This window comes from Polistes dominula, unplaced genomic scaffold, assembly GCF_049000335.1.
Source record: "Polistes dominula isolate Pdom_NZ unplaced genomic scaffold, Pdom_raw_medaka contig_373, whole genome shotgun sequence".
NCBI lineage: Eukaryota > Metazoa > Arthropoda > Insecta > Hymenoptera > Vespidae > Polistes > Polistes dominula.
Window position 1 is genome coordinate 5,282,254 of NW_028300899.1, and position 72,089 is coordinate 5,354,342.

Below are 72,089 nucleotides of genomic sequence, written 5' to 3' on the forward strand. Positions count from 1 at the left end.
TTCGCGCCTCCTCGCGCTTGGGTCTAACTTACAGCGATCCGCTTACAATGTTACAAGCCGTATAAGACCCCTTCTACTTTGAAACGCTCGTAATTTCGGCGCTAACGATCATCGCGAGTCTGTGAGAAAGGCTCAGAAAGAGAAAGAGAGAAAACAAAATCGAAGAAACTTTGTAAGTTGCGTTGCATTTCGTTTCTTTCCGTTCCGATTCGTAAAAAACGAATCATTCTCGTGAATTACGATGATCATTGCTTTTTTTTATTTTTCTTGTAAAAGTACATTTTCATTAATGATTGAAAATTAACAGCAGAAATATTTATTTTCTCCTAAGTATTTGTTTCTTTCTCTTTCTGTTTTTCTTTATCTCGTGATTTCGATTTCTAACGGTTCTTATGTTTCCGTATTAGCTTTATAAATACACGAGTACGGCCTAGCTCTTTATCAAGATGGTTAGAATGAGAGAGAGAAACGCACGCAAAACGATTCGCCTTTGGCATCTCGATCAGGTCAGAACCAGCGGCTTGACCCCATAGCCCGACCCCTAGAGATCGACCCTGCCATAGGATTCTCCAAGTCACGGAACTCGATCGTCTCTTATGACCGATCGCGTAATCCTATAAGTACCTTTCTTACTTTAAACTTAACGCATGCTTTTATACTCAAGCTGGTTTTTTACTCTTCTCGTTAATTATGAATAATAAACGCACACATACCAACGTATTTATATATATAATATAAACGTATGTACGTAGAGAAAGATAGTCTTCGATTTCATCGGAATTATTTTCAAGATTTTCGAAGATCACGAGAATCGCCTTTGACCGACGATGAATACGAGGAATAATAAAAAAAAAGGAAATAATAAAAAAAATATTTAAAAAAAGGTTTAGACCTCGGCGACGATAATATCGCACGCGTATACACATTATCTCGCGGAATATCTGCCGATAATATCGGGACAAGTGCTCGCACACCACCCCCATGAGTCGAAAGAGTCGAAGAAGGTGGAAGGAGGAGAAAGATAAAGAAGAAGAAAAAGAAAAAGGGCCTACGAGGAGAGTAGGAGGAGGAGAAGGAAGGCGCTGAGACGCACACCTTGCTTTAACTCACACAAACAAACTAGATTTTCACATTCTCTCTCTTTCTATGCGTTCATACATATATATATATATATATATATATATATATATATATATATATATATATATATATATATATATGTATACACATATACATAGAGACGCATCGATGCTTGGTGCATCTCGAGCGACTCTTATATGGGAGAGATGCACCGGCGTTGCACCATAATATTATTAGATAAACGGCGAGCCGCTAGATAGTGTGTGCTTCTATATGGTTTACATAAGCGGCTGTGACCCCTCGCCACGCCAGAACCTCCCCTTCCTCCCCTTCCCTTTTCTTTCTCAAGCTTCTTCTCCTCCTTCTTCGTCTCATCTCTTACTACTCCTCCTCCTCCTCCTCCTCCTCTCCCATTTCTTCCTCTTCTTCTTCTTCTTCTTCTGGATGCAACATCGCGTTTTCTGCGGTCCGGTATTGCAACGAACGAGCTGGAACCTTTAACAACAACAACAACACAACACACAACTGCAAACGACAAGTGTGATCCTCTTCTGCATACTCCTTGCTTTCTTGCTTTCTTACTCGCATGCCCCTTCTTATCCTCCTCCTTTCTTTCTTTCTTTCATTCTTTCTTCCTTCTTCTGCGTCGTTCATCTCCAAAGGGTTAATGGGGTTTCAGGGAAATTGCTTCGCGCCTAGCGACGGCTAGAAAACCGTTCCTCTCGGAACCAGCTGGCATCATATACCTACACTTCTTTCTTCAGCATCTTCAGCATTCTCTTTTTTTCTTCCTCGTATATTTTTTCTTTTTGCATTTTCTTTTCTTTTGATTTTCTTAGCGATAACAAGTGGTGAGGAAAGTTGCAATAAATTTCTTCTTTCTCAAAACCTATTTTTTTGTTTTACAAAGGTATATTATTTATGAATTGTTTAGAATCAAGATAGATTATGTAATATTAACATCAACTATAGTTAATTAACTGAGTTTGACGAATATACTCGTAATGCATATAATTTAGCAATCATTTGCTATTTAAATTGTAATTTTCATAAAAAACAAAACATATTTTCAAATTTCAAGATGAGTAAGAAGAAATTTAAGATTTGTAAATTACTATTAAATATTTTTTTTTATTGTTAGTTAATTTTATTTTGAAAATTATTAATTTCAACCTCGACTTGTAATGGGCCGATTTTTACAACACACAGCGGTGCGCACTTTCAAAACGAAGCTTTACAGTTAACTGGTTAATAAACAAATTCGAAATAAAATTGATATTAGAAACAAACAGGCACATGGTGACCATAAAATAAAAAGGTTGAGTACCCCTGTTCCTAAATGTTAACAAACTATAAAAAATATATTATGTTCTTACTATTTTTAATCTGTGTAGTTTTTAACAAACATTTTTTTCTGTATGTTTTTATTTTTTTTTTATCGATATATAAATCCAGATCTATCTGGTGACATTGACGGACAGCATTATTGTAATAAGTTGACATTAATTATCGAAGCACGATCGTTAACGAACGAATAGAAAAATTTAAATATATTCATTGAAATTTCCATTTGTAATTAACTAGTACTTTATTTCATACGTTTTTTTTTCTTCTATTTCTTTTCCATCTTATCACAATGACGATAAATATTTTAATCTTTTAATCAGTTTACCTTTTATCAAACTAGTTTTCTTTTTTTCTTTTTTTCTTTTTTTTTATATAAGAAATATTGCGATCTAAATTGGTTTGGTGACATTGACAAACATCATTATTATAATAAGATGACGTTAATTATCCAAGCACGATCTAAGTACACTGTATATATATGTATATAAGAAATCAATGTATTAGTAAGAATCACTATTAGAATTATTAATCTTTTCTTTTTTTATTTTTTTTTTATTTTTAATGCAACAACAAACCTTCTGTTTTTCCAATTCTGCAAAAATGTTGTCCATGAAAATAATTATAATTTAGATTGATACATTTCGAACTTTGAATAAAAAAAAATAAATCAAATCAATGCTAATCAAAAATTATAAAAAGATATAACAAATCTTTATATATTACTAGGGTGCCTTGGCCACGCGTTGCTGTGGCTTTTTTGACGTGAAAACTTCTTTAGAATCAGATTGATTTAAAAATTGTAAAACGAAAGAACGTAAAACCGATGAAGTAAAGATAACTTATTAATTAATAAAATTAATTAATAAAATTCAATATATAATATTTTATTCTATATATGAATTAATTAATAAAAGTCTATATATAAAAATTCAGTGTCACATAATGTTTATTGTTTTATTTTTTTGTATTCTTTTTTAAATTTAGATTGATATGCTCATTTAATATAATTTTAAACTGTACAATTAATTCTAATTATTATTCACTTAAACTTATTTTAATAAAAGTTGAAAAAGTTAAAACAAAAACTTAATTTATCGTAATGTCATTGGATGTACAATATTTTTGGTTGATTCTCCAGGAGTATACACAAACAAATTCGATGGTTTTTCAACACTGGAGCACACAACATATAATCGGCCGTGAGAAAAGCACGGAGAATTGATTAATATTTTAGTATCCTCAGGCATTATATGAGTAACTTCTTCAAACATTAATTAGATCTTAATGTAATATTTCAATTAGCACACGATTTTTTGTAACACAATAATAACACGAAGAAAACAATAAGAGAAATATATGGAATATATCGAAAAGTATAATATCAACAAAAAATATCGACTAACTTCAACCTATAAACTTTTCGTATAACAATTTATAAATAAAAATTAATTAAATAAACAATTTAAATTGAACCGAATTGTAACACTAAATCATTATCGAATCCACCTTAAGACACACAAAAAATTTCATTAAAGTCGGTCCAGCCGTTTAGGAGGAGTTCAATTACAGAAACGTGCACAGAAGAAATATATATATGGGGCATTCCACGCCAAATCGGATAGCATTCTGCCTTTGCATCTCCGATTTTTTTGAAAAATTTTTATGTTATAGTACCCATTATATTATATTTTTAAATATAAAGATTTAATTATATAATTTATTATTAATTTAAATATTAATATATAAAATATCATACATTTTATATGCTTACTTTCATATGTAGTACAAACTCAAGCAATACTAATTCAATATATCTATTACAATCTTCATTAAATTAACGATACTTTGTTCTAACAAAGAAGTAAAACATAGAAGAAGAGTAAGAAGAAAACAATTATCACTAATAATAATAATAATAATAATAATAATAATAATAATAATAATAATCATTATATAAATAAATCGTTGTTCCATTAGGAATCATTATAATTGTAATAAAGTGGCATTAATTATCAAAGCACGATCATGAAAACGATATAAGGATACGATATCTGTTTGGAATCTCCACCATTAGGATTATACACCTATCTCTTCCTCATCGACATTCAATGCCAAGAAGTAGTAGTATCTTTACCGATCGTGACACTAAACTTCCTCGCGACCTTGTTTCACAACAGACGAAAGAAAAAGAAAGAAATAAAAATAAAAAAGATACGAAAGCTCGGTGAGATCGCAATAGTTAGAAAGATCTCTTGCTAACCTAAGCTTCATGACGCGTCAGTTGCATTCGTTTAGATTTCCGTGAGAGCCGACGTGATCGAAAAGCCAATATCTGTTGAGGTAGCAAGTTATACCTCTCAGAGGAACCCAACCAACCAACCAACGTGAATCAGAGAGAGAGAGAGAGATAAAGAAAGACTACTCGACCAGCAGCCGTAGGGAGAAACGAGGCAAGTTCGCCTAATGAACCGATCGCTGTATCGATTAGCGCCGGTTAAGACCGATCGATTGCGTGTCTTGTCAAATTTGTCAACGGGTGCGAACTCAACGCAAACATAACGATCCAAACGCTCAAACGCGACGACGAACGATCACCTAGACGTTGTTGTTGGTATGTTACTCTGTTTTGTTGCTTACGAAATCATTTCGATCGTCTGGTTAAAAGCAAAAAACAAAATAAAGAAATCTATACGTCAATAGCGATTTAGAAAACTAATCGGTATCGTTTCTTTTAGATATATATATATATAGATATAATGTTATTCCGTTCGCGTGTGTTTGTTTACTAATCATTTTCTTCTAATTCAAAGAAAATTAATATTTATGATATTATAAATAAGTATATTATATATATATATATATATATATATATATATATATATATATGTATGGTACAATATTTGTTATGTCCTAATTAGTTGTAACACATTAGACGTCTAAATAATTATAAAGAATTGTGACAACTAATTAATATTATTTTAACATATATATTTATCTTTACACGCTATAATATAAATATAGTATAAAAGTACTATTATAGGTATAAGATATTAATTAATATAAAAATATTACATTATTAAATTATATCAAAAATATAAAATATATATTTCTAAGTATAACAAAATTATTATTATCATCGATATTATTTTGTTATAGAAGAACGAAAAATATTAAAAATTTAAATAAAATTTAATTATGTCTAATGTTTACATTTAGAACAGGGTATTGTCGAAAGGTGTTAAAAAAAAAAAATTTCTCAAAAAAAGAGGAATGTACGATCTGATGAAACATACACACACAATGTTGAAAAAAGATGAAATAATATATAGTTTAGCAGAAAATAGTCGACTCGTTTATCTGGCGCGGCCCAATTACTTTAAATTGAGTTATAACCGGATCAAATTGCCGATAATTGGCGATCGCGTAGCTTAATCGGGTGCCATCCCACTCTTCCTCCTCCCCTCTCTCACCCTTCAAGATCTTTCTCCTTTCAGCACCCACTCACGGGTTCTCTCGAGGAGTAGTATGAAGTTATTCCGCAAAGTGGCCTCGTGTTTAAAGCTTAGAACGCGCGGGCGTGCATATACATGTGTGTATTTATGTGTGTGTGTAGGTGTATGTATGTTTAGATGTGGGTGTATATTTGTATGTGTACACTTGAGCATATTAACGTGTGGGTGTTTGTTAAGTGTGTTTATGTGTAAGAGAGAAAGAGACAGAGACTGCTTCGATATCGAGTGCCCTTATCCTTCGACAATACAAATTGCTGATTATGCGCCCGGCTTTTACGTGCCTTCTAATTGGGCCGCCTTGGCTCTTGGGAAAGATCGGACGATCGCACGACCGGCCCTCGTTAACCCCTAACGCTCTTCGTGCACGCCAAGTGTACGTTCGAACATACCCCCTTCTTCTTCTTCTTCTTCTTCTTCTTCTTCTTCTTCTTCTTCTTCTTCTTCTTCTTCTTCTTCTTCTCATCTTCTTCTTCTTCTATTGCTATCTCTTTCTCTTTCTAGATATATTTTTCTCTCTACTCTTTTCCCCTTTTTTGTTAATTTTTTTTTATTTGATCTTGTTATTTTTATCATATTTTTATAGGTTTATTACATATATACCACCCCTCATATTATATTTATTTAATATACGTAATGTAATTGTTTTATATATTTTACTATCCCCATATGCATTTTTTATTCTTATTTGTTTTGTTGTTTATACTATTTTTTTTACATGTTTATTATTTATGTTACATATGTACCACGTATATATGTATATATATATATATATATTTATTTATTTAATATATGTAATGTATGTTTATGTTTTTTTAAAAGTAATCACAAGAGTAAAAGTTTTTCATAGAATAAATATCATGTCGACGCGAAAAGAGAGAAAATGTAATATGCCAAGATCTCCCAAGAGAATCGTTGACATCTCGCGCGATACATTATGCTCGTTTTTTTATAGCAATACCCATACGTGCACAGATGCACATATGCACTCTCACAACCAAGGGGAAAAGTTTATATTTTCTAGAACAAGATCTATCTTATAAAGCGTCAAGACATCTTCCTAGTTACCAATTGCATTTTATTTATATACATATAATAATGATAATAATAATAATAATAATAATAATAATAATAATAATAATAATAATAATAATCGAAGATCGTTAAAAGTGAAAATTTAAAATTCAGAAATGTTGAATAAAAATAGCTAATAGATGAAAAAATTTTTAATTAAGTATTAAGAAAATATAGAAAATAAAAAGAAATATAAAAATATATTTTTTATTATATAATAATATAATTATATTAAATTATATTAAATTAATATAAATACTAAATTATATATATATAGAATTATATTATATTTATTTATATATTAAATTTTTTATAAATCTTTATTATACATATTTATTTATAATATATTATATAATTTATTATATAAATAATAATTATATATACAATTAATATACGTATTAAACATTTCATCATTACATACACACACCTACACACCTAAGCTCGTTTTATATAAATCAATAATTATTCAATCAATTCTGTATAAATATTTTAGTTGATCAAATCTTTTCGTATTAACATGAGTTGACCTGCAGACATGATTGGTACAAAACGATATCAAACGAATAGATCGAATTCTAATCGGTAAAACTAACCTATCGTTAGTTTAGCTCCCTAACGATATTTCATTCGGCGAGAAGGTTCAAATAGAGTTCTACTCGAGCAGAAGTCCTGTACGGGGTTTAAAATCGTCCCTGTACAAACTCAGGATTGCGTTGCCCAACTCATGCATAGAGTCATGACGAGTTTAAACGATTGCTTATTGCTTGGCCGGTGTAACCAGTCGTAGTGGACTCTGACGCACTGCCTCGGGTTCCGATCGTTTGTTATCCGCGGTTAGTCGTTCAACAAACTATCTACAGGGTGTATCAAATCTAAATTCAACTATTTTTATAATCCAACATTTTTTACTTCGAAACAATATTTTCAATAAACTCAATCTAATTTGTTTGTTCATTTTTTAAAATAATTTTCTAATGTCAATTTACGTTTAGATTATTTGGTTACTGTACAATTAAAATATATTAAATTAATATTTAATATTATAAATCTATTGTTTAATAATATTACATACATTATTAATAAATATATAATATATTTTTTAAAGTATATTATTTAATTATATTAAATTATTATCTAATATTATTTAATATATTATATATTAATTATTTATAAATTATCTATTTAGTAGGGTAGATTTGTAATTTCAAATATTACATTTGCAGAGTAATCACAAAAATTTGTGTTAAATTAATAATTTTGTTAATACAAAATAATAATAATTCACAATAATATAATTAGGTTTTAATAATAAATTAAAAAATAAAATATAAGAACACACATACAAACAAAACAATTATAAACGTATTCCATATTTTTATTAATTGATTGATTTAATTTCTCTCATATAATTTATATTCATCTATAAACTATAGATTGGTTATCTATAAGAAAAAAAAAATAAAAGGAATCGTTAGAGTTGAATGCAACCTACGAGAAATAAAATAAAATAAAAAAAAGATCATCGATTATTCGTCGAAACACGAATAAACTTTCTCTCTTTCTCTTTCTTTCTCTCTTCGAAGTTACCTCGATCGGTCGATCAATCTCTTCCTTCCTTCTTTACTTCCTTCCTTTGATTCTTTTTATTTTATCGAAAGATTCAGAAGATCCGTGTACACCCAGTACATAGTAACGTCCTACGTGTATCAGATAAGTATTACTACAGTCCATGTAAGTACAAACGCATTTATTCTATTCGCCGACCGACCGGTGGTCGGGATTTGCCGGACAAATCGACAATTCTTCGATAGCGAAAGATCGATCCTATTGAATTCAGTTTAAAAAGATTTTTCTTTTACTTTTCTTTTAATTTTTTTTTTATTTTTTTTCTAAACAATGCGATAGGAAGAGAGAAAATAAGGATAGGGTAGTGTAGGACAAGAGAAGGGATGAAAAGAGTGGGAGGTAAATATAAGTGTTTGTAGATGAGTGTTCAGTTCATTTCAAACAACCAACATTGTTGAGTTATTATTTTTGTATTCCTTAATCCTCCTCCCCCACTACCCTTTTGTCTCCTTCTAACCCCACTATCTCCTCCTATCCCTTCCCTCTTCCTATATTTATTATAGTCAACAGATCTTGGTGTTCGTGGTGATTTTTATAGTATATTTTTAGTATTATATTTTTAACTTATATTTTTATATTTTTATATTATTATATTGTTATACTATTATATTTTTATATTAAAGGTCTTGTGATTCGAATTCCACCGATAATAATTTCCATGGTAATTTTTTGTAGTATTATATTTTTATAATATTATGTTTTTATATTAAAAATCTCGTGATTGGGAATTCCATCAATAATAATTTCCATGGTAATTTTTTAAAGTATTATATATTTTTTAGAAAAAGACTCATAATTGGGGATTCCATTAATTACCACAATTTCAATGATAATTTATTATTGTTACTGTATATGTGATCGAATTTTATATTTATATATCCTATTGTATTTTATTTTTGTAAGATTCTCGTTCTTAGAAAAGATATTTATTCTTAGGAGGAAAAAGAAGATCGATATATACCGAGGATCCGGATACGCGAACCTGCAAGGTCAGACCAGCGTGGGCAGGTATCCGTAACTCGATAATTTTCCAACGATCGCGCTTCCTGCTGGCAATTGATTAATGGTAGCCGCAAACGTCGACACCAAGTGCTACCTTATATATGTACATACAAGTATTACATTTATGTATATGTTTCTTTTGTAAATAAGTTCGTCGTGTGTTTATATTTATATATGAGGTATATAAAAATATATATTGGGTTAGGGAAAAAGTTTCTTAGTATTTTCCCAATAGATATATAGATGTATATATATATAGGTATATGAATAGGTAGTATGAGTATATATATGGTTTGCGAGATAAACGAAGAGGAGTCTTGATGTAAAGGCAATAAAAACGTTGGCGCATCGTTCGCAAGGTTACCCGTGGAGATTCGTGATTCAGTGATCAGTAAAAGCAGGTAAATCGAGAGCAAAACGCGTACCTTGACTCGATCTTTCTCTTCAGAATGAATCTTTCCACGTCCTTCCATTTTTCATCGATTTCAATCTTCTTTGTTTTCATTCAAATGTGGGAAATATTAAACTGTGATAAAGTTCAAATATACTAAAATGTTTACTTACCTTGAAACTTGATAAGATTAAAATTATTTTATCTTTCTAATATCTAAATATGTATAATATATTATTTTTATATTTATTTAAATAATAATTTGAATTTAATTAAATATTTAAATAACATTTTTGGGTTAAAATTTATTTTATGTATTTAATAAAAATAATTTACGAGATATTATTTAGTTCCTTTTTTTCTATATAATTAAATAACTAATTAATTTATTCAAAAAAAAAAAAATAAGGAGGAAATAATTAAAAAGGTGGTGAGAATAATGAAAAGAAATAAAACAACGTTGATTAAACAAAAATATTTATTTTGTTTCTTACTTATTGTTAGGTATTGACTATTAGTCTTTATCGTCTTGAAGGAAACATTTACAATAGAAATATTGTCGAAAAATAAAGAGAAAATAATAACGAAAAGAAAAAGAGAAATAGAAATAGAAACAGAAATAGAAAGGAAATAAATGAAAATGAAATCATACTTTATCAGCAAAGAAAATTCATACACCAAGCAAAAGCAAGAAAAAAAAAACGATATCGACTTTGTAGACAATTTAACTTACTTAAATCTACTATTTACATGTTGACAGATTATAATTCTACTATTTATACACATATATATAATATATTATGTATATATTATATATTACGATCAATTTATTTTGATCGAGTATGCAATTAATTTACACGTGGAACTTTTATCATTTCCTTTTTTGTTTTTTTGCTAAAATGTTTATTCGTACATGATGTTTTTTTATTTCAAACGCACAAAAAAAAAATTACATTAATTGGATGTACAAACAGATAATGAATTAAAAAAAAAAAAAAAATCGTTATTGAATGATTTATTTGTAGTGTGATATACTACGATGATTTGTTTAAATATATACACATTCCTCTATTATTTAATATAAATACATATACATATATATATATATATATATATATATATATATATATATATATAAATATATACATACATATACATACATACATATATATTATATTATATTGTATCGTGTAAAGTATTATAATTGGATCGACTAATTTATTTATACATGTATACATATATTTTGTTTAAAATATCGATTTCCAATGAAAAAATCGATAGAATTTCGATTGTACCGTAATTTATTATTTAATCGAAATAAATTACAAGAGATAGAAGCGTTGTTGCATTATGTAAATTCGCTTCATTCGATCAAGCGTATATTTTATATGTATACAGTAGAACATCCAGTATTATCATCCTAATTTAATAAGGAAACATAACTGTTTTGATAAAAACAATTTTTCTATTGTATAAAATAGTTTATATAAATTGTTATATTTTATATTCAATTAGAAGTACTTCCACTTCATTATTCTTTGGCTCCATCAAAGTTTTATTCGCAAATGAAACTAAAATAATTTTTTTATTTGTTTTTTTTTTCTGTAATCGTAAATCACTCAAAAAATATTATAATCTAACAATTTCAATTAAACTTTCATTACTTTTTTTTTATTATTTATAGAATATTCTATAAATGGTTTTTTTTTAATTTTTTATATTTTTTTTTATTTTTTTTTTTAATTATATTTTATATTCAATAAGAAGTACTTTCACTTCATTATTCTTTGGCACCATCAAAGTTTTATTCGCAAATGAGACTAAAATAATTTTTGTATTTTTTTTTTTATTTCTATAATCGTAAATCACTTAAAAAAATTTTATAATCTAACAATTTCAATTAAACTTTCATTATTTTTTTTTATTATTTATAGAATATTCTATAAATGGATTTTTTTAATTTTTTATATTTTTTTTTATTTTTAATTTTTTTTTATTTTAACACTTATTTTTAATAATGCACGATTCGTTTTTCATAATATCATTAATTGAGAACTATAATTGATATCAATTTCTCAATTGGAGCAATAAAAAAAAAGAAATTCGTACAAAGAATTTAACACATTTTAATTATTAATTTTAATAATAGTAAATAACATGAATAGGAAAATGTATAATCAGTGGTTCCTAAAACGTGTATGTTAATGCACAAATTCGAAATTTAATCAGAGTTAGTTCATGCCAATAACTCAATTGATATTAATTTTTATTTTTGCTGAAACCTGTACAAATAAAACGCATTTTATTTATTTATATTAAACAAGAATTTTTAATTTCTTTTAGATTTTGTTTACAGAACACTTCGAGAAAATTTGGATTCAGCAAAGGATGTTTAGAATAAGAAAAAATTTAGGAACCACTGTTATACATTGTGTTCAAATAAAATTACATTTCAATAATGTTGATCATTCGAATAGAAAAAAAAACCTTTTAAAACACTAGATCGTGAAATACTGGAAGTTCCATTGTACAAAAAGAATGAACACATAATATAAGACCAGAGCCAACCCAATTAGAGTTCAAAAGAATTCTAAAAGGTTTCTTAAAGCATAAACGGTAACGATGAGCTTTTAACTGTCAATGTTAAATCCAAAGGTTTGCCTTTTCTTTTAGTTTCGCCGTTGAGTGAACTATCGCTGTTAGAACTGTCATCTTTGTCGTTAGAATCGTTATCATCGTCATCATCGTTATCCTCGTTTTCCGTAAGATTATTATTAGACCTGGTTGAACTCCGACTAGATCTAATACTAAGATCGATAGGTTCTTTTTGTTCAACAGCTAGTCCACCTATGCAAGGAATGGCAAGTGGAACGTCACCGCCACGTTGAGTACGTAATGCCGTTGCTGGGGTAACCAAATTTGCTTGAGGATAAATAAGTCCTAATGGTGGATAAGAAAAGTAACCACCAGTGGTAAGGGTAACCGTTGCGTTGATTTTTCTAGCTGGAAAATAATGATCGGGCGAAGTTCTCTTGGAATTGGAATAACTCATTGCAGAATTGCATCTTGATTCGCCCTCTTGAAGTCTATCAGTTCCATTATCGTTCGGTGAGCTACCGCAATCACTTGGCGGTTCCGATAAAGTCTTGCAGTTCGATAAGAAAGGTCGGAAAACTTCAGGTACACTACTAGGTACTACTACGTCCGATTGCATATAATTCAATGAATAGTTTGGTGAAGAAGTTGGTTGCACTTGTTGTGGTTGTTGTTGTTGATGATGATGTTGATGCAACTCTTCTTGTTCCTGTTCCTGTGGTGATTTAATATTTCGTCGTTTATTTGGAGAGGATGATAAATCATCATCCCTCGATGGTTCCGATGATGCCCGTTTTTGTTGCTGTTGTTGTTGACCATTAGCATATATCCTATCATTATCCCTTTGCCAATTTAACATATGCAATTGAGCGTGTAAAGCTATGTCATCCGGATGAGGTGACTTGATCTGTTCAGGAAATTGTCTCGGTTGATCTGCAGAATCCTTGGCGTCCTTAGACCCGTAAACAGTGACTGCTGCAGCCTGTTGACCTTGAGGTTGTTGCAAGAATCCCGGAAGGAAGGCAGATCCGAACGGGGATAGGGCGGTCGATGCCACATCGCTGTTCGTGTTAGAATTAGTCCCATTCTGTAGTAGGCAATGGATCTTAAACCAGTTGGAACGTCTCCCGTAACGCGAACCTGACTTGGACATACCAACCATCAGGCACTTCTTCAATCTACAAGCCTTGCATGACGTACGATTTTTCTTATTGATCACGCACTTTCCTCCGTTTTTGCATTCTGAAATGCTACCCAGGTTGTTGTACGTGCGACCGAAGAATGACTGTAATCAGAAATAATACAAATTATTTTAATTTTTTTCTTTCGTATTACATACATTTTGTATGTGTGTGAGAAAGAAAGAGAGAGAGAGAGAGAGAGAAAAAAAACATATTTCTTGTTCTTTGGTAGGGTCGAACCATATAAAGGGTCATGCCAAGATTCTTTCGAATACAAGCCACGCGCTTCTCTACCGGATTAAACGTCAGAGTTTAATGTTACGCGCGTCACGAGAATTAGCATGCCTCCGCGCCTAGAAAGAAAGAAGAAAGAAGAAAGAAGATGGGAAGGAAGAAACGAGGAAGGAGAAGAAGGACGAAAAGGAGGAGTATATACGTGGCGTGGCCGCTCGTAAAGTTAAACGCCTGTCGGCCGACGATAAAACCGCCTCGAAGAAGGAACCTTGCGCACCTTCCAGAGGTGCACCTTAGCGCGCTAGCAAACCCTCTCGCCGCTCGCACGCTCATCGGCCACTAATTTACGACGTGGCTCGTTTTTTTTTCCTCTTCTTCTTTTTTTTCTATCTTTTTCTTTTACCCTTTCGTTTCTTCTTTACTCACTTTTTGCAAGTATCATCCCCCCAACTTCTTACTCTCATTTTAATTCTATCTTGGAATATTTTCTAGAATGATTTTTTATACTCCAATTTTTCTTTGGGGGTTGGGGTTCTATTTTTTACGTTAATGACGATTATAGTCGGCCCAGTTGTTCGTGGTTATAATCGTTGAACGAATTTTAATAAATAATAAGGTTAGAAAATAATCTTTTCTATGTATTTTTTAGATTTTGTCCTAATGGTTATAATGGTCAGATTTAGAAAATTATTTTTATAGAAATATTATTAGATAAAATTAATAATTGGACATTTTTACATCCTAGTACATTTACAAGCGGGAATTTAAAGGGTTAAATTTGTATAACTTTCGTTTTTCTTTTAAACGAAATTGTGTAAATAATTTGAACGAAATCGAATTTGGGTGTCAACCATTTTTTAACATGTACGTCACAGATTTACCATTACTTTCGACGATCATTGCGTGAATGGAATCGAGAGTGTGATTTATATTTTTCGACAATTGAAATCAGTAATACTAAATTGTTCTAGAATTTGTATATGTATCATTCCGAAAAGTGAGATAGAAAAAAAAAACACGAATAAAGAAGAAGTTGTAAAAGATTGAGGAAGGTATTTAAAAGAAAACTGTACGAGACTGTTTAGCATAATCATCCGAGGACCGCACCTTTTTTAAAAGAAGAAGAACAAGAAGAAGAGGAAGCATCTGCTTATGTCGACGATATCTTGTGAATCGTATCGGTGTTGAGTCATAAAGAATGAAAGAAAAAAAAAAGAGAAAGAGAGACAGACACAAAAACACACACACACATACAAACATATTCAAATTCCGGGCTCCACCTGACGAGAGGGGCCCCCACGTGGGCGGCTTTGTAACGGTTCGAAATCCCAAAAGCTCACACACGCGTAGCGGTACGTGTCCCAATTGGGATCTAACCAATCGAACGAGGTTGAATTTGTCGCGTTTCAACAACCTGTATGACCTACATATCGTAGATAAGTAATACCAAATACTATGTTTAACCTATCAACTTGACTATTATAACAAATTACTGACGTGACAAATAATCCCCCTTTCCTTGTCTAAACAACATTAGGTTCTAACTGGTTAAAAAAAAAATAAAAGTCTACGTAATATCATCAAATGATTTTGAAAGATAGAAATAGAAGAAGTAGGATAAAAATGGTAGTGTGGGGATTCTTGCGTAGTCTCAAGCAGCAATAAAAAAATACACAGAAATAAAGGAATGACAGAGAGAGGGGAAGGTAGATGAAGAAAATAGGTGAATGGGGAAGGGGGAAGGTATCTAAAGGTACAACGGGATTCGCTAGAGAAACATATTGCGTAAGAATAAAACCACGCGTGTGTGTCGCCTCGAGTTAACAAGTTTTTGCAAAGTTTTCCCCCGTGGAGTCTAGCGTGTGGACCACATAGAGAGTAGAACAACGCCGAACGGCTCGCGGATTACGATGACAACAACGACGACAAGAGTCTCTTTCTAACTCGGACGTAAAGAACAACAAGTGAATACTGGAAATGTGTTTGCCATTTAAGGTTCATGCGAGAGAGTTAGTTAGGTATCGTATCGTATCGAATCTCAGTTGGCACGTCCGGAATCCTGGATCGATTTGTAGCAACTGCTACTGTAAAGGTAATCGTCGTAGGAGAGAAATCTTTGTCCCTGATCGTGAAAAAGAAAAAAGAAAAAAAAAATACAAACGAGAGTTGACTATATTTGATATACACGAATTTTTGATCCAAATTTTTTTCCTTAAGTTCTTTAAAAGATTCTTCTTAGTGTCGTTTAAATATTCTTGCATAAAAGAGACATTTTATTTATACGAAAATGAACGATGATCTCACGAAGTTTTCCGTTCGCGACTAGCTAACTGTCATGGCAAACAACTAGAAGAAGACGGTCTCGTTTGAGTTTAAAGATGAGTTTCTTTATTCATTCTTTTATTCTTCTTCCTTATATTTTCTCTTGTTAAAAAAAATAATGTTTTATTTGGAAACGTTTGAATCAAGAAGTTTAAGCAATTTATTATTCTTATCCGATTGCATTATAAAAGTAACTCTCTCTCTCTCTTTCTCTTGATCTGTATTATCTTTTCGAAATAGGAAACATTCCGATATGGAATGACACGTGTCACCGAGCCTACAATTTACGATAGTTTAAACCAAACCTAACGTAGGTAGTTAGGTAGATAGGTATAAGTACTTACACTGTACACATACGTACAATTTCCTCGAAAAATAGTTACAAGCAAAAGGCTACGTTTGGGCTTTTCTATATTACTATGGACCGGTACACGTCTCTTTGTAGAAAGAGAGATATACTGTTGAGTACAACATACAAATATATATATATATAAAACTATGTGTAGGTTCTATCGATCGTAGTGGTTAACAGTAAGTCGCTAGAGTAACGTTGACTGCCGTTTCTGGATAGCGGTTACGGTCTTTGCGGAACGTACCTACTCACTTGCGATGTAATCGTGCGTTATAGGCACGATCTCTTTGAGAGGATTCAAGAGAGGACTCCTATACGCATCTTCTATCTCTATTTCTCTCTCTTTCTTGTACTCAAGAAAAGAGGCACCTGTGCTAAGAGGACGACGAGCCTTTTCTCATCTTCGTCACACCCACGCGTTCTGTTAAATCGTTTCGTCTCTCTCTCTTACACGCATATGCTTGTATGCTTCAACGAACAGCTACGAGAGTCTCTTCCTTGGTCCATTTAACCTCTCTCTTTCTATTTCTCTCTTTCTCATCTTCGTCGTAGTCGTAATCCCATAGATCCCTCTCTCGTTCTTCTTCTTATTCTCTTTCTCTTTCTTCTTCTTCTTCTTCTGTACACTCGTGCGCGTATCAACAATCTATATTAAGGACGTGGGAATGTGAAATGGCCTGTCCAGCTATGCCAACGGTGCTATAGGAGTCGCGGTGTGGTCGTGTCGGCTGTCTCACAGTTTCCCTCTCTCTCCTCTCTTCTCTTCCTCTCTCTCTCTCTCTCTCTCTTCCTCTTTCTCTTACTCTTCGTGTCGCGCACGCTTTTGCTCTCGACCTCAACCGTTCACGAATCCCACGGGATGTTACCGTCCTCACCCCCCACCCACCCTTTCTCATACCTTCATATACCTCGATCAATTTTGTTTGATTACTCGAAATTTGTTATTTATAATATTTTATTAATGTTGTTAATTATGAAAATAAATATCTATAATAATTTTAGTATTGATATGTATTGATTAAAAAATATCTTTGTGTAGAAGGTATCCTAAAAATTGTTTTACTGAATCAAGAAATTTAAAATTAATATTTTTATTGAAGTATTTAAAGTTTAGTGACATCGAAGTGAATATCAATATTTTAATTATTGATTTAAATATTATGCAATATAGAATTAAAAAGCAAAGTAACATATAATTAAATTAATAAATTAATAATTTGTCTTTTGATATTTTTAATTTTATTGTAGCACCATTATTTTATTTTAACAGCATTATAATAAATAATTAATGTATATTATACCAAAGAAAATTAAAAATTAAAATGCCATATAGTTACATTAATAAATTAATAATTTGTCTTTTAATAATATTGATTTAATTGTTAAATAAAAGAACAAGTTTTGGAATATATATCATTCTATATGCATACATATATTGATATACATATATTTTCTTAAGTAACATTGCTTGATCATGCATCGATGTCTCTCACAAATCGCAATGTATTATTATTAAATTAATAATTTGTTTTTTAATATAATTGATTCAATTATTAAATAAAAGAACAAGTTTTAGGATTCATCATTCTATGCATGCATATGTATTGATATATATTTACTTAAATAACATCGTTTGATCATGCATCGATGTCTCTCACGATGAGAAAGAAAACGTCTCGCTTGTCCACTCGTTAACATCTCCGGACTTGCGCATTAGCACATGAATGTGCCGTATAACGTGTTTTAACTATATCGACGGCGCTATAGTAAAACGCGTGACCCTGATTCGCGTGCGAAGAGGAAAGACTATGACGACGACTATAAGATGATGATGACGATGATGAAGACGATAGACGAGGACGAATACGAGGACGAAGAAGAGGACGAACTCTTCGAACGTAGTTCACGAACGATCTCTGCGTCATGATCTTGAAGATCATCATTGCTTCCTCCTCCTACTCCTCCTACTCCACCTCCTTTGAGTTTAATCCTCCTTTTGCTAGCTAACTTTCACAGAGTACGACGCACACTCGAACGTTGCTGTACTCGATGTGTGATCTAATTTATGATCTTCTGGTCATCCTACTACTACTACTAGTACTATTATTACTAATACTATTACTAGTACCGATATTTTATTTCTAAGAGAATTATTATATATCTGATTGATTTATTCTTTTCAATTCTTCTTCTTCTTCTTTTTTTTATGAAATAATTATAGAAGACATAAATATTTTGTAGTCATTTGATAAATGATTCCTAAAATTGTTTATTTTCTAAATAATTGTTTCTTAGAAAATAATTTGCAACAAAGGTGTAATGCATTTATTTTTATTATTGTCAATATTCTTTTTGCAATATAATACTTTAATAAAACTCTATTCTTCCACTCTATATATATATATACTTATTTACATATAAGTATAAATCCTTAAATGAAAATGAATATCTAATCCTGAGAATTATTTTGTTACATTGAAATAAACATTTTTTATATTCTATTTTTTTTGTATATAAAGTGATAACAAATTATTAATATGTTTTGAAGTAATTTGCAAGTGAAGTGTCATTTATCAAACAATGTACAATGTTTGATAAATGTTATAAACATTAATTAATTTTTTGATTTATTATAGGAAGAGATAGAATTTTCTTATCGTAAATTATTAACTATAATTATCATAATTATTGTTATAGTAATGATTTGATAAATTATTATTATTTTTATTATTATTATTATTATTATTATTATCATTATTATTATTATTATTATTATTATTATTATTATTATTATTTACTTTAAGTATACATCCTTACACATCTGTGTAAAGGATTCCGCGTCTAATAATAATCAATTGAATCAGTATTAACGATCCACACCTTCGATCTTTCAATCCATTACGACTTTCCTCTTTGAAGAAGTAAATTAGCATAGCTCGTTAACTATTTATTCGTTCCAGGAAAGGAATGATGTACTTTGCCCGTAACACCGTGGTCACCTGAAAGATCCGGTGTCTCTTAAGATTTTTCACTTTTTTTTTATTCTTAACTTCTAGTTCTTTTTTTTCTTCTACGCATATTCATTCCTTTTAAATTTTACGATGAAAAAAAAATTCTCTCATCCATCGTAGTATTCTACGAAGTGTGTGTGTGTGTACGAAAGTGATACAAGTGCAAGCGAGTTTAGTTTTGGCTAGTATCCAAGAAAATCAACTATAAAAACGAAGCAAACAGACGCTGTTTTGCGAAAGGAACAACTGTGAGGAGGAACAGGGGGAGGAGAAGAAGGAGGAGGAGGAGGATAGAAGAGTGTAGTAACAGCTACTACTTGGTTGCTATACTTGAAGTAAACCGTGCAATGTACGTGCAATGACGTCATTGAAAAACGACGCAAACCTTGGAAGAGTTAGGTGCATTTTGCATGCAAAACGTAACGCCAAGATCACTCTCGTTTTCATTTCTAAGCGATTTTCAAGAGAATTTCAACTCTACGCAGTAACGTGGTTAAACTCATCTATTTTACTTTTGTATATGTTTAATTCTTATTCTTTTTATTCTTCTTTGAAAGAAGCCGAGTTTAAAGAAGAAGTAGAAGTAGAAGATAAGAAAGAACCACGAAGAGAGAGACTTAAAACCACGACGAAGAAAATCTGCTTACGGATTTACGACATCTTAAATAACGCGTGGCATCGGCACGGTTATTTCTCGTGCAGAATCGAATTTCCTGCATCGGCTGACACGAAATGCTTCCACGTCGCACAATATCGCGACGATTGAATTGCAGATCTTCGTCGTCGTCTTCTTCGTAGTCGTCGTCGTCGTCGTCGTCTTCTTCTTCGTCCTTCTCGTACGAGTCGACAGTTCCTAACAGTAGGAACAATGAACGACGGTTATTGTATGCTGATTCTCTCTCTTACTCTTTCTTTCTTCCTTTCTTTCTTCTTTCCTTTTTTTTTTCTTTCTTTCTCTTTTCCCCCATCGTGGTTTTGAAAGTACGTTTCTCCCGATGTTGCACACCGCGGTAATAAAAATTTCAATGTTGCTACCTGACTCGGTCCCAAAACTACGAAGCTTTGATTTTCACCCATCGTGAAAGCTGTTCATTCGGTTACTTGGGAGGGGGGAGGAGGTCTTTGAACCTATATATAATACTTATGATAATAACACTAATATTATATACATAAAATTTTTTTATAGCCAATCAATGTGTTCAATTCATTAAACCAATTTTATAATTTATAAATAATGTCGTGGGAAGAAATAATATTCGTACTTAAGTTAGTAAAAAAATTTCTATTTTATTTCGAACAAATAGAATTTACTGAACAGTAAAAGAACAGTAGGAACGAATGAGAAGAAGAAGAAGTAGAAGAAAAGGGACAGTCGTTGACGGTAGAGAGTCTTTACGGTTGGAAGCCGGCAAGATCGTACGTCAGAAATTTTTTTTCCCAACCAACTCGGATATGGCTTCCGAGGATTTGTCAGGGTGAGCTATTTGCTTGCTATTTTGTAGTCTATCTATCCCCTTACGATCTTTGCACGCCGCCGAAGAAATAAAATAAGAAGAAGAAGAAGAAGAAGAAATGGTAAAAAAAGAAAATAGAAGAGAGGGTGGGAAGGGGGAGATTTAAAAGACATGAGCTGTTATCCTTCGGCATTACTTTTATCCTAAACGTCCATCCTAGACGACGTAGTACCTTCTAGTATTGGAGTGATCAGTCCTACCGCGGATCCGACGTCGGATAGACGAGAACCTAACGATTGACGCACGTGAACGATTCACGCTACCAATAGAGAAAGAAAAACAGAGAGAGAAAACTTCTACGATCTTCGGAGGGCTACATTACGAGCTATTCGAGGACAAGAGACGTTTTAACGGGGAGGGTTGGATCGATAAAGAGAAAATAAAGAGAAACAGTAGTAGAAGAAACGCGTGAGAAAATGCACCCAACTTAAAATACCCATACACATACACACAAATATATATATTATAATATCATACAAATAAGTTTATTATATTTCATTTTTAATTTATTAATATTTATTTTTATAATATTATAAATTTTAATAAATATAAAAAATTTATAATATTATAAAAATATATATATTATAATTAATCCTAATATAAATATAATATAATATAATAAATATAATAAATATATTCCAAACTTGATATTTTCTCTTTCATTAAAAATTCATTTAACCAGCAATGACTTGAAATAAACTTCATTTAGTGATTTTTGATTGAGAACATTAAACAATCCTATATACAGTCGTTAAGTATATAGAATCTAGTCTTCAAATAAAAATCAATACCTACCTAAATTTAATCGATCTCGATCAAAAGATCGATAGAAATCGAGTTCTCGTTGGTGAACGCGGGTAGTAGTAGTCGTCGGGTGGGAAAGAGCGCAAAATGTCGAAGTAAGCTGGCTAACATAAATCGAGTTGAGTTCAAAGCGGGCCTCCTCTCTTAAGAACATTTATATATATAAACGTATTTATAAATGTACTGACTTCCAAAACGTAACCAACGTAAGTGTAATATACATACGCACACACCTATATTTATATAAACGTACTTACAAACGTACAGGACTTACAGAACGTAACCAACGTAAGTGTAATACATATATATATATATATATATATATATATATATATATATATATATTATTCAGAAGTGTAAGAACGGATCGTCGTTCTATTGAATCGCTACCGTGTGCGTTTCGCAACGCATAATCTACGATCGGGTCGTCCTGCCTACGTCCTCGATATTATCGCCGAGAAAAGAGTAGTAGTAGCAATAGTAGTAGTAGTAGTAGTAATAGTAATAATAATAATAGTAGTAGTAGTAGTAGTAGTAGTAGTAGTAGTAGTAGTAGGAGCAAACGTTTGAGCTCAGGCAAAACCGAAGACCCGCATTGTGATTCGTGGCACGCGAAAGGAGGAGAGACACTTCCAACGCAGCGCGCGTCCAACTTCCACAGCACGGACCTTTTTATCCTCCCCCTTTTCCCCCTACACCTTTTTCCCTCTCCTCCTCCTCCTCCTCCTACTCCTATTATTTCTCCTCTTCATCGTCTTGTAGTTCTTCTCTTCGAGAGAAAACGTTATCTTTGCAGAGTCTACTACAGTCTAGACGACTATCGTCATTGATCGAGAGAGAAAGAGAGAGAAAAGAAGAGAGAGAGAGAGAGAGAGATAAACTTTCAAACATTCGAATATGTTGTACTTCGTTTGAAAACGTTACTTGAATTGTTAAAATCATACGATACGATTAAATTATTTGACATTTTTCGTTTTTCTTTGTCAGTTACTTGTCCCATGCTTTTTTGATTTCTGGTATAGGGTTTTTTTATTCTTATGTATTTTTTAGAATTTATTTACGAATTAATATAGGTTTTGATTTAGGTTTAATAGGTTTAATTGGTTTTTAGTTATATTATAATATAATTTTAAAAAATATATATTTGTTATATTATCATATAAAAATTATATATATTTTAATACAAAAATTATATATATAAAATATAAAAATATTTGTTGTTATTAAAATATAAAATATATATTATAATAATATATAATAAATAACGTAATAATGTATAATTATAAATATATTATAATTGTGGAATTTATTTAAGAATAACTTAATAGAATGATTTATATTTTAGGTTTATTATAAATATATTTAATTTCCTTTTTTTAGTTAATTCGAACCAATAAGAAATGCCTTTTGTATTTCACTTTAGAAACGATATCGTTACGTAAAAAAATAATAAATATAAAATAAAAATAATTTAAAACAAATAAGACAAACAAACTAACTAAAGAAATAATGGAATAACCGAATCAAATAAGTTAGAGAAATGCTTGTTTATTTACGTGGTTATCCGCGAGAAAGACCTATAAGTCTGATCCCACTACTAGTAGTAGTAGTGTGTTCTTCCTATTATTCTATTCTTCTTCCTTCTTGGTGAAAGCCAACAACGATCGTGTTGTCGGCTAGAGAGTCTTCCTAATAAACCCGATTACGACGTAACACTCGCGTGGTGGATCGCATCGCGACGAAACTTTCGCGGGGTTAAAGGTAATATTCTCGCTGTATAATACCATTCGAAATACTATTATGGTAACGTTCATTGTTTAGATGTTTTCTCTCTTTAAGGTTCCTTATAATATAACGTTTTAACATTTTCCGACAATTTAATCTTAGGTTAATGCTAATGTAAATTATTATCCATCATTTTGTTTTAACTTTCAATCATTAATTTAATATTTCTAATGAAGTTATCTAACATTCATTTATACATTTATTTTTTCTTATCAAAGTTACGTTAATTATTTAGAAATTAAAACATTTAATATTTTTTTGACAATGTAATTTAAAATATTAATTTATAATTTGTTTTATTTTATTAAATATTTTGTTATATTTTATTTGTATATTTGATATTTAATATATTTGTTTTATTTTATTGATTTAATATTTTTAACACAAAACTTATTTAAGATAATATTTTAAATGTTACTCATAGTATTTTCATTTTTACTTTTAAGTCGTCACCCTAACTAACCATTCACTGTTAAATCCTATAAACATTTGTCATAATATCTAATAAAGTGTCTCTTATAACACAATATTATTTAAAAAAAAAAATATTAGTCAAGTCTTTGAATGAAATTGCTATGAGAGTTGAAGAAAATTGGCCGTAAATCGAGGACATGATTGCGAAATGCGATCGTTTCGAAGAGATCGACCGCATTTGCGTTAGACGCGAGGTCGCGACGCGTTGCACGATTGAAGTCGGTTGTCTTTGGGTTGCGCAGGATGGTCTTGGCCGAATGTTAAAGACCAATCTTCAAGGGCATAACGATTCGTTTCTCGATCTCGTCCATCGATCACGTCTAAGGCGTGAACTGGGCCACCTGGTACGTGTACGCATCTTCTTTTTTCAGTTACGCATCATCATACCTTTATAATACATTCTATAGAAAATGTTAAATTAAAATAACCATCCTATAACACGGATGATATGTGAAATCGTGTTATATGAAACCTAGAATTAATTATTTAAAAGTAATTTAATTTTTAAATATATGTTAAATAAAAATCATGTTATCCAGTATCGTACAAAGATTTTTGTTCTACAATGTTCATATCATTTTATTGGATACCGTGTTGTAGGAGGGCTACCTGTATTTGAAAGTATGATAAAACACAAGATACGTTTAGATAGTAGAATCTCAATAGATCCTTTCATAGATCAAAGATAATATTATGATACTCGTAAAACGAGTGAACTCGATTTGGGTCCAAAAGGAAACGGCAATCGGCAAACAGTACGACGACTTGGGGTTGGGCGTTTCCGTCAAAGAGCAACCTCGTAAATCCAAAACAATTTATACGATCATTCTGTGTGATAATATATGTGTTTCTTTTTTTTTCTTTCTATCTGTAGTCTTTCGCGGTTAAAACGTTTTCTCGGGTTCGCCAAATTCGTCTTGGTGTGTCCGATCTTCCGTGCTGATCGAGAACGCGCATTTACTACTACTACTACGTGACAACCATAAACGTGTTCTTAGTACTTTTAACAGCGAAAGTGACTTCTTTGGTTGTGCTTTTAAAAGAACTCTAAAGATAAATAACCAAAAGAAAGAAGAAAAAAAAATTATTCAAGAAGGGGAACTGGCAGGCAAGTACGATCGTAATCTAATGCTAGGAATAAAATCGTAAGAAAAATTTATCCGTTTACCGAGATGTATTTTTTTTCTTATCATCTAATAAAATGAAGAAGAAGAAAAAAAGAGAGAAGGAGGAGGAGGAGGTGGAAAAAGAAAAATAGTTGAGTAAATCGATTCGATCGGAGTAAAAAAAAAAGTAGTAAGGATTTGAACGTGATATCACGTGCATTACCGGGATCGGATTATTCCGATTCCACAAGCAAGTTTTGCGAGATATCCGGCGGTGTGTTGTTGCTGGTCGGGTTCCTATCGTGGAATCTATTTGCAGCACCGGCATTTAAATGGCCGGCAATTAGGGAACGTAATAGCGGCAGTTAAGAAGCGCGTCGCGCCACCAAGTTGGTAACTAAACCGATTCAACAGCAATGCACTCTGTGTATATATGCGTACCATAGAAAGAAGAGATACGTGTAGATGAAAGAAAGAGAAAAAAGATAAATATAAATGAAAAGAAAGGTTGAGAGAAAGAGATAGAAAAGATAGAACGTGAAAGAAGTAAAAGAAAACTACTACTACTACTACTACTACTACTACCACTACTACTACTACTATTACTAATACTATTACTACTACTACTACTATTTCTCTCGGATTCTTGTCGTGTGTTAACACGCGCCACCTTATACCCCGAGCCTAATGTCACTTTATGAGAGAGCTAATTGTACGGGGAAAGATATCGCGAAGAGATTGGGTCCATAATCGAGTTTACGGCGCTCTTAGCGCGAGTACACTCATCAGAGACGACTTATCCCGCTTGCCATCTTCGAACTAACCGACCTTCCCCTTGGCTATTTGCCGACTTTGCGACTTCCACCGTCTCATTCTTTTAATTCCTTTTTTTTATGCTTCTTCTTCATATTTTTCTTAGCGAAATTTGAGTAGCTGTTTAGATATTTGTCTCTTCATTTTGTTGGATTTTATTACACGTTTAATTATTCATATATATATATGTTATATATGTTCTTGTAATTATGACTGTGGATTAATTGTACGTCATGTAATTGGAAATTATTAATTTGTTTTAATGATATGAATTAAAATAGTGTTTAGTAGATGAAATAAATTAGAAAATAAATTCTTTTTTTTAGTAATTTTAGATTCATTTGTCAGGTGACTTTCGTAATTAGAGTCACGTATGTTTGCATATGGTAATAAGTAATATATTTATTTTATTATTTTCCTTTTTATGGGTTCGAAGTACAATACTTTTCTATTGAACAATATCTCGTTTACTATATTATTATTATATAATAGTATTTATTTTATATATTATATATATTATTATATGTAATCTCATACAGAATATCTCTTATTGACAAATAACATAATTTTTCTAATAACTACATTATGTTTATATATTATATTTATATTTTATTTATATTTTATTATATATATATATATATATATATATAAGTATATTATATTAATATATAGTTAATAACTATAACTAATACAACTATATATACAAATATAACATATTATAATACTACATATAATATATATTTAATAACTATAACTAATAAAACTATATATAATATATACAACCTTGTCTTTTAGATCAATACTATTAGATATTTTATTAACAAAAAATATAATTATTATTGTAACTTTTTTCAGAAAAATTACTATCAATTTTTTTATATTTTACTCCCACAGATTTTTCAAGAAAACAAAAGCATATATGCAACATATATATATATATATATATACATCAAACTTTTATGTGTACTGATTTTTGTCTCTGAATATCTTTTAAACGCTTAATTTAGTCACCAAAAACTAAGATACCATTTTTATAGAGCAGTTAATTTCCTACAAAAATTTGTATTGTGCACTTTTTATTAGTCATTTATTGTCGAGTTATAAAATTCATAAACAAAAATGAAATTTGTCTAAAAATCATCAAATTTAAATCTTCAATATCATTCAAATGGTGAGGTTTACGGAAAAAATATAAGATACCTTTTCTGTAGAGCATTAAATTTCCTACAAAATTCGTCTATAACATTTTTCTGTACAATCAATAAATAATGAGGTATGAATTTTAATCTATTAGACTGAAAAAAAAAAATAAAAAACTGCGATGCGGAGGATCTTCCTATTAAAATTAAGAGCTCATATTTGGTGAGAATTGTTTTAAGGTTTCTAGCAACCCATTTTTCCGTGGCACTTGAAAAAAAAAATAAGTCATTTTTTTGACCTACCCTAATATATATATATATATATATATATATATATATATATATATATATATATATATATATATATTATCATTTAGATTAATATCACTTATTCCCTTTCCCTTATCGTCTAACATAATACGAATGCAAACGTAAGTTGGTTTACCTACTAGTTTCGACGTTCCCCAAGTGTTTGCGTAATCATTAGAAGTTGGTACCTGAATCGATAGCCAAGGTACGCACGATTCACGATTACGACGACAATTACGAACTAAACTATTACGAGTTTGGCGCTTATGCGAGTTAAGTTTAGTAGCTCGTAACCAAAAAAAGAAAAGTCGAGTATTGGAGCCGGGTATAGAACGAATTCTTTGAGAAAGAAGGTGGACATTAAAAGCTTACCTACCTAACACTGTCGTTACATTTACTCGTGAAGAAATGAGACTATTCCTAGTGTAAAGTTGGTATATTTTTACTAGAACTAGACCAAGAATAACACTAACGCGTGTTTTAAATCAATGACGTAAAATTACGTGTGTAATGGATAAAAAGAATGAAAGAGAGAGAGAAAAAAGGGGAGGAATGAAGTTTAAAAAAAAAAAAATAAAAAAAAAAACGAGAGGAACGAACGAACGAACCAGTCTACTAATCTGTGGTTCGTGACGAGAAATCCTAATCAGACTCGAGGAAATTGCCGGTCTTGTGTCGTTCCAAGTGCGTCGCCTTGTTCTTCTTTAGAAAAATCCGATCGATCTATCGATCTATCGATTCTGATTTACGGATCAAAGGTATTCGAACGTGTACTATATATATTATAGTTTCTATTAAAATACGAGAACAAATTTTTTCTATGATCCTAACTATCCTAATCTTTTATTACTAGATTAATATTGGTATAATTATTCTTTCTTTTTTAATGTTTAAAATTATTATATTAAATACAATATAAATTATTTTATTGATAAATTAATAAATTAAATATTTTTTTCAATTATTTTATTTTAATTTAATTATTAGTGATATACATATATAAAAATAATTTAAATATCTATCGTAAAAATATAATTTAACGTTATTTATTTTAACGATAATGTTATGGTTTTCTCCAATAAAATTAAAAAAATATATATAAAATAAATATAATAAAAATATACAATATATAATAAATATAATACAAAAAAAGAATAAAATAAAAAAAAATAAGAAAAATAGGGAATCTTGTAGAAAGGTTAAGAATAATTTCAGACTGTAGAAATCGTAAAGTATCGTCTCGTCTTAACGGAAGTTTAGCGTTCCAGTAACTAAGTGCTTTTTCGAATCGTCTGCGACCGGAAATGTCGTTAAACTACATCGAATTTACTCGTAGAAGGTATAGAAATCTCTTCTAACCGAAACACAAAACGCATACCGTAATAAATAGAAGAAAAGTTTACTTGGGTGAAAAATAAAAAAATAAAACAAAAAGTATTTTCGGTCATTCCGTTAGTTTTTGCCATTATACACAATGAACAACGAGCCAATGAACGTAGACTACTTTGAACGAAGAACGTATACGAAAGCCTTTTGTAGCATCTTTTGACGTCCTCGAAGGAAGGAAAAGAGTCTCGCGACCTCATTGTCAAACGATGAATAACCGAAGCACCTTCTGAATCATTCCAGGCCTTTTTTTTATTTTATTTTTTTACGACCCACAGAAAATGAGAGAGAGAGAGAGAGTACAAAGTCAAATTTTACAGTCTCCTGCATAATTCGCACCACGAAAAAACAATGGACAGGGTTCACCTTTATTTGCATGATAAACGCGATTTCGAATGTATACACTTACATTGGAGTCTAAAAAAGAATGAGAGAGAGAGAAAGAGAGAGAATGAAAATGATTCTTTTACGAATTGGTGCAGGAGGGCTATTCGCACGCGTTAATATTCATACGAACCCTGACTGTTTGTGGTGTCTCCTCTTTTTCTCTCATTCGTTCTCGTTCTTTCGGCCTTCGGACGACCTGGCTTTCGTTTATTTTAACGCACCTGAGAAAGAAAGAAAAAAAAAAGAAAAGAGAGAGAAAGAAAGAGTGGACGAACGTGGAATTCGAACGCCACCCGAAAACGACGACACTCGGCCTCGAAACAGGGACGGACACCTAAAGTCGTTTTTCATTCCTCTAAAACTTTTTTTAATCTCTCATCTTATAATATATTCAAAAATATAAACAATTATAATAAGAATTTAAAAAATAATAATAATAATAATTAGATACACCCATTTCTCTTTACCACCAATTTGGATGACATTTTTTTTTTTTTAAGAAAACTTTGAAGAAATTTATCATTTGATAAAAGGTTTGGCAAAAGGTGAACAATTTGATATAATAGTTGATTAAAATATAGAATAATTTTTGGTATTTTACATTAATCCGCCCCTGTTGAAGAAGATCCTAAGGTAGGATCATATTTTCAGTGTTTTGGAGTACATTTAGAGAAACGGGAGTCGCGTTCTTCCTCATGGCACCAAAAATGGAAGAAGACACCGGAGGGAAAGATCCAGAGCGTGCGTCGGAGAGTCCAAACAGGAGGAGACGACGACGACGTGGCCAAAGATCTGAGGTTTCCAGTAGAGGAACCTTCTCTTCCTTCTCTCTTATTCTTTCTATCTTTCTCTGTCGATGTTACGCAGAGAATTCGAGGCAGTCGTTAGTATGCTAATGAGCGTCTCTCGTTTCTTCTCTTGTGAGAGAAATGTGCGCCCGCGCACCAACTTAAATTATTTCAAATATTTCCGAATCTACCCAGTCTACCAGAAAGAAAAAGAAAGAGAGAATAAGAGAAAGAGAGAGAGAAAGAGAGGTTCTATTTTTTTTTCTTTTCTTAGATTAACCTTAGGATTTAGAAGTTGTAATAGGAGTCTCTTTGAGATCTATTAACGTCAAAATCTTATCATTGGTGTTTATTTATTTTTTTACTTTAAATAAATATAGTAATTGTTAACTATATTTTTTTATATATATATTTTTATAGTAATCGTAATTGTATATTACAATTTTTAAATATATTTATATTAAATTAATATTACTATATTAATATATTTAATTAAATATAATAATTGTATACTACAGATTTTTAATATATATATTTTTATAGTATCCTAATTGTTTTATTATATTTTTAAATATATCTATCAAATATAATATTACTATATTAATATATTAAATTAAATATAGTAATTGTATACTACAATTTTTACTACATATATTTTTAAAATATCGCAATTATTTTACTACATTTTAAATATTTCTATCAAATTAATATTTCATATCTACTAATCTATCTAAAAAAAAAAAATTAATATTCCTGATACAATTTTATTCGAATAAATATTCTTACACATTATACCTATAATTAATATTATTTATAATATTTATAATACTTGCAAAAATAACTAGTTAAACTTGAACAAAAGTTTGACAATAGATCCTCAAAATTGAATTAAAATTTACTAATAATTGAATAAATGATTCAAAGAATAATTTTGAAACAGTTTCAAAGACTATTTTAGTGCATCATTTCGATATCAGTAGTAGCAGTAATCTCTCTCTCTCTCTCTCTTTCTCTTTGAAATGGCGCCCGTTATATATCTCGAGATAAGATCGAAATCCTTAGGAAGACCCGTGTCTCTCTCGTTTCGAGAATCCCCTATGTGACGTTCCTTACACGTACCCGCGGCAATATTAATTTGGACTGGACTCGCATTCGTTTTATATAATCACGATCCTTATCTATACATTTTTTTGGTTTTATCTTATTCGAACATTTTATACGAAGGACGTGGGCTTAGCGAATTTCGCCCGCCAACAGCAGCAGCAACAGCACATTTTTAAGACTATTTAAAACGTTTCCTTTCATAAAACTTTCTGTAGAAAGAAAAAGAAAAAAAAACAGAAGTCGAGTTAAAAAAACACACAGCAAACTATAAAAAATGATCGTCTTTCGAATTTCGAAAGAAGAAAAAAAAAGTATCTTCCAATTGGACATCTTCTTCTTTGAAACAAAAAAATAAACGAAACCAACCGTGACGAGTTAAATAAGAAAGAAATCATATGCATAAATGATATATATATGTATATGCATATACGCAAGGATTTAACAAATGAGAATACACTTAACGGTAGCGAAAGTGAGCTTGGTTACTTGCTTGCTTGCTTCTACGCGTTTGCAAAAGTGCAAAGGGTAATTGTACAATGTTACCATATTTACGCAACTTACAAACGATTATCATTCGTCCAGCAGTTTACCAGTAATATTCCTATATACATATATTACCATTGTACAAAGTTAACAAATCTATGAGTGTATTTATAAGAATAAGTATTAACGTAGTAAATAAATTTAAAAAAAACACACACACACATATACACATGGTGAGCTTCTAATTTACCTAAAACGTATTTTATCTATTCCACTGTGGTTCTACTTTGATTTGAAAAGAATCGAACGCATATACGATATCTAAGACGAAACGTAGAAGAAGAAAACGATGAATAAGAGAAAGAAGAAGAAGAATAAGAAGAAGAAGAAGAAGAAGAAGAAGAAGACGATGGATACCAGACCATTGCCCGTTGTTGCCTTAATGAGGTCCAATTACTATCGGATGGGTCACTTAGTATGCGGTACCGATATTCTCTCGACGGTGTACCACATTAGTGGGACGAGAGCAAGGGTCAACACCCTTCGGAGAAATAAACCTTGCCTAACGAGACTCCTCTCTTCTTCTTCTGCTTTTCTTTCCTTCTTCCTTTTTCTAACTATTCGAACCTATCGATAGAATAAACTGGGGCCTGCGTTTCACCTGTCTCCGACCTTCTTTCGTCCTAAGATGAACTTTGATCTCTTTCGGAGATCTCTCACTTTGATTTTCCGGGTATATTAACTCTTTTAAGAGTTTATCTAGAATACTTTTACGATATTTTGTGTTAATGTTTCTTAATCTATACGAATACGTTCTTTTTTTTTTTTTTGACCCGTTTTACGATTTCGTTTCTAAACGATGATAAAGTTTTATCTAAGTGGTAAAAGTAAAGTAATTAATTTTGTTAATTATACGAAAAAATATTCTGAGTTTTAAAAAATGTACAGTAAAAGTTGGTACTCCCTTTTTTTGTTTAAATAATATATGTAAATATAAAACGCGAAAGAAAAAAAAACAGAAGTTGTACAATTCTTGTTTAACTGGTTCTTTCGAATTTCATATAATTAAAATTGAATTCACAGGGTAATATAGTTGTATAATTAATTAGTTGTTCTGTTTTATTTTTAACATTATTTTTGGTTATTTTAATCAATATATATTATTTAAAAAAAATTAAGGAAAAGAAACTCGAGATTACTTATTTCGTTTTATTTTTTTAAACTATATTTTTAATAATTTGGTTCTTTCTTTCTTTCACCGAGAGTTAAAGGAAAGGTGCTTATTAATCTTGGTTTAGTTCCTTTAAAAAAACTGGAGGCCGCCCGTCGTGTTGCTTTACGATTTCAAGAAGAAACTTAAATATATAAATTTCGAATATAAATCGGATAGAAACGATCTTTGATACCGATACCAACAAATGACAGAGTGGCAGCTGTATTCAAAATACTTTGTTGAAAATTATCAATGTGTTTATGAGATGTTTGCTATATTACCTTTTTTTTTTATAATTCACACATTGGATCAAAATCAAATAAAAATTGATAAAAAAAAGTATAGAAAAGTTAAAGAGAATACGTCGGCATGTTTTTTTCTCTCGAAACGTTTTAATTGACATCTATTACCACTTTAGGTGTGATTTTGTTCTTTCTCTTTTAGTCAACGTGTTTAGTATTTACGATCGATAGCACGTGATATCGTGCCGATCTCGTCGGACAAGCGAATACGCGATGTCCCAGTAGTTCGAGCGTGCAATTAACCAGACTGAGAGCACTTCCGTACGCAGGGTGAGTCACAACTACTAATACAGTTATCTATGTATATGTCACCATTTTTTTTTCTTACGTAGATAAGAACGATAAGATAATTTAACCCGTTAATACTCGAAATTCAATTCTATAGCAATTTAAAACAATATATTTGTTATTTAATTTGCAAATATATAATATATTTGTATTTTATTATATGGCACAACTCTTTTATTAATTTAAAAAATTATTTGAAATAAAATATTATTTAACTTTTTGTTAGATATATAATTAAATAAATATATTTGTATTTTATTATATGACACAACTATTTTATTAATTTAAAAAATTATTTAAATTAAAATATTACGTAACTTTTATGTTAGAAATATAATTAAATATCTTTGAGAATTTTAAAAAACAAAATAATTAATTTATTTAAGTGTTGCTGGATGTTAATTTATTTCAAATACGGATTACAGTAAAAGAAAATTCCATGAAATTTTTCAAATACTATTACCAATAAGTAATTATTATAAAACGTTCTTATAATGATCATTTTATTGAGATATATTTACTCGTATATTACACGGGTGACTCACCTTGTGTAAATCGTACTACCATTTACGCATAAAACAAGATCATCAACGCTAAGATGTGAGTTATGTTTGTGTGATTATTATTCGATGAAGAAAATAATAAAAATAGAAAAGAAAAAAAGAAATATATTCTTACCTTGCAACCTTCGCACGTGAAAGCACCGAAATGAAATCCAGCAGCTGGCTCGTCACAGACTTTGCACATTTGGTTCATCTGCAAATAATAATAAAAAATTACGTTTTATTTATTGTAAAATATCAAATAAATATAACATCAAGCATTTTAAATAATTCTCAGCTACATCATAAGATAAAAAGTTAGATGTTTGGGATGGGGGTAAATTGTATGAGTTAGGGTAGGGTGAATGAGTTGGGGTGGGGGTGAGGTGAAGTAGCACCGATGAAGTCGAACCGGTTTTCAATGTTCGCTTTTATTTTTATTCCTCCCACAATATCTCTCACGGATGTTCAATCTCGAATTTACACGTATACACATACACACACACACACACACACACACACACACACACACACACACACACACACATAGATATATATATAGCTTTAGCGAGGAAAAATAACGAGAGACGAGTGATTTTCACGTCGATCAACAACAACAGTTGCGTCAGGTTACGTTTTTCGTCTCATACCCCCTCATCTATTTATTATTGGTTGAAAGAAAAAGCTGACGCAAGTCTTCTACTCGTAATAATCAAACCAACGTATGTTATTCTATCGGTTAGAGAAAGAGAGAATAATGAGAAAAGGGAGGAAAAAGGAGGTTGACTACTATTTTTCGAACGTTAGTTGTTACGTAAAAAAAAATGACTGGCATCATCGTATATAAAACACATCCGCAATAAGAAAACTATATGAAGTATAATATCGTTCTTTTTTTCATTGATTTTATAGTTGTTCAACATTTCAATATATCTATATGTGCCTATAATTATAAAAATGATATAAATCAAAATTTAAAAAAAGATGCAATGATCTAAGTCAAAAGATACAAAGAAAATAAGTTTATCAGTTATTTTACTCGGTACATTATTTTAAACTAATTAAATTTAATGTATTTGGAAATTTGATATTGTCAAAAATGAATCGTTAAATATTTAATGAAATTCATATATATATAATATATAATTAAATATATAAAATATACAAAATTATATTATTTTATATAAAATTAAAATTTAAAATATATATATATAATATAAATTATAATAAAAATAACAATATATTAGATTTAACATAGAATTCCTTTAATATTTAAATGTAATTCTTTAAAAATATTTCGAAACAAGAGATATATTATGACTTATGGTTAGACCACTTTCATAATTATGGGAACACATATTCTTTTAATACGTTACTTCATTGAAAAAATGTTTACCCTCCTATTACAAATATCTCCAAAAAAAATATAAAAAAACTCATAGATATTAAATTCAAAAAAAATAAATAAAGATAAACGTAATCGCAAAATGTCAACCCACACAAAAGATGTCGAAGATGTTATCGAATACCAAAAAACAATATCCCCCCCTTTCTCTCCCTTATTTATTTCCCCCTTTCCTATTCTCTTTTCCTTTTTTTCTTATCCATCGAAACCTTTCTATTTTTTCTTCTTTTTCTATCATTTACAAACGAGAGGAACAACAACAACAACAGATGGGTACCGTAGTCCTAAGTTTTTCTCTCTCTCTCTTTCTCTACTCGTCGTATAAAACGCGTGTATACCAGAGTTAATGGATCCTCTAGTTAAAATTTATCGACAAAGAAGTTACGGCATAGGAGAAAACGTTTTTTTTCACCTCTCTCTATCCAATCGGAGGTGGGGGGGAGGTTTGTAGGGCAATCGAAAGACGTTGACGAAGAGGATCGAGAAAATGTGGGCCCCTGAACTGAACTTAGGGCCATTAGTAGTCGATTCTTTTCCTTCTTCTATTTCTACTTCTACTTCTACGTCTTCTTACAGTACCGTTCGTTCGTTTTCTTGCTTCGTTTTTGTAACGATCGAACCTAAACACACGCGGGTACCCGAACGATCCGATTCAACCTATCATAAATCAGTGTTATCTCTTAGAACCCCTACCATCTACACTAACTTGGACTTCATAGTGTCACAAGGGTTCATGCCGCAGCACTCTCTTTCTCGTGAGAAACTACTCAACCGTGATGTTTTGTAAATATAACTTTTGTTTTTTTATTTTCATTTTTATTCAACCCTTTTTCACAATCCATTTTATTTCATGAACAATGTCTACTCGAATTTCATTACGATTTAATTCCATCTTTTAATTCAAACCAATTTTGTTTTCTTTCATTCAATTAGCCTTCATAAATCGAAAACCATAGGAATGGGGAATTTTTAGCATACTTTAATTCACAAAAAAAAAGATACAATAAAATGTAAGTGAAATATATTTTCACTATTCTGGTTCGTATAATCGTCATGAACAGTAAAAGGGGGTTAGAAGAAACAAAAGGGGGTACCCGAGATGTTTACTGACATCATCGTACTCCAAGGAAATATTTTAACGAGAATTTAGAACGACGTGTAATTAGAGCAACAGAGGGTTGTTACCATAAGTGTTTTTCTTTATAGCACGTGTACGATTTGCAACCTCCCGCGTTAACCGAGCAACCAAGAAAAAAAAATAAAAAGAAGAAGATGATAAAAAAGATGGTTCTCGGGCTCGACTACGAAGGTTCGTTAAGGTTTTTCAAGTTTTTTCTTGGACGCAGTTGTTTGACGCCCGTTTGCTTCTTGCATTCCGCTCGTTGATGAACCGAAACCCCCATATATATAGTTATATACATACATACATTCATTTATTTCTATTTTCCAATCTAGAATAGTTTTCTACACTTGTTCATTTCACCAGATAGGTGAGTAGTATATCGAACAAATCACAATAGAAATATTTTTCATTATTGCAACTATGAGTTACATTGAAGAACAAAAAAATATAATAATAATTATTGTGATTTATAAATCGATTTATATCAAATCCAATTGTAATCTTAAATAATTCTAGTTATGTAGATAAAACTTCAAAGATAATATAATGAATATAATACTAAGATAACTATCGTATAATTTTTCTGATATCGTAACTATATATATATATATATATATAACGATCAGACTTATAGTTGGAATCGAATTAAAGTGACGGCGACTTTAAACTCGGTTATATATCACGTTTAACGATAAATCACTATGTGAAAGAAGTTGAACCGATTGCGACCTTACTCCGAGGTATTTGTCTATATTCAGTTAACCTGCCATTTAAAGTAAGTTTAAAAGAAAGAAAGAAAGAGAGAACCTATTGATTTTACAAAAGATGTCACCGACGTGTCCACTCCCTTCCTATCTCATACAAACGTCAGCTTTTATTTGTACGATTTATGTCAAGGATTGTAATCACTAAAATAGTACTTAGTCGGATCCATTTTTGTTCTAAAGAATAAATTCTTTATCCTGATCTATCGTATATTATCATCGCGATTTATCATGGAGAAGGTCGGCCGACATATAAATTCGTTCAATTCAAATAATTTTCTAATCATTTCTAAACACATGTTGTTTAATATTCCAAAATCTTACCTACCCAAATACACATTGTTTTATAATGAAAAAAAAATTGATTTATAATCGATAAACATTGCAATCGTTAGATTAAAAAAATATCATGCATATTTCATTAAACTGTTTTCAACATTTTGTTTAGTTCTAATCTATTACTTGTTCTTAATTTAAAGAACAAGAAAAGAAATGGTTGATAAGTACAACAAATACGATTATTATTCTAATAGTTTTAATAATTTAATTAAAATATATAATACCAAAATTTTAGATATCATTAAACATTGTTTTATCTTACAAAAAATGTAGATATTAAATTGATTCTAAATTACATTCTAATCATACTAATAAACCTACTCTAAATATTCCAAATCATAAAACCTACATTATTTCAAACATTTCGTATAATTTAAGTATTTCTCTTTCTCTCTTTCTTTTTTATTCTTCGAGGACATGAAAAAGCGGGACTCGTGTAAACAGACACATACCTGGTACCCCAGTTTCCACGAGTTAGAGTCAATATTTGCTCGGCACTCGTACGTTAATGAAGTCGATATCGTTTCACTTCTCAACTCGTGAGAGAGACGAGAACATAGAAATATTGTACACTCAAAGCTCTTCACAATTCCTTTCGAGAATGAACATACTAACCGAAGGATAAGAAGGAACAAGAAGAACCTTGATCGACCCTTTCAAGCTCATCTCTTGAACAACCATATACGTACACAGGTAACAGGGGCACGTCCAAGTTTACGCACCATTAAACTCGAGTTCCGTGTGACGTTTATCCCTTCAGGAAAGTCCTCTCTTTTTTACATATCCTTTTTTTAACCTTCATGTTTCTTTCCCCTCTTTTTTCAGGACTAACGTTATATTCGTATATATGTGCATACGTTCATCGTATGTTCAACGGCAACAACCCTTTTTGACTTTAAGATGAAAATTTTCAATCACATATTTACTAAACCTATACTAATGAATAGTATTCTATAGGATCACATTCTACCTGATTGGTTGGATATCATTTTTTTATCTTTAAAATAATATTACTCGTGTCTGTGTTAGAGAGAAACATTGTAGTGACGATCTGGCGTCTGTGGTATAGTTAGAATCTAGTTCGTTCACTAACTCCGGGTATGTCTAACATTCTTACCGATGATCCCAGGTCGTGGGCAAAGATCTCGCGTGATTTATATCGATCCCTGAGGCTAGGCACGCAACTTACCTTACCACTACAACTACAACTATCATATTCTAACCCTCCCTCTACTATTCATCACTCTTATAAGATATTTTTCTTTCGTAATCATTTTCAATCGATTTTTAGTTAGCCCATCGTTATCCAATTCAATTCAATTTTGATTCAATTTAAATTGAAAAAGAATCTACATTTATATTATTTAAATCTTATACTTTCATACAACCTTTATAAAAAAGAACAACAACTTAATGGCGTTTATTTAATAGTAATTTTTTTTTGTTTAGTTACAACTTGGTAATTGGTTTGACTTAAAGAGAATGACACGGTTCTGTAAAACACGTCGATCATTATAATATGATTGGATCGTAGTAACGAGTACCAAGACGCGTTGGTTAACGTAACCTATGCGATATAATTAATTGGTGGTATATTAATTCACAAATTTATTACCGCATTAAGAATGAGCACTTGATTACTGCTAAGCCCAGTGATATATGAGCGGCCATTTTTCTCTATCCTTTTTCTCTTACTCGCTCACTCTTTCTTTCGTTAGTTCTCTCTCTTTCTGTTTTACCCCCCACCCCCACTCTCTCTCTCTTTCTATAAGTTAATGAGTTAATGAATCTACTCGAAAGAAGAAGTCGATATATCAACGACTTTAACTCGTGAATGTTTTCATGGGAACTTTTACTATGCCAAACTTAACCGAACCGTATCGCGATAAACATCTACTTGTAAATACACAACTACTCGTGTTTTTATCTGTAAATAAATCTACTTGTAAATAATTACGTTTCACATGGTGGTGGACCATTTTACCAATATATTGAAAATATTTGAATTAGATCATAGACAATTATTAGATTGAAATCGAACATGTGGTTATAAGAGAAAAATAATTATCTTTCGATGCGAAACAAATTATCTTTTAAAAAGATAAATATGTTAGAATTATCTTATCGTTAAGATCTTCATAATTATTAACAAAATAAAACACGTATGATTTAGAACTCGAGATAAAATTCGATCTATTTTTAAAGTCTTATCCCTCTCACTTTTCCTGATCTATTTTTGTGAATCATATTAGATTGAAAAATGATCAAAAATATTGAATAAATATGTATCAACCTATTTCGAAGAGATAGATCATTAGAGGAATCCGTATGTTAAAGGTTAGTTTTTCGGGACAGGTATATCGCGCAATTTGTATCGGTTGAGATGCGTTTTTAACGATCACTTTGATAGATGATCGTTGATTCTTGGCAGAGGCTTCGCATCTATCGAGTCCTTGAAAAATGATGCTTCCTGCAGGTAGTAGAACTAGCTCTCTCTCTCGATAGGTGTGCCACGGCAACTACTAAACTGGAAGAAGAATTCTTTAACGGAGTGAAGGGGGAGAGAAAAAGAAATGAATGAATGAACGAAAAAAAGAAGGAAGGAAGATACATATTTATATATATCTAGAGTGAGATAGCAAGTTTTTTCCGTTAATACACTTTTGCGAGAGAGAAATCAAAGAATGCATCCTCGTGTGTTGCTGTTGCTGCTGTAGCTTTTTTTTCTTTTCATTTTGATTTCTTTTGGTCCGGGAGCTAAAAACAATTAATAACCCTCGGTAGGATCATTTATCGCGACAGTTTAAGCTAAAGGGGAATTGTGGAACTCGAAGTCAACCTTTCTTTCATCTTTCTTCTTTTCTTTTCTCTCTCACACTCATTCATTCACTCGTTCAGTGTTTCCAACCATCCTAGACTAGCAAAAGTCCTTCATACTAAGCACCATTGTTCGTCTTCCCGATGCGTGACCGATCCAATTTTTAACGGAGACTCTCTAGAGATTTTCCTTCGACACTTTTCATTATCTTTCTCTCTCTCCATCTTATTGGAGTTCATCAAAGAGAAGGAAGGATTCTACACACACGAACTTCAATAACCCCTTTCCCTTACTTTACTTTCCTTTCCTTTCCTTTCCTTTCCTTTCCTTTCCTTTTTCTTTTTCATTTTGTTTTTTTTTTTTATTTCTTTTCGCATGTGGGAATCATAAGTCCTTTTATAGATGATGCTCTATCGAAACGATTCGTTAGGCTCTCTTACATTTGTAATATAGGTAACGTGTAGTATATCTACATGTGGGGTAAAGAAACCGTTCGAAATACATTGCTGCTGCTACTTTGGTTATATAACTTGTAGCAACTTTTAAAATGCGATAATAGAGAAAGTATAGCAACTATGAAGTATATTAAACGTTTGGGTATACCAACATTTAAATGGACTTTACAATTTATTTGATTATTACGTTTTTTATTTTAATAATGATAAAATATAGATAGGAATATAAATTGACTTTTTATTAAATCTATAATATTATTTTTATATATTCCTTTTCTAAATATATCTATTTGTTAAAGATCATTATTTACGTATTGCACGTGTAATGAAAATATTATCAAAGAAAATTTATTTAATTCATTTTTAATTTTAATTATGGCAAACGAATTATTTTATCAAACACAGTTAATTAATTTATTACTATTTAGTTATTAATAAAAAAAAATAAATAAATACAATATCGTATTGAATTAATTTATGATTGTAGAAGTAAAATTATTAATGTATTTTTCCCAAAAATTGTTTTTCTGTTTACGTGATTTTCTTACTCTACTATAGAGTGTTATATTTAAGAAAAAAAAATAAAAAATAAGTAAAAGACCCGGAAGAATTCAATAACGGGAGATATTTAAGCTAAGCTCGTGCTACTCCCAAAGCGGAATTTAATCTCTCGTTTATTTGGCGATTAAGCACGCCATCGTTGATTTACAATCTCGTAAAAGTCCGAACGTTAGCTCGTATAATCGCGCCATTTCGTACGAACGAGTCTCTTCTTCGAAACGATACACTTTATCGCACACGACTTTACATTATACTTAAACACATGCATAGATACATTATAGATAAATATATTACAACTATACTCTTAAGTATAATATTGAAAATTTTATCTACATTCTATTCCAATCCCCTTTTTTTCTTTACTCAAATCTTGCCATTAAAAAAATCCAAATATAATTTCATTATCATCGGTTTGAGTTATTTAATTTATTGCAGATTTATATATGAAACCTTTAAGTATAATATTAAAAAAAAAATGTTATCTTTTCATTTAACCCTTAACTAAAATTACAAAAATTTAATTTTATTAATTTATATTATTATTGAATAGTATTTAAATAATTTTATAATTCAATTTAACCCTTTTCTAAAGTTACAAAAAATTAATTTTATTAATTTGTATTATTATTTAGTGTAATATATAAATCATAGATTATTAATTATATCAACCATGTTAACTATAATTTAAATAATTTTATATTTGAATCTAACCCTTTGCTAAAATTAACTAACAAAATAATTTTCCTAATTAACACCGTCATTCTATATATTTTCTTTATTTTATTATACTTTATAATTGCCTATATTTAGTATTTATTAAAATAATAAAATATTTATATAATTACCCTTAAAATAAAATTACCCTTATTAATTATTTAAATAAAAAAAAATAAATAAAATCAAATAAAATCTAAAATATCAATCAAACCAAATAAATATCTACAATCTAATTACCCTTAAAATAAAATTACCCTTATTAATTATTTAAATAAAAAAAAATAAAAAAAAATATAATCTAAAGTATCAATCAAACCAAATAAATATCTTTAATCTAATATAATCAAACATTTAATTCTTCAACATAAGATTAATATTATTTTTAAATAAGGAAGAAGAACGAAAAAACAAGTTTTTTTCTTTCTTCTTCCACTTCAATATAATCGATCATTATAATGAAGTCTTTCCTTGCTTTAAATTGATTCCTTTCGTAATCACTTTGATAAGGAAAATAAGAAAAAGAAAGAAAAATAGTAAGAGCAAATTCGTACGTATATTGTCGACGGAAGCAAGACCTGAAGTGTCGTTCCCTGTAAATCGCATAATATCTCGTCTCGGACAAAGAGCACAGGATTAGATTGCCAAAGTAACGGATGCACGATGCATCGGTGAATAGCTTGGTAATGTCGTTAAGTGCATCTTCGAGCGTTACTGACAAAAGCAACGAGATAAGGCTATATACCGCTAACTCGTTTTATCGAGAACGACTTGTTTTCATGGCTACGATAGACTCTCTTGATTCTCCACTTTGATTTGATAACTTTCCAACCATTTTCGATTCTACCTTAATTATATATATATGTATATGTACTTGTTAATGCATTCCTATGTTGCATTAGTCGCATACAACCCACTCTAAATTTTCCATTAAGGTTATAGAAAATGTTTGGCAATTTATATAACAAATGTGGGTCAAATATGACCCATTAGGATTACTACAAAAGTTATTTCTAAAACAAATATAAATGAACGTGTTTCAAAAGTTTGATATTGCATCTGTTAATTAAAATATTTAAATTATCAGCTGATGTCTTTACTAACATAAGTTATGATTCTGAAAAGTCAGTTATTTCAAATTAAATGGAATGTCTTGAGTGTGTGTTTTATAATTTTATTTGAGTAAATAATTGATCGTTCAATTTATGGTTGAACATATTTCCATCTTTTGAAATATTTAAAATACCAAGAAGAGAGTCATAAAGGGTGACAAATGGTGATGGTGATGGTGGTGATGTTTGGTTGTGATGATGGTGGTAGGAAAAAAGCGTTAAGTCAGATCAAGACCCCATGACGAAAACGAGAACGACGACGACGGGCCCGCATCAAAAGGGGTTAATATGCAAATCGGTATTTATCAGCCGACACTTCTAGCTTTCATTCGATGCTCTCTTATAAACTCAAACCGTTGAATTAAAAATAAAATAATAAAAAAATAAATAAATTTACAAAACAATTGCTCTTTACAACTGTATACTAAAACTTCTAAATATAAATTGGGAAATAAATTGTTGAAGTTAAAAGACAAATATTTTTCTGTCTTATTGTAACAACTATTTTGAAGTTCGATATCATTTTTAAACATTGGTAATAAAATAAATGAAAAAAAAATAATTAATAAAATATAGTTTAAAATAATTGCTGATCTTGCAAATTTTAACTTCCAATTTATGCCAATATAATTAACGAGATCGGTTACAATACAATATTCAATCTTCCATATAACAAATAACAAATTTCAATTTCAATTAGATTGATTAATAATCAATATTATCCATCAGCAAAATTAAATAGAAGAAACTAGATCTCTTATGGTATAAGAACAACCCTGAATAAACATTTGCTTATTTACTCGAGTCAATGTACGCGTGCACGTGCAAGTGAATAAGAAAGAAAACTCGAATGTTGAAAACAAGCAAAGGGTAACAACCAGTGTGGTAGGAAGACAAGGGAGGAGAAAAAGAAGGAAGGGAGGAAGGGAGGAGGTTAGGGTAAAACGAGAGCAACTCGACGACACTTTTTTACGTGGTACATTTGACGTTGAAAATTTTGGCCCTACGTACAAGTGGTGGTAATAACCGTATGAAAGGGTGACAATAGCGGTCGACACACCGCAGTCAATGTTCAAAGGGTATGTTGAAAAAGTGAAATAAAGAAATAAGAAAGAAAGAATGAAAAGAAAGAATGGAATAAAGAATGACGAAGAAAAGTGCAGCAATAAATATATTTTGACATGGGAGAACCAGCCTCGCGCTGAAGAGAACTTCCATGCATAATAATTGTAACGTCTCTTTCTCTCTTTCTTACGTAAGGATTCATTTGCATACGCATACGGGTCCTTCCGAGTTTTATTTGAACGAAGAATGTAAGAAAGAGAAGGATGGGGAATAAGAATAAAAAAAATAAAGATAGCAATAAGTCCTTTGTGTGTAACGAAATTACGATAGTGTCTACCGGTAGGCAAATATTATACCAACAGGCTTCTATGAAGGGGTGACGATTATGTTTTCATTTGCGACCATCAGACATATATATATATAGGTGTGTATGTGTATATATATGCACATTTATATCTCTCAACGTTTTATAATAGTTAATTTAATTATAACTAATCGATAAAAGCAAATATTGTATTATATGATATTGTATAATTTATAAATCTAATTCTCACGTATTTATTTATATTTTTTGGTAATTAAAAAATTTAATGATAAAAAGAAAAATCATAGAATTCGTAATTATGCAGCTATAATATATAAATTTGTTATTTTCCTTTTAACTACAGATTTTTGTAATGCAAAGCCAAACAAGATTTTAAAATGTTGAATTTCTTTTTTATTGGTAATTTTTTTCTATTTTGTTTTGAAACGAGAAGGTTGAGAGAAAGAGAGAGAGAGAGAGAGAGATGATAAGATCGAGGTTCGACGAGAGTAAAGAGGGGGAGGGGGGTTAGTCGATACGCGTCGTAATTACATACCATAGTCGATGTGTTATGTTAAGCGAGATTTAATATTTATAACCAGCACGCGCTAGCGCGAGAAACAACATATTATGCAATTTCGTCGTTTACATGGTAACCGATGATGCGGCTAATCTCGCGGTACGTTACTCATTTATTTAACGGATATTTATGAGCACACAAGTGTATCTATCTCTCTCTCTCTCTTTTTCTCTCTTTATTTCTCGGCGCGGTTCTTCGTAATTTCATAAAACGTGTTCCGTGCGTGCATCGCAACGAGCTCAAAACTTCTTGTAAAGCATAAAAGGAATATATTTTTTTTTATTTATTTATTCATATTTTTTTTCTTCTTTCATATATTCACTCTTTTTGTTGACTCCTATTATTATTTTTTTTTCCTTTAACTCGATTCTTTTTCATTCTCTCATCCTCATAATATATTATTTTTATTTTTTTCTAAAAGATATATACGAGAGTACTACAAGGAGCAACGATTTAGCCGTATTATCGATTTCACGCGATCGGATAATCGCGAAAAAGTGAGAGAGAGAGAGAGAGAGAGAGAGAGGGAAGGAATGAACAAGCCGGTCGGAAAAGAAGGAGTCGTGAGCTTGAGTTGATTTACTGAGAACCAATCAGAAATAAATCATCGGCTCTACCTTGGACTGACGAAATAAACCATAATTATGGGTTCAATGTACTCGAATTTTGCTAATTAGATAATACTTTCCTTCTAACGACTATGAAAACCGAATCTTTCGCGAATCGTCGGACAACGAACTCGAATCTCTTTTTAATAATCGATACTTCGATCATTGCATACAACAACAACAACAAAAATACAAAATCAATCGTTATGTTCAACATAAAACCTGATTGTTAATTGATCATGAATATTTTATCTGGATCGATGAAATATTAGATAAATCTATCTACGATCTAATAAATATTTAATATGAATATGTAGAGTAAATTAAATGAATCATCGGAGATTTCAATGCACGTATTGTATTCTCGCGAGAGACTTCAATGCTGATATGAGTCATATTCGCGTAGTACTACTCAACGCGACGTTAATATAGTATCTCATCGTAAAATTTCAAAATATAAATTAATATTTCTATTTTAATGAAAATAATATAAATATTATATAAAAAAAATGAAATATCACTCACCTTTATTAATGTTATCCACGCAAATTTCCGGTTAACCAGGTACCAATATCACTGAACAAATTATACGATATAATCAAAAATATCGTCTAAGTTAGCGAGAATCACAGGTTGCACTATTGTAACAATTTCATTTATAGATCCTCGTAGTATGATAAATCGAGAAGACAAAAAAATTGTTCTTTGGAGGAGAAATGATAAATCATTCGTCTATGTTTTTTAAGAAAGAGAAAAAAAACCTTTTCTTCAAGCACGTGGTCAGCCGACATCAACTATGTAACTGGTAATACTTTTTACTCTTCTTCTTCTTTTTTAACGATGACCTTGAATTACACCAGAAGTCTTTTTTTATTCAGTGGTAGCTAACGTGTAACAACCGATCTTGATGTATCTTTCCGAACGTAATGCAACACGAAACTAAAAAAAAAGAAAGAAAGGGTTAAAAAACGAAACTAAATTTTCAATGTTTACTCGCGACTGTCCCGGTCACGTGTGCTTCTTCTGTCTCTCTCGCACATACACACACTCTCTCACTCACTCACTCACTATATATATATCTCTCTCTTTTTCTCTTATTTTTTTTCTCTGAAGTCTCTCTTGCGAATTATTTATATATTTCACTATAAATAATTAGAAATGTTCTTATCCATTTGCGTACAATTTGTGACAACAAATTTTGATCTATAACTCAGTCCTTTATTTTTTCTTCTTTCTTTCTACCTCTGTCCAATATTATTCAGTTTGTGTATCGTCTCAGTAACAATAATTTGTCTCTCTCAAACCTCCACGAGACTCGGTGTGACCACGTCGATGGACGGGAGAGAACTGCCGCTTCACGATCGTTGCGATCTGTTCGACTGCATCGAAGGTGCCTGAGAAGAGAATTGTGGCTAGTCAGCATTACCGATTTCTCCCTACTCTTTGAGTATTCACCTGTTCCTGCCCATCGGTTCACGCCTATCTCAGCACCAACCAATAAGCAAAACTTGGGTCCGATGGTTTGTCCAATCATAGCTCGGCCGGTCCCACGAGTTCGACCAATCTGGTAACACCCATTCGTTCCCCCCTTCTCCACTGTTTTGGGACTGTTTGCCGTCCCTCCAGTAAGATTTTCTAACATCTCTCTTTCTCAACACTTTTGTTAAACTCTTTTCTATTTTTCTATCTTTTTATTATAATATTTCTTTTTAATTTGAATCTTATATTCAAGAATGTTTGAAATTGATTTGATATTTATTTTTTTTTATATATCTTTCACGATTTAATTACTTTTCAGTTCAAGTCGTATTCAACAGGTGTTTATTATATATAAGTATACTTTTACTTGTGTTTTATTCATTTTACGTGATATGTAAAAAGTTGTTGCTCTTTTACGGTCATAGTTATCTTATAACGTATAATACTACTTAAATATATATATATATATATGGAAGGGAACAATTCTTGGATGGATTGAGACAGTAATAAAGTTTCGATAAGAAGTATCCTTTTATGCTGCACTCGCGGTATTTCCGTGTAATTTAGCATTTATTGGTATATTACGGTCAACGTGCGATTATTCCAAGACTAGGATTGCTGACTACTCTTGTGCTGTTACGATATAATCTCAAGAAAGAAGAATAATAATAATAATAAGATGAAGAAGAAGAAGAAGCGTGCCGCGTTAAAAGAAACTTTTTTTTCTATGTTCCCTTTTATCCGTTCCTTTCCGGCCCTCTTGTCCCCCTTCCGTCGCTTATAAGTTACTCCTATCAAACTATGAAAACGTTAGATGGGAAACTCGTAGGTGTACTATGACCGGTAAGACTATCTCTCTTTCTCTCTCTTTCTTTTTGATTCTTTCTCGTTCTAATCACGCAAGAAGTAACTGTACAATTTACATCCTGGAATACACGTTGCTTGACTACCAGATTTTACGACTCGACCGATCGTATTTTTCCTCATACTGACAAGTTATCGCATTAATTGCTCGTGTGCTAATCTCGTTTACAGATTCGTATCGAAATAAATAAGAAATTCTCGTTGACGAATCTATATTATGAACAAAAAAAAAGATTCTTCAGCAGGAGAATTAACTAAAAGATAGAAATAAGAAATAGATAAAATTAAAATTGAAAAAAAATACAAATGAGATAGAAAAATAAAAAGTACAATAATTTTGTCGTTGGGATTAACGCATTAAAAAATATTTCTTAACCTGTTTCAACAAGCATAGAAACTTCCAACTCACGAATATATATAATATACTATATATATATATATATATATATATATATATATATCGAATATAAAATTTTATATACGTTGCCCTTATTATATTCGCGTTCCTGGGAACGTTATACATAAATTTGTGTGTGGATGTAAGATAAAGAGAGAGAGAAAGAAAGAAAGAATTGAACATAACATCATCGACCATATACCACATTCTCCTTTCCGGGGCCTTTCGAAATGAATTTTTCGAAGGCAGAAGAGAATTAAGGATTCTACGGGTTATAGAAACTCGTGGACCCAATAAAATGTCGAAAGGCGCTCAAAAACGAACGGTCCAACTGAAATAGTGGGGGAGAGGGAGGAAGAAGAAGATCCAGCAGGAGGAGTAGGAGAGGGAGAAAGAGGTGGAGGAGGAGGAGGAGGAGGAGGAGGAGGAGGAGGAGGAGGCTGCGGAACGGCGCCATAAATTAAGCAAGATGTCCACCCGTAGAAATTAAACGATAGAAACCTGTTTCGAACGTAAAACGCTTCTGCTCTCCGTGGTCTACCTTATTCTCTTTCTCTCTTTTTATCTTCTTTTTATTCTCTTTTACTCATTCTCTTTTCTTATTCTTTCTTACATCGATTATCTTTCTCTTTCTTTCCCATTCGTGACCTGTCCTCCGCACACGATGCTTTTTGTGACTAGCTGCTGCTACCTTGGGGCTGCTGCTCCTCTTCCTCTCAACGTTCTTTGCCAGTTCTTTGCCCATCTATATCTCTCGCTTCCTCGTTTAACGACCGATTTCATTTCACTGAGATAATGCTGCTATCCTCCTATGGTGGTATAAGAGCGCCCACAAATCCATGGAACTTCTTCTCTGACCGGATCGTATGTATTTTTAATGGATCCTACCTCCCACCCTCACATCTTTCTCTGTCTCTTTCTTTCATTCGTTTTCTTGAGTTTTGTTTGTACATCCTTTTTCTATACTTTTTTTTGTTTCATCTATCTCTTTTTCTTATTCTTCCTTTTTTTTCACGAAACGGAGACATCCGTTTTCGTAGGGCGATCTTCTTACCCCCGGGGAGAACGAAATCAGATCCGCGAGTTTTAAAAGAGATTCCACGGTTTGTAATATAATGCGTGCTTTCGTCGAAAAACGTTTTAAAAACAAATCGGAGTTGAGTTTTACGAGCGTACAAGAAAGAGAAAGAGGAGGAGGGGAAAGGGTGGACAGTGTTGTGTCTTACGATCTTAGGCCAGTTTTAGGTTAGTCCGATACCAAAGAAATTATTCTTCAGATATTCTAATCAAGATCAATAAAATTAAATGTAAAATTAATACGTCATCTGATTTATTTTTTTAATTGTATTTAAATAAATTAATTCAATTGTTTATTGAACAGTTTCCGTTTGATTAAAACTATTCGTAAGCTTATACGAAAAACAGGAAGTCAAAAAGACATACAATCCCATGAATATTACCATTATTTTCGAGAAAAATGAATAGTAACGTTTAAATGAAATTATTATTCCTTACTTTATGTGTTACCATAAAAAAAAAGAAAAACTTGAATTCACACACGTAAAATGAGAACGATGAAATGTGTAAAGAAAGAAAAAAAGCCTAAACACGGCACATTCTCATTAAATTCCATCATCTTCAAAAAAAAAATAATAATAATTAATAATTATCAGTAAATATAATCAATTAGCATATTGGGTAGAAACAAGATAGGTGTCAATTAATAAGAAAGTAGAATGACAGTGTAGTTAAATCGAAGTAACTCTTAGCCGTCGCTATCAATTCTCTCAGCACTTTCGTACCCAAGCCTTAATGCCTATTGCGTTTTAACGGCTTTTATCGTATTCGACTGACAAGATAACGTCAGCATCTAAACGGCGGGTCGAGAACTATCTCGCTAGAGTTATCTTGGAATATTAATACCGACATTCTCGCACGTGAGAGAGAAAGAAATAGAAAATACACGAAACAGATTCAAGCAAGCTTTGTTGAAATCGATACCTTCGAGAATAAAGTACTACACTCGTAGAAAAGGTAAAAAGGTAAAAGGTTGAGCTTCTTCTACACTTGCAACGATACCAAAAGAAGTGGTGAAGGTGTAGGAGGTGTTTGTGATGGTTGTTCTTTTGTAGTGGGGGATATGAATTATTTTCAAACGATATTCAAGTAGCACTGACCGATAACTTTAACGATTCATGGTGTCGTACGTTGATAACGTTTGCGCTCAAGTTGCTGAGAAAAGGATAGATCGTGTCTAGTTCTTAGATCGTGAATTTTAATATATTATTATCGAGGTTTTGTTTATTCTACCAAAAAATATGGGATCAAACGTGCTAGCTGATGAAACCTATCGAATATCATTGGACAACTTGTAAATCCTTTCAAAAATTTCCTTAGAAAAGTTTTCACATATTTGGTGTGTGTGCAATTGTGTAAAAACACAATGTGGTGCACAAGTGGGTGTGTATCTATTTTTGGTGAAAGAAATGAAAGGCGGTACGGAAAACGATCTCGATTTCCAAAAAGAAAGAAAAGAAAGGAAATACTCTTTACCTTTGTAAAAGAATAAGCTGTTTTTGAAAAGGATAAAGAAGTGTGCCCGACGGTCTAGTTTGAAAACGACTTATATAGATTAACAAGAAAATTCCAATAGATACATATATATATAGAAATGAAAGATATAAAGCAAAGAAAAATATATAAAAATACATTTTAACGAGTTCTAATAGGATCATCAGAGGGTATTGGGTCAGTTGGTAGGATTATCTCAGTCAAAACGTCGGTAAGGTTTACTCGAATTCATAACACCACGAGAAAAAAGGATCTCCTTTATTTTTTTTTTTTTTTTTTTTTAAGAAAATAGGTCAATGCTAGCCGACCCTTTGATCATCGAGCTACACTATACACTGTGTGCATTATAAACGGTGATGGGTCGTTTTAGAAACCAACCGGACAACTACTACCGCTTGAATGGTCGATTTGAGTGGCCAGCGGACTCGACCTGTGACCAAAGGATGTTTGCCCACAAAACGGATCGGTTCCCCCTCCGTTAAGAACGCTTCTGCTGTTGCTGCTACTTTTGATGCTGATGCTGATGTTATTGTTGCTGTTTCTGTTGCTTGCCTAGCACGAAGAGTAGCCGATTGATAAATGAATCTTCTTCTTCTTATATTTCTATCTTGCTTTCTCTACCACCATGCTTTTTCTCTTTCTCTCTCGTTAAAGTTCAGTTAGTCAGAGACTGGCAAAACGTTTGCTCTACCCAACGAGCTCATTCGCCACGGTCTGATCATTAGGACATTTTTGCGTGGCACGTATTTGTCTTGATTTCACGATGATTAATCGCCAGACCAGAATCAGAACTTAATGGAATGACGCGTAACGCTCATTGACGAAATAAGTTGTTACACTTTAGAGAGATATCTTATTATTATTATTATTTTTCTTATTTGTTTTTTCAAGCCGGAAATAAGTATTGCAAGGTATACATGTATATATGTGCATACTCATACTTATGTATGTATATATCTTGATGAGTTATCGTGTACTTCGAAGCAACGTGTTCTCAGCTGACAACTGCAATTTAATAACGTCCTTATGGTAATCGATTAGGCTAGGACGAAGCGTCAGCGAGACACTCTTTCTCTCTCTCACACTCTTACAAACATACAAATTGCACGTAGGACTCGTACACACGACATTCCTACGTGCCTTCGATTAACGAGATTGAGTATCCCTGCATTGCCAGTTTTCAACGGCGTCCGAACGAATGGGCACGCGCTAATCCATGGAATTCGATTCATCGTCTTTGCGTTCCTGAAATCTTACGAATACCATGTGAGATCTTTTCTTGCACCACTACCACCACCACCACCGGGCTGCTCAGAACACGTGTGTGTGCCAATGTCATAATTTTCTTCCTGGCATAACCTGAATTTCATCGTGTTTTTATATCAAAGTCCGAACCGATACACACAAGATCGGAACAACTTGATGTATCTATCTTTTACCACCTTCCTATTAAATCGTGATCGACGACGAGGATCGTATGGAATTATGCGAAGAAAAACATTACACTATACACGTCGATGATTAATTTTTTTTTTTATTTCGTCGCGTGTTAGTTCAATTCTGATTATGAAAGAATTCTTTCAACAATTTACGAGTGTCAGGTTTTCTTTCCTTTTTTTCAGGATTATTATAACTCAATACTGATTTTTGCAATTATTAAAAAATAATAAAATATAAATAATAAATAAAAAATAAAAAGTAGTATTTGTAGAATTAATACAATTAGATTTTTTTAATTTAGAAATGTTTTTATTATATTACAAAATTATAAATAAATATTGATCAAATTGTATTAAATCTAGTAAAAATATTTAAATGTATTCTGAACTAAAACTAATTAAAATTTCTCTCATAAAAATAAAATATAATTCAACGTTTAAAGGATCACATAAAAATGTTTTCTTGAAATCTCAAAATAATTAAAATCATTTCATTTAATTTGTATTTTAATACCACACAAAAAAGAAACAATAAAAGTGTTCAAACATTTGATTGGCCTTACAAAATTCACAAACATTGTAGATTTAATCAGAGTAGGCTTCAACTTTCAACGTTTTATTTTTCACGTGCTCGTAACAGTCGAAGTAGAGAAGGGCAAGGCTCGTTTTCAGGGTCCACGAAGGTCGTTACGTTTCGGTGTGTACTTCGTTCGCGAGTAGTCGACGTAACGCGCTGTCAACGTGAAGAAAATAGTCGTAAAGCAGTCGCAGGGACAACTGGTCCTCGGAGGATTTAGGACTCATAAAATCCGAAATCGGACCTCCACGTTGCGTTGTGCAACCTGCATACTTTTCGAAGTGCACCATCGAAAAAAGGGTGGGGGGAGAAAAAAGAAAAAGATGACCTACGTTTTTTTTATATTTTATTTTATTTTATTTTATTGTATTTTATTTTATTTTATTTTCACGTGACACCCAAAAACTCCTATACGTACATACATGCGGATGCATGTGCATACGTGCTATCGAAATTCCTTTTCTTATGTGGATCATAAAAAATAATGAATATTAAATTGTACATAACGAGAAATTAGATATTTTATAGATTAATATGCAATACATTCTTTCAAATAAGTTATCTAAAAATTCATTTAAAAAATAATTAAAAATAATATTTTAATATTATTGTATTTATAAATTTAAAAATTATAATATTATATAATAAAAATATAATAAATATATATAATAAAATATTATATCATATATTTTGTATTATAATATTTTAGAAAATAATTATAATTTCCGTACAACCAAATACAATATTTTAAATATTAATATACACATTAATATTCATTTGTATTATACAACAAAAAATACATATACATATATAGTATTATATTAATGGTAAGATTGAAAAAAAAATCGGTTCACAAACTTAGTTAGTAAAATTCAGTTCAAAGTGTCGAAACTAAAAAAAGAATGAAAAATGTAGGGATAATGTAACACAATAAATCTCGTTTATTTCCATGTCGATGATCAGGACCGACACCTTGTTAGCACCTATGCATTATATATATATGTACAACGTGCGAAAGAATGAGTTCATATCTTCAGGAGTAAAATCGAGTCCATATTAGACCCATCTGCCGTCCTACTCTGAAGAACGAAGGGCTTCCACATGAAAGAACATGCACATTGGGATGAGTCTTGAACGGACAAAACGTTAACATTACCTTATATATAGTACACAATACATTCATATGTACTCTGATATGAACACATACACACACATACATGTAAGTAGTATACATCCGTATTACGTACGGCCAATTGATCACGAATCCAGATACCTCGTTGTAACAGCAACGTGCCTCTCGTGTTTTCATACATTCGCTAGAATTCATTTTCTTTTGTCGTTAGAAAGACGATAAATAATCCATTTTTCTCTTTTTTTCTTTTTATTTTTCGGTTACCATCGATAAATCTCGATCAACTCTCAATATCGATGAGGTTTTTTTTATTTAAATAAAATACATTTATATTTTTGTATTTATTCTTTCAATGTTTCATTAATGATTTTGAATGTATGTTGCATTTGTTAGCTTTGAAATTTAATTTATTTTATTATGAATATTTTAAGAATATAGGGATAAAGAATATAATGTTACTAAAATACAAATATATTAAATAGGAGATCTTTATAATTAAAAATTATTATTTGCCAATAAATATTACTGTAACTATCGAAACTGCATTAGATATGTAAAACTTATTACATTTATTAGTTATTTTGATTAGTTCGTTTCAACTTCGTTTAGATCTATATAAAAATATTATAATAATAAATTATTATAATAATAATAATATTATAATATTAAATATTATATATAATACAATATTATAATAATAAATTATTCAACAAATGATTAACACTAAAACTACCAACACTTCATGTATACCTATCCCTACCTGTTCTACCAAAAATTGTCAAATGACCTCTTTAAAAAACATATACAACAAAATAAAACAAAAAACAAACGTTGTCTCTCTCAGATAGTTGTGAGTTTGGGAAAAAAAAAGGAAGTGGAGTGGGGGAATTGTGCTCATGGCAAAAGTCGGAATGGATTATCGCGATGGAAATCGGAGCGAGGTAGAAGAGACGAGTATTATTACGACGGTTACGTCTGGTTAAAAAAAAGTGGTAAGAGAAACAGGATATATCGGAACGGATATACGCGTCCTTCGGGAAAAATGGCAGGATCTTTAAAGGTTCGGGTTGGGGGGGGGGGGGAATAAAAGGCGTGGGCGAATCTTCGATCTCGAAAGTCCGCTGAGAAGTCAAGAATCGTCTCCACCTCGTGGTCGGGCATATCCTCTACGACGACCGGCACGACCCCACGGAACTGGGAGCTCGCTCGTTCACGTATCTCGAATCTACTTTGTATGTCCTTCCTTCCTACCATTGGTTCGCAAGAGAGCTACAACAGGTACACTTCGCCTAAACGAAAGGAGGATATACGTTTCAATGATCTACGAGCCGGATCGAATCGAGTTTGTACGATTCTTCTTCTTTTACTTTTGCCAAAGTATTGCGTTCGAGAAAACACCAAGAAAGAACAAAGTTGAAACAACAGAATAAAAAATATGTATGTATATGTATATGTGTTTTGAAAGAAAAAAAATAGAAGCAAACTATTGGTAGATAGTTTTATGATAAATGATATTGATCAAACTAGTTATCGTTAGCATTGTTACATCAATTTTTTGGAACCCCACCTAAGTTTTGATAAAAAAAAAATGTAGGCTATAGAGAAAGAAAGGACAAAAAAAGGTCAAATTTCTCGAGAACGATATCTTTCAGAATTATTATTCGAAGTTGGAATCTTTGTTAAATTTTCGCAATATCATTTCGGTGACGAGTTCGAAGAGGGCTGCTTTTCAAGTATATTGTCGTTGTATAGAGATGAGAAAAGGCATACTGGGATAGGAATACTCGTGACTCGTGTTGTTAGGATATCGGATACCGAAGGAATACGCGCGGTCTGACGGTGAACACATCGGGGATGACGAATCAACAATGATCAGCAACGATCTCTCCTATCTCTCTCTTTCTCTCTTTGGCAATTTGATTAACATGGATGGGTGACACTCGAGATATACATACATACACACATATTCATTCAGTATATCTATCTATCTATCTTTCTATCTCTTTCTATCTGACTCTTTGATGTTTCTCGAAGAAGAGTGACAAAGTACCTAGTTGCCCTAACTAGACTTCGACATCTGTCCGATTTGTCATGGACGTTTTTTCCTTTTTCTTTCTTTCTTTCTTTCCCGGGGCCCGATATTTCCAAGGTAAAAAGTTACGATAGTTCGTAGGTAGTATAGTCAAGTCTGTGAATAATTGCTGAATACCGCTAATGAGAGTCTAGTGATGGATTCGAGAGATGCTTATACGTCGGTTTTACTCTCGACCATGTCAAATTGTACTGAGTTGATCGAGAAGAGGGGTAGTACGATGAGATGATGGCTTCCGTTTCGTTATAATATGTTACGTGCGAAAATACTATCTGTCTCTTTAAGTCTGTACGCCTGTCTGTCTATCTGTATATATGTATTTTTTTCTCTCTCTTCTCTTGTTAAAGGGCTCTGTTAAAGAAGGGGAAGAGATCACTAACAAACGGATTCAACAGAATCTAAACGTTAACACACGTTGCGAAATCGTATTTCACGATCAGACATCAATATATGATTACATTCTATATGATGATCATTTTTCTGATTTAAATTATAAATTATTATTGTGTTTTACGTATAATAAAAGGGTTGTTATTTACTGGATTTTTATTATTTAAAGAAAAATATATTTTGTTACAATTAATTAATAGAATTTGATTAATAATAAAATAGTAATCACATAATTCTATTAAAATGAAAAGGTAGTCCTATTAATTGACTATCTATTTTTAAAAAATATTAAATTAATTTTTCTAATTTTAATTATAAAATATTATTGTGTCTTACGTATAATAAAATGGTTGTTATTTATTGGATTATTATTATTTAAAGAAAAATATATTTTGTTATAATTAATTATTAGAATTTGATTTAATTCTAAAATAACAAACACAATATTATATTAAAACGTAAGGTTAATATTTAACTATTTTAAAAAAATATTAGCAAATAATTTATTATTAATCCATGCTAATCAATCGTATGAATAAAAATCTTATTAGAAATTTAGAATAATAATATTGATGAAAGAAATATTAGTGATAATAAATGTCTAACTTACTTCCAAACATTCTAAAAATTAAATAATTTTTATCAATGCATTTACAGATAAATATTGAGTGGTAGTAAGTTATGGACGGTATATTTGTTAGAATCGAATAAAAAACAAAAATCGAATTTCACGTTTTCACAAACTAAGAAGATTCGGGATGTAAACGACCGGCACGAGTCTTGAAACGTAATACGTTCCCGTAGCTTGATGTAGAAACTAAACAAGAAGAAACCCCCCTAACTACTACTACTACTACTACTACTACTACTACTACTACTACTACTACTACTACTACTACTACTACTACTACTACTAGCAGGGCCTATCTGAAATTGAATATCGCGTCTTCGTTGGGTTTTCGCGATAAATCGACTGCCCACCGCCTACCGCCCACTCGCGAGACGAGCATATTTAATTACAGAAAATTCGCCCCGACCTTCGTCGGATCCTCACCCTCCTACATCCCTCTTCCCTTCCTCTCTCTTTCTTTCTACTCTCTGAGCTTTATGAACTCTCCAAGGATTCTTTAGAATCCAATGAGAAATAAATCAGACAACTTATTTCTCATCTTATGTTAGAAAATTCGTTTTACACGTTTTATATAACTGAATAATTTCACGTTGATGAAGATCATTTTGTTTAATGTTTAATTCACACACTTCGTTATTATCATTTTATTATTTTATATAGGTATATGATGTTTCTGAACAAGACTTAGCTTTTTTTATTTCAATGTTTTGTAGTATGTAATATTTTTAAAAATGTATTATTAAGAATTCAATTAGGAATTTAATTAAATTTTGTATTATATTTAAATATTTGTATTTTATATTTTATATTAATATTTTGTATTTTATATTAGGAATTTAATTAACAATTTTGTATTTCAGTTTCTCGAATATAATTTTACAAAATTGTGATATCAATATAATTTTGATCAATATACACCTTTTATTGTACTAAGTATTATGTCCTAAAATTTTAGGTTCCATTACTTTCATCACTCCAATTATTATTTCAATAATATTTTTCAAATATTGCAAAATTAAAAATAATTTCATCTAATAGAAATTTGTATCAGCAAATGACTTACTTCATTCATTCATTTATACCCTCTTTTCTCCTCTTGAAAAAAAAGAAATGTTGAAACTGTGCGATATATCGATAAAACCAAATGTATCGATTCGTCATGAGAAGGTGGATGATAGGAAGCGATTTCCGTCGGTTTAAATGTGCTTAATGGATGAGAACTATAAACTACCGGTCGAGTGCATAACACGGAACCACACGGCGAATATCGTTCCGCACGATTGAACGCGGGGTCCTATGGACCCCACAAAGCTTCTTCTTCTACTTCTTCTTCTCCTCTCATTCCCTCTTCTATATTTTCTTTTTCTAATCCATGATCCCTAGAGCCCAAGTCACTATTTCCTCTTGACTATCATTACGAGACATCATTGTTTCTCACACTGTATAAACTGCACCCCGTTGTGGTATATGCCAAGAAAACCCCATAGGGTGCACGCATTTACCAAACCCCTATCACCCTTTTACGTCATGAATATTTTTAACATGATCACTAATCAAACTGACCTGAACCTTTAGATTCACACGTTGATAAGAATAAGTGTAATTTTAAATTACATTTTGTGATTAAAAATTTCGTAATTAAAAATGTTACATTTATAAATGTTTTATTAAATATTTATATAATATTTTTAATATAATTTCTTGAACATCTATATATTATTTTTAATATAATTTATATTGAACATTTATATAATATTTTGAATATAATTTATTTAATATTTCACCATTTTCAATTTTCTAATATTATTTAGAAAATATTAACACTATCATCTTAAATAAAAATTTCTTATAGAATCAACGTTCTTTTCATAAAAATAAGTTCCCAAATCTAATAATAAATTATGAACTTAACAAAAGAACTATGAAGTCGTTGAGTGAGTCAATATTCGTGAATACAGTATATAAAAGTTCACATACACTCAAACACACATGTATATATATATATATATATAAGAACATAGTCACATATTTACTTTGAAAGATCGACGAATGATATAATTGCCCTTTTGGCAATGCCTTTTTCTAAGAGAGAGAGAGAGAGAAAGAGAGGACCCTTTTATCACCCAGGAACAAAACCGCAAAAGCCACAAATCTAGCCGCACTTTGAAATAACGCGAGCGAGCACAGTACACACACACGCACACACATACAAAGACACATTGCGTTGAAACTTGCGACACGTTGTTCGATAAATTCTCCTCGACAGGGTCCAGAAGGGCACATGAAGTATTATGAATGGCGTTACGGACCGACGAACACTCTGAATACTTTATAGCCATGCTCGTTGACACGGTAGTCAAAATATTGGGGGAGTAAACCGTTAGAATCCCATCCACGCTTTTCTTAAAGCGTCGCACGTATTTTTATTATTTTCAACAATCACCTGGAAAAAGTTAGAAAATAAACGTAAGCTCGAATTATTTCACTTTTTATAATAAACGTTCATTCTTAGAGAAAATCTTATTTTCTTTTTTTCTATTGCAGTTTGATCAAACAATAATAGGTTAAAACGAAAATAAATGATTTCATTTAAATTGGAAAATAATTTAAATAATTTGGTTATATAATAAAATATTGTAAAGTTTATATAATTTATTAGATAACTTTAACATATAATATTATTATTAAATTATATAGTTTATATGGTTTATTAATAAAATATTAATTATAATTAAGTTGATAAAATATATTAATATTTTATTAATTTATTTTATTCACTTAAATAATATAATTAAAAATACTATAATAAAAAAAGTAATATAATTATTAAACTATATAGTTTATATAATTAATTATATATTTATATATAATTTAATATATAATTTAAGATATTATTTACATATAATAAAATATATTATATATATATATAAATTATATAATAAAATTATTTGCCCTCACGTATTTTATAATTTCAATTAATTTACAAAAGTATTCTATGTGTTTCCAAATAAAATACAAATAATTATTATTAATTTTTACATATTAAAATAAAAATGTCAATATACAAAATAATTAAAAAAAAATCGTATTTAATAATAATATATATATTCATTTCACGTTTATGAAAAATATAATCAAAGAATTTAAATAAAATTGTACAAAATTCAACTTTAAATAATTGACGAACAAAAATTTACGAATCTTAAAAAAAATGTTGAAAAGAACGTGTGCAGAAGATTTTTTCTATAAAGGATAGTCAGAAAAGCGATAAAAGAGGAAGACAGTTCGAGGGGAGATGAAGTTGGTGTCCTCGCGAGACGAGTCATGTTTTCAAAGGACATTAAAGTCCCTCCTCGTGAACTTAACTGTGCCGGCAGGGCTATTCTTGGATCGAGCAAATTCGGCCAGATCGAAAAGAGGAAGATAAAAATGAACGGAGAAAAGAAGGTATTCGAAAAAAGTTTCTCTCTCTCTCTCTCTCTCTCTCTCTCTTCCTCTCTCTCTCATAAAACAGGACTCGTCCAGGCATTTTATACGAGCATCGTAAAAAAAGGTACAACGATTTATAAGGCGAACCACCATAGAAATTGGGCCAACTCATTGGACACACAGAGTATCATCCTTCTCAAAAAGGTAAAACATGAGAATAAAACTTCTAAAAAAGAGAGAGGGAGAAAGAAAAAAAATCTAACTTTCATACATCAAATTTGCAATTACTCATCATCCCTGTCAAATATATACCTTTCAAATTAATCAAAATATTAATCAAAAATAATTTTATTAATTTATTCGATGATTGGTGTAATAAATGAAGTTTCGAAATTCGTTGATAAAAAAAAGAAAATAATTATTAAATATTTTTATGTTTTTATTATATTTTAAATATTTCTATATTTTTATTGTATTATATATTTTTATAAATTTATTTTATTACATTTTAAATATTTTTATATTATAAAGAAATAAAATAATGGGAAAAACGCCTGTTATGAGAGTTAAATAGTGGATATTGGATATAGGTTAGTTTTAGGGATGAAAGGGTTTCAAAAAAAATATAATGTAGGTCGTTCTTTTATTCCCTTCTATAAAACAGCTTTAACTTTTCATTAAAATACATTCTAGAGAATATTTATAATTCATTTTACCCCGTGTGAAACCATGCTAGGTTTATAAACTAACCTAAAAAAAATATTCATAGGTTTGATTGATGATTCACTGACCAAAGAATTTAGTTGGTATGTTATATATTTGTATAAAACTAAAAAGGTTTAAAGAATAATTTTGACATAAATTAAGAAATTTGTACAATTATTAAATTATTTGTCTCTTTTCAATTGGATATAATAATATTATTCGTTATTTAGTATTCGCAACACCTCGAAGAAACAGTATACCAGTATTCACGTCCGCAAAACCGCACATAATTTTATCCAGAAACGAGAGAGAGATAACATCTTTAAAGGCATCTCATCGTTACGTGTCCAACTTCCATTATGCGTACCTACGTACTTTCTATTTTGTGGAATCGTTACGATTTCTTAGTATTTAAATTAATAAAAATATTACCCTGGGTTAGAAGGTTCAACATTTTTCTTTTGTTTCACAATTTTTCTTGCTTAAGAAATATTCGTAGAAAATTGTTCGTATTTAAAAAAAAAATTTAGAAAAATTATTTTATTCGTTTGATCAATTAATCTTAGTTCGAAATTTCTCTTTTTTTTTAATAAGATCAAACAACTGAATAAACAGAAACTTCTAAGTCACGTTGAGAGAGAGAGAGAATCTCTTGTTATTATATTTTAAATTGTAAAATCTCTAAGGAATAGAAATCTGAGATGATTAATGATAGTGCACCCAGACTTTGAACAATTTTTTTTAGTTACGGTAGCAACAGTAGACACAGATAAAGCTTCAAATTCATTTATAAATAAACTATATGTGAAATTTTCTAAAATCTTGAGAACTCGTCCCGATAAAATCTTCTCAATGGTTATATTATAATTAGTATCTATTTTTAGTATTAAAAAATAAAATAATTAATATAGTTGAAAGAATCAGAAATTCAAATATTTTTTATCGAATTTTATCCTTTACTTTTTCAAATTTTTGTTCACTTAATTTTCTTACCCTTGGATTAAATGTAACCCTTGGTTAAGAAAGAAATTTCTTAGAATAAAATTTAGATTTAATTTTTAAAAATTTACAAATTGTATATCAGTTTGTGGTATTCTTTTATCTAACTAATTTCTCATGGAAAGTCCTTCCATGCGTCATCCTTCCTGTGGTAAAATAATAACTACTAGGAAAAACTATGCTTACAATGTGTATGTGCTTACAATGACTGCCAAAAAAAACCACAATGAACGTTTTATAAAATCGGTATGCACAATTCGTACTGAAGAGGAAGAAGAATATAAGTATATGTGAGAGAAAGGTGCACATAAACGTTATCTAGGTAAAGTCAAGCATCTTCGTGGTTGCAATGGGGTGGGTCATAGGTCATGCTACTTAACGGTACATTTCTGCGTATCGTATTTCGTTAATCACACTTTTTGATACACTTTATCTCTATTCTAACAATTTTTTCCTAATTTTTATTATTCCTGAAATATTTAAAAACATAATTCACAAGCACACACAAAGATAGTTTAAAATATGAAGTTTATTGTGAACCACTTGAAAAGTTACTAGTATCCTTCAATATCAAATAAAAAACCCTAGATGCATATGACAAGTGATCAACTATGTTAGAATTATCAGAATCTTATCATTTATAAGACATAGAAAATCTAATCATTATTCATACTAGAAAATTATTATTAATAACATATACATATATTCACCGATATGATCATAACAATTCGGGTCAACATACGAGACGTCAAGTTTCTATGTTCACTTGAGAGTTAATGTCATCGTACTTGAGAGGAGTAACCCAGCACACAGTGGTCGGGTTTATACGATCTCGTATTCACTCACTCACTCACATACTCACTCACATACTCACTCACTTATTCGTTCACTTGCTTTCTTGCTTTCTTGCTTGCTCGAGTACAACCGTGCCAGTTTTCCACGAGGACGATTACGATATCGAGAATAACACGATTCTCTACTTGACTCTGCCGCTTCCTTCGGTTATTCTACTTGGCAATCACTATACCGATTACGATGTTTCGAGTCGTCCGTGTCTATCGAGTCCGTTAAAACGCGCCCGCTTCCTCTTTAGATGGAACTTTACTGCTCTCGTAATGGTCCTACCACGACCACTACTTTTTTTTTCTTTATCTTTTCCTTTCTTTTTTTTATGTTATTTTTTTCATTAGGTGAAAGGTGACAATAATTTGACTTTGGTCTATATCTCGTTTATTTCACATTTTAACGATACACTCTTAACTTTACTTGCAATCATATATCCATTTGGTTTTATTTAAATGGTCACTCGTTTAAAATGGATTTTTATAAGATTTATATCTGTTGAAATAGAAATTTATAAATTTCGTATTATGTGTATGTGTGTGTGCATTCAGCAGGTTATAATTTTGATTACAGCTGAAATCAAATCGTCTCAAATATATTCGTCTATTAAAGATATAATAGTTACTCGTTTGTAATAATTTTTATTTTAATCCAGTTTTAAATGTGTGTACACTGTTAAATGGTCTTTTAAGTATTAATTAAGATTACTATCTGTATTATCCATATTTTTAAATAATGTTTAATCAGCAGGCTTATGTTATTACTGTTGAAATTATTTATTCGCAATTTCACGATTTGTTCTGAGTCATTTTCATTTGGTTTACAAGGATTTAAAAATCATTTTATAAAACGAATGATTAAAAAAAAAAGTATATCCAGACGGAGTATTCATAAAATAGTTGTTTTGTCGATAAAAATTTCAATACGGAAAAAACGACCTTGTAAAACGAAGTTATTGCTCGCAAGTTCATTAAGGTATCGTAAATTATCAAGGATAGGAAATAAAACAATATAAACAAAAAAAGGAATCGAATAACAAAACGTTTCTTACAAGCCCCATCAGTTCACATTAATAATCTATCTAACATTCTGTATATACAGGGTGTTCAATATTCTCGAAAATATTTCTATATAAAAATAATTGTTTAAATCATTTTCAAACAGTAATTGTATTTCTGGTAAAATATATTTCAGATAGAATTAAATTATCAGAAAATCAGTACATCTCAAAAGCGTATTCTAATCGAAGAAATAAAAGAATATAATAAATAATTAAATAATAATATAATAATATAATAAAATAATAAATAATTTTAATTAATATTATTTGATAATATCAATAAAACTTAAATTTAAATATATTATAATAAAATATAATAAAACATAAATTTAATTTAAATTAATTAAATTAATAATTTAATAAATAATTATTTATTATCACTAAAGTGCAATTTTAAATACATTTGAACAAAATATAGTTTAATCACAATATATAATAATTTTGATAAATAATATTACACATCTTTTAAATCAATACTTCAACATAATTTAATAATTATCTACCTTTCTATTACGAAGAATAAAATAAAAATCAAAGATTGAGAAAGAGAGAGAAGGGAGGTAAATAAAAAAATAAAAAAGGAAATATGTACTCGTTTTCGATCGATTATCCGTAAAATCACTTCCCCTAGAGAAATTGGTCCTAGATAGTCGTTTGTTTCGCATTGTGGTGTATTTATCGAAAGATTAGAGATTAGAGAGAAGACTAGGTGCTTCGTACACAGACTTTACTTGAGCTTAGCTTGTGTATCTTTCTCTCTCTTTCTTTCTTACTCTGGTCAATCTACGGATTAACGAGCGTCGAGCGCCATGGCTAACCAGATTGCTGGTTAAAGTCCGTCGAGATAAGATTTCACCTGCGATACCTTCTCGTCCGGGACCCCGGGAGTAAATGGATAACATCGACAGAACGGATTAAGTACCTCAGTTAAAATCTTGTCGACGGGACAGTATTCGAACGAGATTTTCTTCGTGTTGTTGTGTTGTGGTGTGTTAACCTTCTTCACGATTGAACACTTTTCAACTAAACTATACACATACACTTGTACACCATACATATATAGATAAACACGCCCATCTTCAAATTCTTTCTATATGGATCCGTCTCATGTGTTCGCAAATTCTATTATTCGCTTACTTTCGAAAAAGATTTCAAAAGAACGAATAAAAGAATTCCTACAATTATAATATTGTCAGAGTTTCGTTTTTATTCGAGAAGAATATATTTTTTATTCTTTTATTAGATTTTAGAAAATTTGACAAAGGTTAAAATAATATAATATTAAAGATATCGTAGATTATCGTTTTATTTCTTTTTTTTTTTTTTGAATATAATATATATTGTATATTATAACTAATATTAAATATATTTCTTTTTAAACTACATAGTGCTGTAATATTTTTATTATTTTTATTTTAACGATAGTAGATCTTTGGAAGATTGTACAATAGAACTCATGGTTAGAACATAGCCCCCTCTCTCATAGGTTCCTTTTTCTACCCCACTTCCTACCCCTCTTCTTATTCCTCTTCTTACCCCTGTTTACTCTCTCTCTCTCTCTTCCTTTCTACAGGCCCTTTTTTAAACTCCTCCTATTTCCTGAACAACCACCACCCATTTTTGTCAGTTTCCCTTTCTCATAAACCAAAGTGAACCTACAAAATAAGACTCTCTCTACGTGCAATGAAAAAATACAATACATTAAATCTTTCTTTTAACATAATCCTTTTTTACTTATCCTTGAAATAACATGATCAAAAATCCGTTTTATTTCTTATACAAACATTTAAAAAATAATTTTTCAATATTCATTTGAAGATTTTATTGTTCCTTAGGGAATATTGAAAATAATAATATAATAATGTATTATTTAAAAGAAAATATTTTTATAAATAATTTTGAATAGTAAATATTTCCTTGACCTATTTTCAAATACCTGTGTATTGTTATGGCAATGGCAATGAAATTGTTGTTCTCTTTTCGAATTCTGAAAAGTAACAAAGCATAGTTCCGAAAGGGGTACAAGATTCAAATCAAAGGATTAGCTTCTATGTTTCCTTTTCTGTGTTCTCTTTTACAAATATTAAAAAAATACAAAAGTATTCGTAGCATATTTTCTTACCTACTACCATTCTTTTATCCACGTTCCTATTTTCAATTTGTTACGGTCGATTAAAGGAAAAAAAAGAAGAAATGGGTCAGGTCAGTCAGTTATCCTCTAGGGAATTCTACATTATGGTCCTATTTTGGAAAAGGATTCTAGAGCGATACGAAACCGAAACGTTTCAGGATTATTCTAATTCTGATAAATTGAGTGAAAATTTTCGGAGTATTTCTACTGAATAGTATTTTTCTGATAAAAATAACATTCTGATGTTTTTGATCTCCGTTGCCTTTTTTTCAAATAAAATTTATGATCTATGAAAGTAACTGGAGTAAAATGTAACAATAAACTTCAAAAAATATTACGAACAATAGGGAACAATTTATTATATTTTTAACAACAAAATATTCATCTTACAAATTACATTTTAAATAAAATTTTCATAAACGCACGCATGCATTCACAAAGATCAAAAAATTAAAATCAATTATTTTAAATTACTGTTACTTTATTATTTGTAAACTATAGAATATAATAAATAATAAATAATAAATCCTTTATTATTTATAAAATATAATTTTACAACATTTCTAAATTATATTAGAATAATATACGATAAACCATAACAGTATAACCATACATTATATTTAAAAATACACAACAACAACAATAAAAATATATGAAGGTATTTATTATTTTCTAAGTGCAAGAAAAATAAAATACAAAGAAAATGTAATGCAGAACATGTGAATGGAACTTACCTTAGTGCAAACGACAATCCTTTGTCGGCCTTGCAAAAGCAGAATTGTAAGGAGGATTGCGGACCACTCAAAAAGAGGGACCGTAACTTTCGCGGTTTCTACCCAGCTAATCTCCACCACAAAATTTATTTATGACACTAGCAGACTTTCACGCCCTCTCCGCCCCATTCTTCTTCCTGAAGGGCCCAAGTTCTTCGTTGTTGCTACTCTTTCCGCCTCCGGTTGACTGCTTCCGAAAATCGTTAACTTTTGCTTTGCATCTTCTTTCAAATTATTTCTAATATTTTTTTTTCTTTCACATCTATACTTCCCTCTTTTTTTCTATTCATTTTATTAACATCGTAAAATCATATTTTTTTATTTGCAATATTATACCATCTTAATTATCTTGTTGAGAAATGTATTATTTTGTTTTTTTAGATTCATAGTTGTAGTTCAATTATTGTTTATTCAAAAGATGATAGAAAAATTCTTTAAAATCAAATTATTTTTAGTTTGAATTTATTGGACTCGTTTATATTTTTGTTTTGTTTTATTAAATAAGCAACTAAAACCTTTAATTTTTGTCTTATTCTGTACTTTGTACTTTTTATATTTTTTTCTTATATTTTTTTTAATCTTCATCCTGTCTTCTGTTTATTAAGGACAAAACTACATTTCGTCATAAGCACGTAAATTATAATGATGGAAATAAAAAATAATTGATTACCTTTATAGCTAACGTCGAATCATTCGAGCAATTAGGCGTACCTAAAAGATTTCATTTAATTGACTGATAACTTAAAACATAATCTTTCATTCCATTAAACGTTTCGAGAGATGTTATTTTCTTATCGAATAAAAAAAAATATAAAAAAAAGGAGAAAAAGAAAAATAAATTCGATTTCACTTACATTTGTCACATCGATTAAATAAAAAATTAAAAAAAATAAAAAAAAATCTCGTTCACATTTTTTTTTATTTATTTCTTTTTATTATTACGTAAAAAAAAAAAATACATGCAATTTCACTGAAATAATTTTCTCTAGCATTTGTCACATCGATTAAATAAAAAAATATATATATATTTCGTTGACCATTTTTTTTTATTATTATTATTACGTAAGAATAAAAGTTAAAAGATATATATAGATCGATCAAATAAAATCGTTCTAAACGATATTTATTTTCCATTTAAATAAATACGTTTTCTTAGGGCCCGATCAACGTCGATATTAAACTAGACGGATGACTCGATCTAGCGAAAATTATCGGCTTTCCTCGCGTCGACTCTTTGAATACAGATTGAACGTGTAGGAAGATGGATGGTGGTCTGATCGACAAGTAATGAAGATCGATACGATCTCAGGAGCATTTGTTCTGTTATATATACATACATATATATATATATATGTCTTCACAAGACCTGTACCCTACCTCGTATGAACAGAGACACACTCGTTGAAAAATTGTAAGTAATTTAAACAAAAAAAAATACGAAATGACAACAATATAAGGAACAATCCATAAGTAAATGTTAACAACAGTTAAACTGTTGCATTGTAATAGTAGTAGTAGTAGTAGGTAAAACCTAAACGTACATTTTCTTTAGGTATTCGTATTCACCAATCGTATCTGTTCACACCTTAGATCGGTTCCCTCGTAAAGAAGAAAAGATAAAAGAGATATAGAAAAGAAAAGATTCTCGAGCGGTCTCTTTATCGAGTCCCAATCTCAAACGTTTTCCACGCTACTCACATGTGTGACGATAGTGTTGATGGTGGTGGTGGTAGTTGGTACTGTTGGTACATCAGCTTCAAGATGCTAAGTTTACTTTACGACCGTCACGTAGAACCCGTGACCGAGAGCATAACGGACAAAGAAAAAAAATATAAAAAGAGTAAGAGACTGAAAGAAAGAAAGATTGAAAGAATGAAAACAAGAAAGAGATGGAAAGTCTCGTAGATGTCTCTACGAGAAGATAATAGTAGTGGTAGTAAAAGCAACAGCAACAACTAACATCAGAAGCAGGAGTAGGAGTAGCATCAGCAGCCATCGGAGGTTGCTCCGTTTGACTCCCTCCTCGTTGAACAACATCTCCTCCTGAGCTTCCGTGCATCGCACGAGGGGCTAGTTAAGATAGCGATCCGAAGACCTAAGCGTTGAACAATGCCGTAAAGTAGCGGCGCCGGCAGTGAATCAGAGCTTATGGCGAAAACGTGAACGATTAGCGGCCGATCCGTGTTAACATGCCTTCTAAGACACATCGGCCCTTACAATACCAAAGGCTTATACTTCAGTACCTGTACTTCCCATACCTACTATAACATGTCCTAAGAACTTAAAGGGCGTTTCTCCGAGCCGCGTAATTGCCAAATGGTTAGTTGAGGATTGAGACAACCTACTCGCGTAAATCCCATTCTTAGCGTACAACTACTGGTGCTGTTGCTGATGCTGTTGTTGTTGCTGAATCCTCTTGTTGGCTCGTGTTTCTCTTTCTCACGTGTTAACTCGATGATCGCTACTGCCCACCAACGACGAAGGTTACTAGATAGAAACTAAATGGGATAGGAGGAGGGTGACTAAGTTGGTTGGTTAGTTACTTATACTTACAATATTTTAACCCCCGTTGGCATAAAATTTCTTAACAGCGTCACAAGGTATTTTCTCATTACCTTGTCTAAAACTATTTATTTATTGTTTTATTATGTTGCTTTAAATTATTATCCATTATAATGTTAGGCTCGTTAACCCTTTGACGCCAACACTGTCTTTTAATTCTACAATGTATCTGTGTTAAATCTACTACATATCTCGTCAAAACTTACACAGATGAAATGCAAAAAGAAAAGAAATCTAGGATTAAAAAGAATAAATGAAAAGTAATGTATAAAAAGGTAGAGCGGGCAACTTCCATTAAAAAAAAAAAAGATGAGAGAGTGGGTACTCGAAAAAGAGCGATGGAGGGAGAGAAAAAAAAGAAGAAAAAGAAAAAAGGGACAATCGCTCGTCAAGCGAGCGTCAAAACATCCCCAAGTATCTGTACCGAATCGTATTCTCACACGTGAGCCTTTAAAAACCCTAGGCCCCGTAGGTCGAGATTGTCGATTGCGAAACGGTGAACCAACCAAGGAAGAAATCAAGCTGGTTCCTTCGATTTGCTAAGAGAGAAAGAGAGAGAAAGAGTACTCACTTTTTGATGGCATAGAATTATTTAGCTTCTTCGGTAATAGGAAAAGGAAAGGTAGAGAAGATTCAAACCCCACCCTTCCTTCTCCTTCTCATCCACTTTCCTTTCTCTTGCTCTTGACGACAATGTGTGACCGCAAACAAACGATAGGTAACGATAGGGGGCGCCAATGTGCATTCAACAACCCAGACAGATTGTCATTTGTCAAGTCTTTCACGTTCTCTAATGACACGCACTGCTTTTGGACGCCTTCTTATATGCTAAGAGAATGTCTACTCTCAATGTATGTGTACATGTGTGTAGATGTGTGGAAGAGAGAGAGTGAGAGAGAAAGGGATAGTAAGAGGGAGGATTCCTGGCACCTGGCACTCAGATACTCTGCTTTTATATCTTCCCGCTTTTTTTTCTTCTCTCTCATTCTCACTCTTTCATCCATTTCTTCCTCCCCTTAACGCACACCAACCAATCTTTTCTTATCCTTCTTCAAATGTTTTTCCGCTCTTCTTCCGCGATCCTTCGGACTCACCGTTTGTGACGGTTGAATTCGATTTGTTAGGATTAAGTGAAAGAGAGAAAGAGATAGAAATAAAAAAAAGTGAAGTTTAACCGTTCTTACGTCAGACATTTACACATCCTTTTTATTTTTTTTTTATTATTCTATTTTTAACTTCGTTTCGCTTTTCTTTCCCCTATCCTTTTTTTAAATATTTTTTTAGCATACAATTGTTCTCTAAATTACAAAAATTGTATAAAACAATGTTTAACGTGACTGACGTTAAGAGTAGTATTAATGGAAAATGTATAAATAAAAAAAATAAAATAGTTTCATTACTTATAGACTTAAGAGTCGTAATCCTTGAACACACATACAAATACTATTACAATTTCTATAGTTTAAAATACGAAAGGATACAATAAGAGTTAGATGGCGTCTACCAGGAGTGGTCGAAATGATTTAAACTCATTGGGTGCCATATACGCAAAGGTATACTCCTTTGACGGGCGTACGCATACAAGAAAAGAGAATATTGTGAGAAAGGTACGGGTTTATTCTCACATGTGGTCGTGTTTTACCTATCCGAGTACTACCTATGACACCCACGTGTTACCCACCAGGTATAGTAGTAGCCGCTTGTTAAAATAATCTCTCATAAGTCTCTGTTCTTACATTGAAAGATCGACCTAAAAATGTTTTGCTCGGTGTTGAAATAATACCGATCAACTTAAACTGTATCTGTAATGCTTTATTTAAATTAACGATAATAAATTATACGATTTATGTCATTTTTTGTTTTTCTTTTTGTCTTCCTACGTTGTAAATTATCATTCCGTTTGATTCCAGTGTCGTTGTTAGTTACACGATCTCATTTTATATACCGATAAAAATATACATATATATATTTATCTATCTATTTATCTTTTCATTTTTGTCCAAGGT

The 72,089-nt window shown here is 30.9% G+C and overlaps 1 protein-coding gene across 2 annotated transcripts; it reads right to left on the minus strand.

Moving 5' to 3' along the window:
* Positions 1-11,222: 11,222 nt before the first annotated feature.
* Positions 11,223-47,381, minus strand: LOC107065314 (uncharacterized). Of its 2 annotated transcripts, XM_015318914.2 has the most exons (4): positions 47,190-47,381; positions 46,535-46,948; positions 34,298-34,375; positions 11,223-13,909 (listed from the first exon to the last, which is right to left on the minus strand). In XM_015318914.2, exons 3-4 carry the CDS (start codon positions 34,373-34,375, stop codon positions 12,632-12,634), a joined length of 1,356 nt encoding a protein of 451 aa, XP_015174400.1. In that variant the 5' UTR covers positions 46,535-46,948; positions 47,190-47,381; the 3' UTR covers positions 11,223-12,631. The 2 variants fall into 2 exon arrangements, with proteins under 2 accessions (XP_015174400.1, XP_015174392.1); XM_015318906.2 differs by having other exon boundaries at positions 46,535-47,381.
* Positions 47,382-72,089: the final 24,708 nt, after the last annotated feature.

What these genes read in the sequence shown, in the direction of transcription:
- LOC107065314 (XM_015318914.2), bottom strand. Translation starts at nt 34,375, where the DNA reads ATGAACCAAATGTGCAAAGTCTGTGACGAGCCAGCTGCTGGATTTCAT. An exon ending in TCACGTGCGAAGGTTGCAAG is followed by an intron (nt 13,910 to 34,297) that starts GTAAGAATATAT and finishes TTCTGATTACAG; the next exon opens with TCATTCTTCGGTCGCACGTA.